The following is a 60,730-nucleotide window of genomic DNA, read 5'->3' as shown; positions in this document are numbered from 1 at the left end:
ACATGTAAATAAATTATGTGTGTACAGTCAGTATCTGTATGCAAATATCAGGCACACACTTGATTTCCAAAACCCAGTCCTAAAGTGTTGCTGTGGAAGCATCAAGATGAAGTTAGGCTATAAAATACTCAAAATCAAATTTTGACTGTTAATGAGTGAGGAAACTGAACCCAGTCTCGGTAAGCAGAGGAGCAGTTCCATATGTTTGACCTCGCCTTTCTCAGTAGAATAAAGGCTTAGCAAGATCGAGCCAATTCTCTCCCTATATACTATATATACTCACACAATAATTTTCATGCAATGTCCCTGTTTTACTAATAAATGAAAGCTATCACTGTCTGTGTAGAGGATAATACGAAGCCAGCTGAGCATCCTCTGTCCAGATATTCCCATGTCCAAGTGTGATTAGCACTGTCTTGTCAAATTTAGCTCTAAACCATTTGTGAACACCTTCTTTGTTTATAGTAGCACACTCAAATCTGCACAGACCTGTTTTTGCTCTTCTGTGTATCCTATTAACAGTGCACTACATTTCAAGATGTCACACTGCAGAAAGCCACGAAAGCACTTTTAATCAATTTAAACCAAGCCAAGTGAATTACTTTCATTCTGAATAAATATTGCTTTGTGTACTTTCTGAGAAAACAAAAGGCACAGAAAAGAGAATATAATTTTAATTAGATGATTCAAGAATGTATGAGGGGACTGCCTCTATCAGACTTCGTGTTGAATTCAGAATGACAATTTCCACTACTATATGCAAACCCCCCATTTTAAGTGTGTTCCATCCCTCCCACTTGACCAGCTACTGTCTGAGTGTCTGTATACACCTCCTGCCTGCACAGTTTTTGGCACGGCTGGGTTAGTAACTTACCAATGTACTGTTACTTTTGCTCTGTGTGCAAACAAAAGAAGAAAAGACAGCTATTACAAAGAATTTTCTAGCCTTGGTTTAACAATTTCTAGTCTATATTTCAAGGTCAATAGGAAGAGAACAAAATGGTAGGGGCTTTTTGTTTGGGTGGGGTTTTTTGGGTTTTGTTTGTTTGTTTGTTTGTTTTAATGATGTCAGTAATAAGAAATCATTATGCAAAGACAGACATTGTATTTTTCTCAATAAATATGACTGCATTACTAAACTATAAAGCTAGGAAGAGTCATACAGTGTGAAAATATGCAGGGGAACAACAGCTGTTAGTCATTATTTTCTCCTTATCCTTTCAACACCTCTCTTTCAGTTTGCTCTCTAATGGGTAAATCACACTTTCTCCCTAGGACGTTTTCTCATTTCAGGTAGGTACCAAAAAGAATCTTGAGATAATTAAGAATCATTGGCCAAAATCACCCCTGGGTTTGTTGCTTTTACTGTAGATGTTGAAACTAAATTTTTTACTTCTCAAATAGATAAAGCCGATGTTGTGCTCTTAGCCCTTCGTGATGAATGATGTTTCTGCTTTTCTTCTTTAGAAAATCACCCTGGCCTCTATATTCTTTTTTTTTTTTTTCTTTGTCTTACACAGCCTGTGTTATAATTCTCAAAAGAGAAATACTAACTACAAAAATTATTGCACTCACTTCATTTAGGCAAAAGAAGAATCTACCATCAGACAGCTTTTAAACTTCTGGTTTGCAATTTACCTCATCAGACAAGGTTTCACAAGCAGCCATTTGGAAACGGAGGAAAAATAGGTACAATTTTGCTTATGATCAAACTCAGTTTATTGTACAAATTACTTTGCCCTATTGTCTATTTTCTAAATGCAAGATGAGTATTCACTGGGAATTTTAGCCTTTTGTTCACTCAGATTTTAATTAATCTGTCTCAAGACCACAGTGAAAATGAGGCGGGGAAAAAACACAAACAACTACAAACATCACGGTGTAGCAAAAGTATTCTGGAAAACTTAGAAACATTTGTCTCAACCCTAATGTCCTACTAAACTAGGTTTTTCACAATGCAATGCTTTTCCCTTTAATAACTTGAGAAGTCATAATTATCAGCTTTTCCAATTGGTCAAATGCCAAAATCTCTGCAATAATAGAATACATCCACTGCTGAAGTTGGAATGTATCACAGCATATGCAAGCTTAAATGTATGCATTCTTCCATCTAGTTCTCTTTCAAAGGAAGAGGTTGCTTTTCTTCAGAGAGGTGATGCAGTCTACTCCTGGTTTTGACTTAAAGATCTGAAAATATTCATCTGATTAAATTTCCTACGCAGCTTCTAATATGTATGATACCATTCAGTCAAATGTGCCAAAGATATTGTGGAGAAGGCACAAGTAACTTCCTCTTTGCAGCTATTTTTGGGCAGCGCTAAGGTAGGCACACTCCTTATGGCCACACTCATAAAAGCAAAATATTATTGCAGAGAGTAGAGTGCTTTGGTCGTTGTGGCACCTAAGAAATACTAGTAAATTACCTGGGTTTGAAGCCCTCCTCCAGCACCTAGGGCACCTCCAGCCCACTGGCCCTCTATAGCTTCCCCAGGGCTGGTATTACTACTGGTACTCCAGCTTCTATATACGATCACTCTGTTGTTTCCATCCCCCTCCCATGCATCAGTGATTGCAACCTCGGAAAGAAAAGGGGATGGAGGGAGGATAAGAAAAATGAAAACAGACATAAGAATAAACTCTGTTGGTACCAGGTAACATGGAAACGGTACAAATTTGGCATGAAACCTCCTGCATGTAGCAGCAGCATCTCATGCTGGCAGCGAATGAAGGAGTGGGACCACATGGAGAAGAATAAAGGACAGCAGGTTTCCTTGGTCAAAATACAACACATAAAACACAAAACAAACACCAAACCCGACCCAGTGTACGTGGGCGCACACTAAGGAAGCAATGTTATCGTAGGGGGAGCGTGTCACGGTGCTTGTCGGAGGGTGACGCGGTGTTAAGCATCATTTTCTCCACCCTCCAGGGTGAGACTCTTCTGTCCGTGGCCGCGCATCCCGCGTGGGCGCCTCGGGAAGCGCTCCCGTTCCCGCGGCTCCCGCCGGCTCGGACGCGAGGAGCAGCGGCGGTACCGGTACCAACACCCTCTCGGGCCGCGGTGCCCGGAGCCGCTGGTTCTCCGTAGCGCCCTCGCTCCCTGCCTTCCTCCCCACAAGCCTTGCTTCGCCCCTCGGGGGCGGTGAATAAACACGGTTTTAACGACAAAAGGCCGTGCCGCCGGCTGCTTGACCCCCGACAACGGGGCGGGAGGGCGACCCGGCCTTGTCCCCGGTGCTGCTCACCTCCCGCTCTGTTCCCACAGGGGCTCGCCACTCCCGCGAGCATCAGCCATGTGTCTGCTCAAGTGCGATTAGCACCGACTTGCGAACCCCCCCTCCCTACACTCCCCCCGGGGCCATTTGGAACATGCACGTGCCCACGCCCCGTGTTTACACAGCGGCGCCTTCGCGCGGAGCCTTTTTGTGGATGGCGCTGGCAAATGAGCTGGGGGAGGTGGGCTCCGCCGCCGGCTATAAAACCCTCCAGGCCCGGAGCGAACGGGGCCAGGCGAGCAGCAGTGCGCGGGCAGAGGATGGACGCCGGCGGCGCGGCGGGGTGCGCCTGTGTCTGCCCATCCCCAGCGGCGCTGTCCCCACAGGGGTGCTCGCCTCTTGCTGCCTCGGCCCGGTGCAGGGCGCGGACTAGTTCATCCCTAACGATCCTACCCTTGTCCCGTAGCTCTGCGCCTTTCTGGAGGCCATGGGTGGCCGCGCCGGGCGAGGCGGTAAGGCGGAGCGGTACCGACACCGATTCCGGCGCGGTGAGTGGGGCACGCGGGGTGGGTTCGGTAGAAGCGTTTATGGAGCTCCGGCGCGGCTCCCCGAGGGCTGGTGCCGTGCTGTGCCGGTGGGCTGATCTCTGTTCTCTCCCCCGCAGCCACACCGCCCCTGCGGGCTGGCGGAAACCTCCCGAAAGCTGGCGCAGTACACGCACCCCGTCAGGTAAGTGGCTGGCCTGGCCTGCCGCGGGTTCCTGCGGGGCGGCACCGGGGCCCGCTGTACGGCGCGGCCGGGAAAGAGGGAAGAGTCCTTTAATCGCGAGTGCGGTACTGGGCTGACCGAGCTGCTCCCCCGCCCCTTTTGCTCCCACCCATGCATTTATGTAGAGATTGTTCGAAGTGATTTAGCCACCAAGTGCTTAGGAACTGACAGGCCTTTGGGTGAATCACTGTCAGCGCCTGTGGGTTTACCAGCAATTTCAGATAAGATGTCGGCATGCTGCTGTGGTGTGACTTAGACGTGTTGCACAGTTATGTGGCTGGTTTTAGGGTTTGTTTTGATGTGTGATGGCAGACTTGGCTGAAGCACCTTGCTACTCATTCCTGCGCTCAGAACTAAAAAACCTAGGTGGGGTAGTTGGCTGTGCGATCCTCCCTGTGCAAGGAAGCAGGTGCAGGTATGGGAAAAAGTGGCAGGATGATAGGATATGGACTGACTAAGCCTGCACTGATGAGATATTCATGTAATTACTGCTTTAATGAGGAAGGTAATAGTAATATCTGAACTGTCAGTTCTGAAAAGGAAATAAAGCTACAGTTGAATCTGCAGGAGAGCCTGTATTCAGAAGTACCAGTAGGTGTTGCAAGGTGCTGAAAGTAATTGCACAAATATTTATTCCAGACAAGATGCAGCTTTCTCCCACATGTAGGCTCTGATCCTTTAAATACTGATGCACAGACCTTGACTTTGCTGTGACTGCTCTGGGGCTTGGGGATGAGTGAATGCCGAAGGGAACACAGGGAATGGAGACATGCTATAAAGCAAGTATCAGTTACTTTTTGCCTCAAAAGAATCAGTGTTCTGCTAAACAGTAGCATAGAAAACACTTTTTGTAATTGCTAGAAAACTGTCTAGTTCTGTTTCTTAATGTAAACACTGTATTATAAGCAATCTGTAGTCAGCGTTTTATTATGCAGCCATGTGCGGGTCTCTTAGCTCTTGGGACTTGTATGTGTCTTTCAGCTATTTCCAAACTGTAAGCAAAAGAGTATTAAAACAGCAATGCTAATTGAAAAGGAACTGGAACTGTGGAGTATATTAATTGCAGTACATTAGAACACTAGGTGAGAGCCCTTGCTAATCATCAATTTTATGTTAATTTCTGGATACAGCACAGACTATATTAAAAAATCTAGACCCGGGGGGCCTCTTCCATGAGGAGTCTGTTGGATCACAGAATGATTCTTCTTGAAAAGATAGGGGTGAAATATTAAGGTCTGACCCTCCTAGACCTTTATCATTCCTTTCACTTTGAGATTTGTCTCATACCATCGTAAACACCTGGGTTGGGGACCTTCAGTAAGAAAGCTCCTAATTTAATCCAAATATATTGGGGATCTAGTTTGACACCTGTTATATTCCCTAGGAATAGTTTCAGCGAGGGCAGTACTGCTTGGATCGGATCCCCAGGTAATACTCTTAATGAGGCACTGGAGTGGGAAGTTTCGGATGGAGTGGATCTTGGGGTTTACAGCAGTTTTGCTGTGGAAACAGCACTGTAAGTGCATCTTTATCTCTTCAGACAAAAATACAGAAACTGGGGAATTTCCTTTCCATTTAAATGTAGAAAGCAGTTTAGCATGTGAAGGGAAAACTCCCTAGGATGCTTAACAGAATTTCACTGTTTGTTGTTTGTCAGCCTCCAAGTAGAATATGTAGTAACAATAAGCAAACATACTGTGTTCTTGTTTCAGACTATTTTGGCCCAAATCAAGGTGCTATGATTATTTATATCAGGAAGCTGAAGCACTTCTGAAAAACTTTCCAGTTCAAGCTACAATTTCCTTTTATGAAGACTCGGATAGTGAAGATGATGAACAGGAGCAAGATTCAAGAACAGCATCAGATTGCTGACTTCAGGAAAGGCCAACACAACTTCTAAGACTTAATTTAAACCTAATATAAAAATGTATTATAGTATTTTTAAAGATAATTTATTTGTAAGTTATTCTTAATAAAACTGAAATGTCTTGTAATTTTATCTGAGCCTTTTTCCTTTGTTCTATTCCTGTTCTGGTTTAGGCAGGGAAGGTGTTGATTAGTGTTTTTATCTGAGGTCCTGTATTTTGTAGACATCAATTTTAGAAGCAAAGAAGGAAGCCGTGCTTTAAAGGGCTCAAAGGTTATTGTGCTGTTACAATGGAGTTTCAAACAAGGAAAAGAGAAATGCCTCTTTCCCGGTTGGAGAGAAGGGTGCAACTGCTACTCTAGTTCTTGCTTTTAAGGCAACCCCCTTCAAGTCACTCGTGCTCTCATGTACATGAGCTGTATTGTAAGGAAATACAGTATGAAACTGTACTGATGTCTACCTTAGTCTGTAAAGCAGAGATCAAGAAATGAGAATGTCTAGTGTGAGTTGTTTTGATTGAGCTTGGCTTTGGTAACTGACACAAAGCCCCTAAAGGAACAAAAAAGCCAAACCTTCTATTTCACTGCCAGTGCATGTATTTGAAGTGCATGTATTTGTGTGTGTTGCTGCAGGCAGGGCTGGCTCGGCGTGCCAACAGCATCCCTGCAAAGCTTGCCCTGTCATATCTGGAGGACCTGGGCATTAAACCGACTTGCGTGCCACACACGACGGGCTCCCCAGGGGAGACAAGCAGGTGTACGCGGCACGCAGGCCCTCCCTCCTCACACCCGCCCGCGCTGTCCTGACGGAACCGCCACCGCCCCGTCCTGCGGTGGCACCCGCTGAGCCCCACGATGGCAGCGGGGAACGCTCAGCCCCCGCCGGCTTCGCCCGAGCAGCGCAGAGCCCAAGCGGCGAGAACGCTTCCACTCCCAAGCTCTCTAGCGCGTCTCAACCCCGCCCAGGCCCGGGCTCCGCCCGCCCCGCGCCTGCGCCCGGCGCTGGAGCGCTCCGCCCGCCCCGTTGCCCCGCGGGGCGCAGGCCGCGGCCGGGCCGGCAGCATGCTGAATGTGCCGCCGCAGGCCTTCCCTGCGCCCAGCTCCCAGCAGCGGGCGGCAGCCGGCGGCCGCGCTAAGGTAGGTGCAGCTCGGGCGCCGTCGTGGTGCTAGGAGTCAATCGCAGCCGGCGCTGGGGCCGTCCTCGGCAGCGCGGCGCAGAGCCCTGTGGCGCTGGTTATGGCTGGGCCGCGCGGCTGCCGGTGATCGCCGCTTGTGGTGAGGGATGGAGGGCGCGGTGAGGCCAGTGTTTTGCCCACTGCCTTTCTGCCTGCTGCCTCGGCTGAGCTTCCCTCTCGGCGGAGCTGCTGGGGTTTGCCGGTCGGTCCCGGTTCCGGCTGGGGCGGGGTTGCGGCTGGTCGCGTCCCTCGAGAGGTCTCCTACTGCAGCAGTTGCTGAGGGGACACGGCCGCTTCGCCGGAAAATGCTTCATACTTCTCGTTTTCGAAGGCGGTGGTGATAACGCTTCCTGATCTGCCTTCTCAGCCTGTCTCCAGGTCCTTCTGTGCGGAGATAGAGACTTCCAGCTTACTCTGAAGAGGTTTTGGGGTGATTTTGGGGGCACTTGGTGTCTGCAGATGTGAGGTTTGGAAAGCAAACTCCTAAAGTACCATGAAGTGATGTGGGCCTATGTGCTCTTTAGTTTTCTCGGTTCTGGTTTTGCTACAGTTTCGTAAGACCACGATTCTCTAACCCTGTTCTGTGCTGTTAAGAGTTAGAATCAAAGGGGTTCCCACTCTGTGGTGGTGTTGAAAAGGAAGGTGCTAGACACTCTGAAGATCTTCCTCTGTGTTTCAGGGCACACCATGGCTATTATATCCCTGGTAAGCTGGAAGAGTTTGGTCCCACCTTTCTCTGGGTGAGATTTCCATTTGCTGTAGGGCTTGCAGAAAGTCTTTATGAATGCTGTGAAGGTGAACTTTCCTACCTTGTCTTACTTGGCCATGATTTTCAAATCTCTCTTCCTTGTTGCTCATAGGTTTCCAGGCCCTATCTCAAATGATGCTGGTAAAAGCTTTTTACTGTCACAGGGGGACTTGGTGTCTGTAGTTTGCTTTGTGAAGAGTTGTCTAAATGTTTGTTCATGTTCAGTAATTCCCTTGTCTGGGTTACCAGACAGGATGTTTCCTTAAACACCCTTACTGCTGAGTAGGGCTCCCAAATATCAGTGAAGAATACAGGTTGTGTTACTTCTTGATTTGTTTGAGTCCTAGGTAGTTTAGAAAAGTGTTTTGAATGGCTCTTTTTTTCCTTCAGAATTTAACAATGTTTGCATGTTTGTTATTTTTCAGGTACCTTTAAAGCCAGGAAGGAGTCTTATGGATTGGATTCGACTAACTAAAAGTGGGAAGGACATGACTGGTTTAAAAGGGAGACTAATTGAAGTAACTGAAGATGAGCTTGCTAAGCACAACAAAAAAGAGGACTGCTGGATATGTATAAGAGGTTGGTTGCTGTGATGTTCCTTCTTTGTTTTTTGCCTACGTTTTCTCTTCTGTACATAAAAAACAACGAGCAACAAAACCCAACAAAAGCCACACCTCAAAACAAACTATGCACCTTCTGTGTCTGGGCAGGGTGTAATCTTGGCATAATTGGACAGAACTTGGATCAAGTTAGAGATTTTGTGTCACAAAGATTTTCTTGCGTTCAAGCCTTTCTTAAGAAGTCTTCCAGATGACCATATTTTATACTTGTTTTATGTATAGAATCATAGAATAGTTAGGGTTGGAAAGGAACTTAAGATCATCTAGTTCCAACCCCCCTGCCATGGGCAGGGACACCTCACACTAAACCATCCCACACAAGGCTCTGTCCAGCCTGGCCTTGAATACCACCAGGGATGGAGCATTCACAGCTTCTTGGGTAACCCATTCCAATGCCTCCCCACCCTTACATTAAAGAACTTCTTCGCTGTATATAACCTGAACTTCCCTTGTTTCAAGTCTTAACCCATTACCCCTTGTCCTGTCACTACCATCCCTAATGAAGAGTCCCTCCCTAGCATGCTTATAGGCCCCAAACATGCATATGAAAATAATAAAACACAAGATGTAAGGTAATGCCTCAAATAAGAAGGGCTTAGCAAAAATAAGGCATTGAAAATGCTGACACTCATCAGTTTATTATCCTTAACAGTTGACTGGGTTTAGTGATTGCTTTAAGGCATCTAGAGACATAAAAATACTAAAAATGTTACTTAGACCTGTGGAATGGAAACAAGTGTCTAAGCCTGTGTAAACCTCCATAAAACTTACTAGGGCAAATGACAGTTGTCACACGGAACAATCATAATCTCTAGCAATCAAATATCTGTGGCAAATAAGCCATTCTATTTATGCTGCTATTTTTATGAAATTTCAGCTCAAAACTTTGGAGCTATAGCTAGGTAAGTATTTTCAGTGCTGAAAATGAAGTACCTCGTTGTCTTACAGAAAGGAATGAAATATTTCCTCTCTGGTTAATTTGTTTAGAGGCTAAAATACATCAATATCACCTTATACATGTTGTAACACCACTTCTACAAAGGTAGATTGATAACATTTGAGTAGTTAATGGGACGTTTCTGTAGGAGGAGTGTTTCATTTAATTGTAACTTCGTTCTGGTAAAGAACAGCATTGGTATTTGTTGTAATGTTGTTTCTGAACTCCAGCAAAAGGAAGTTCAGTATCTCTGTGAGGGTGACTGTGGGGTTTTTTTGACATTAAAAGGAATAAGAGAGCAAGGGTAAAATGTCGTTCAGTACTGGCTTTTGAACAAAATAGTAGGATTGTTAATGCTCTATGTGCTCTTGCACATGCTAGCAAAACTATAGTTCAAGTGGAGAGCTTATTTACTGTGGAGGTCTATTAATTTTTCTCACTCAAAAAGGGACATCTACTACTGAATACAAAATCATTGCTTAAAAACTTTTCTGTTTTGGTTTTAATCTCTTATTTCCCCTTGACTGCATCTCTGAGGTTGGTTTTACAAGAACTCCATCATGCTGCTTTTATATCTGTCTTTAAATTTTTTCATCTCTGCTTTTTCTTTGTTGACAGGCTAATGAAAAAAACCAGCATGACTGAGCATCCTGGTAGATTATCTGTAGAGCCAATATATGGGCAGGAAGCAATATAACACCATTGTGGAAAAGCTAAATGAAGTCTTTGCATTGGTAGTTAGACTGTGTATCTATTAGGACAGAAATTGATGAGAAGAGAGTGAAGTAAAAGAAGAGCTTACTCTGTTCAAAACCCCGGTATGATGATCATCAAAGAATGCTGTTATATAGGACACAGATTTATGTATGTAAGTGGGATCTAGAATCATAGAATAGTTAGGGTTGGAAAGGACCTCAAGATCATCTCGTTCCAACCCCCCTGCCATAGGCAGGGGCACCTCACACTAAACCATCCCACACAAGGCTTCATCCAACCTGGGCTTGAACACTTCCAGGGATGGAGCATTCACAACGTCCCTGGGCAACCGATTCCAGTGTCTCACCACCCTAACAGGAAAGAATTTCCTCCTTATATCCAATCTAAACTTCCCCTGTTTAAGTTTGAACCCGTTACCCCTTGTCCTGTCACTACAGTCCCTGATGAAGAGTCCCTCCCCAGCATCCCTATAGGCCCCCTTCAGATACTGGAAGGCTGCTGTTAGGTCTCCACGCAGCCTTCTCTTCTCCAGGCTGAACAGCCCCAACTTCCTCAGCCTGTCTTCATACGGGAGGTGCTCCAGTCCCCTGATCATCCTCGTGGCCCTCCTCTGGACTTGTTCCAAAAGTTCCATGTCCTTTTTATGTTGAGGACACCAGAACTGCACACAATACTCCAGGTGAGGTCTCACAAGAGCAGAGTAGAGGGGCAGGATCACCTCTTTCGACCTTCTGGTCACGCTCCTTTTGATGCAGCGCAGGTTATGGTTGGCTTTCTGGGCTGTGAGCGCACACTGCTGGTTCATGTTCATTTTCTCATCGATCAGCACCCCAAGTCCTTCTCTGCAGGGCCACTCTGAATCTCTTCTTTGCCCAATCTGTAGCTGTGCCTGGGATTGCTCCGACCCAGGTGTAGGACCTTGCACTTGTCATGGTTGAACTTCATAAGGTTGGCATCAGCCCAACTCACAAGCGTGTCAAGGTCCCTCTGGATGGCATCCCTTCCCTCCAGCATATCAACCGGACCATACAGCTTGGTGTCATCGGCAAACTTGCTGAGGGCACACTCAATCCCACTGTCCATGTCAGCGATGAAGATGTTAAACAAGACCAGTCCCAACACCAGTCCCTGAGGGACACCACTCGTTACCGGTCTCCAGCCGGACATTGACCACAACTCTTTGTGTGCAGCCATCCAGCCAGTTCTTTATCCACTGAGTGGTCCATCCATCAAATTGATGTCTCTCCAATTTAGAGACAAGGATGTTGTGTGGGACAGTGTCAAACGCTTTGCACAAGTCCAGGTAGATGACGTCAACTGCTTTACCCTTGTCCATCAGTTCTGTAGCCCCATCATAGAAGGCCACCAAATTGGTCAGTTAGGATTTCCCTTTAGTGAAGCCATGCTGGCTGTCACCAGGCACCTTGTTGTTTTTCATGTGCCTTAGCATGCTGTCCAGGAGAATGTGCTCCAAGATTTTGCCAGGCACAGAGGTGAGACTGACTGGTCTGTAATTCCCCGGGTCTTCCATTTTCCCCTTCTTGAAAATGGGGGTTATATTTCCCCTTTTCCAGTTGTCGGGAACTTCACCTGGCTGCCATGATTTTTCAAATATAATGGCCAGTGGCTTATCAGGGCAGTTAAAGTGTGAAGGGTATATAAATGAGATTTCTTTTGCTCGTGCAAGTTTGATGGTAAATTGATTAACTGACTAATATTCATGAGGTCGTAACAATGTTGTTACTTTTTAGTGTGTGCAGTAGTCGGTGCTGCACGCAAGATGGCGTAGTGAATACATCCACCAGAAGATCGGCTCAGTAAAACATGCAGAGATCTTTCCTTTGTTGTCTGGGATGGCTGTTCTTACCAACTAGGATTCTCCCAAGTGTGTCTTCCCCAGGCCCAGTGCTGAATGCTTGCCTCTCCTTCCGAAATAATTAATGTACACTTCTTAATGTGTTAAAAGCTTCTTACGAAAGCACTGGCACAGTTCCACTTCTGGTAGCTTCCTGTTTTGGTGATGTGTATGTCTAAGTATTCTGCTAGGTAGGCCTGCAGTAGTCCTGTTTACACCAACATGTCTGCAGTTAAATCTGTTTATAGCTGCATTCTCCAGGCTCTAATTACTCTGGTTGCATAGCAACAATAATTAGATTTCATGATTTCAGACCTGTGAAGAGGCATTGTTTTATCTTCCTGGAAATCCTAAGACTCATGCAGAAAGAATGCTGAGCCCTTTTACTGGGACAAATTTGGTACCAGTGTTATAAGCCTTTAATGATCATAGACTATCTTAAGTTCTTTTATGTTGCTGAATCTGAATAAAAGAAGTTTTGTTGCTGAGGGTAGCAATTTGTCCTTATGGGGGACAGTTCATTCCTGTAGAAATTTTACTCCATAGGTATGGAATATACAGAAACAACTATGACAGCGCTTCAGAGGTAACTTAATTGGAAGGGAGAGTGAAAACAGTTCTGTGCACTAGCAGGCTCAATTTTATGTCTTTGTTTAAATCAGTCTCTGGTCCTAGCTACCCCCTAGCTAGCATATACCATGTTCACCTTCAAGGTTGAAGCCTTAACCCTGCAGGTTTTTTCATATGTTCACTGGGACAAAGTGGCATGGTACTGTAGGATTGGCATCTCCATGTGGGAACATCTGTCTTGTTCTCTACACCATTGTGTTTTGTGAAGTCATACTATTTGTTGCAGCTATGTTTACTATTTGCCATTACACTGTTTAATATATACATTAACTTTTCACTGGTTTTGGAGATAGGAGTGGTTGTAGAGCTTGTGGAAATTCTGCTTACATGTTTTTATATTTAATTTTCTTCAGGATTTGTATACAATGTCACACCATATATGGAATATCATCCTGGGGGTGAGGATGAACTAATGAAAGCGGCAGGAACTGATGGTACAGATCTCTTTGACCAGGTGAGAACTGGCAGCGAATGACAGTTGCTCATTGAAAGGTATTTTGAAAAAGAAAATGCATGTTTTCTGATTATTTTTAGGACATTCTAGTGGAAATGGTGACTTGAACTTTTTCAGGTCTAAGAAAAGGCAGTGAGTTATTGCTCAGAATGGCACTTCTTTACTGAAAGAAGCATACCAGAAGACAGTAATCAAGATGCCACTTTGCTGTTGAAACGCTGCTTCCATTTGACCATTTTATTATTTTTTAGGAGAAATAACAATAAAGTAGCAACAACCTGAAATACCACCTTCTTAATAAGTCACTACAACAACTGATTGCTGTTGTTTGAGGGGCATTTTCTTCTCAGAAGTTTAAGTTTTTGAAAAATGCTTGTAGTATTCTTTTACCCATTAATTTGCCCCCTGCATTATCGGGGAGTGAAGTACTAAATAAAAATGCTGGGGCTGCTATTACCTGACAGTGAAGAAATCATAAGGTACCAGTTGGGCTCCTTCATTTCTTTAGATGTTTTTTAAAGACTTGGAAAATAAAGGGACTGCAGAATGGGTGTGTTTTCTGTAAGAAATAGCTTGCAAACCTGGTGCTGTAAAAGATGATTCACTGAGTTGGTATTTTTTAGAAACAGATTCTTTGGGTCTCCTTGACTCACAAGGTTTGTCTGAGAAACTGGGAAAGAGCAGAAAAGAAACCTCTGTTTCTGAACAGGAAATCTCTTACCTCTTTACAGTTGGCTTATTATAGTATGTTATGCCCTTATTTGCAAAATGTTTTTAACAATGAGTGTAAATAAAGATGTGATGATGTTTTAGCTTTATCTTTAGTTAATCCTTTTGCAAATGCAGTGTTGGGTTTGGGCATAATTCTCTGTTTCCAGAAATTTGGAGTTTCTCTTCTTAAAGTTCATCTAGAATCAACTAGTGGCCTGGAATTCTGTAGCTGGGTCATTAGATAATATACTCCCAAACAGGAGTCTTGGTGTCAGCACATTTGGGGAAGCCCATCAAGTTGTTACTAAGTTCAGATACATACTTGATACATGTTTTTTTATCCCTCCCCCTCTCCGTCATGGGAGTGGAAAGCAGTGTTCAGATCCTTAAAATATGCTGTTCACATTTTTTGTTTCTGGCTGATATCTTTTCTGTTCTGGAGGCGTTTCTCTTGTTACCCCCTCTGCTTTAGTATTCTGTGTCTGTTGGATACTGATGCTTCTAAGAATTTGGTAGGTTGCTAGTGTTTCTCAAATTTCTGGAAAAATTAAGTGTAATTCAAAGTCCTTCATTTCTTTCTGTTATTTTTATGTAAGGAAACTATAGCTTATGGATTGGATTTTTTATTTCATCTCCTTAGCTTGTCCAGTTTAAAGTTTTTATTTATCAAATCTCTAGATCCATTCAATTTTTTCATGCAGCACTTTGTTTCCTTTTCTCTTCTTGTGATGTTGTCCTGGATGCCTTATCAGAATTGTCTTTTCTGCCATCCATTTCCTCTGCAAGTTCTTCAGTTCTGGTCTGTAAAGCTACTGCTTTTTCTTCACTTTACTTGACTTTCTAAAATAGGTAATTTCCAAATAATTCAATGATAGTAAGGCAGAAACAAACAGAAGTACACCAGCTTGGCAGATGTTTGTGTGCCTAAACTACTGTTCGTCATGTTTGTTACCTTCGTCCCTTTTCCCTTACTTCTTCCTGTGCATTTAAACAAAACTAATTACCTTTGTGGTAAAGACAAGGTCTTTATTCTGTTAATTGCATAGCACACATCTTAAAAGTGTTTTTCTGAAATATTTTCTGTAGTTCACGGTTATGATATTGAGATACTGCAAAATGTAAAATGAATAAATTAATCAACTTTTTTCACTTAATTACATTGTTATCTGTAATAGAAGTAAAAATAAGTACTAAGCAACATAATAATGAGTTTTTTTAAAAAAAAAAAACACCACCACAAAACCGCTGCTAAATGAATTACATCAGCCACTATGAAAAAATTAATCTATTTTTTTATTTCAGTGCTTAGAGCACCATAGTAAGAATTACAAATTTTATGAAAACATATTTTGTTACTATAGGTTCATCGCTGGGTCAATTATGAATCGATGCTGAAGGAATGTCTTGTTGGGAGAATGGCTGTCAAGCCTATTGCTGCCCCAAAAGGTGAGGTTTTTAAGAATGCAGTAATCTCTACTATGCTGTATTCAAAAATTGTTTGGAAATTGCAAGAAATCCTAAGTCATCATATTTGCAAGGAGAGTCTATTCTGGCATAGAAATGAAGGCTGTTGCAAATATTCAGTCTTTTTACAGCAGATACCTGAAGATGAATCTGGTTTATGCATTAAGGCTTTTTAAAGTAATGGACTGCTGCATTTTTTCTTTTGTTTTTAGTCATCAGAAAGCAGATGTGTATGTGTTCTGTGCATATATATATATATATATATATATATATATATATATAAATAATTTGTTGGTTTTTTTCTCCCACATCCCTATTTCTCCTTCTGATCCCTGGGGGCAAACTGACATACCTCTCTTAGCTTGAAATAAAGTTAGTATTTTCAGTCTGGTGATTTCAGCAGCAGACATGTGTATGGCAAGTTGCATATATATTGAGATATTTGAATACACTTTATGAACAGTTATCCTTTCCAGAATACTTTATTTGGTTCTTCAGTTCGAATTTAGTTGGAGAAGATTTTGCTGATACAACAGACTCCTCTGAGCCAGGACAGCAAGAGATTTAGTATATTGTCTGAAATGCCTATGATGGTTTCCAGAGAGTTTAATCGTCAGTATTTGTTTTGGTTTGTAGGCCGCAGCAAAAACTTCTTATAGGTAGGAATCAGACTCTGTTATGGAGTATTGGCCCTTAGCACAACTGCAGGGAAAACATGAAGAAATTAGTGATTGCAGCGTTTTTTCTCAAATTCAGTGGCATCTTTTAGTTCACAAATTCAGCATCTCTTGTAGCTCTTAAGCTTCTGGCAGGGTGCACCACATACTTCCTAGCACTTTCATCACATCGCCTAACAGTTAGGTTGAGTTTGGTCTGTACATGAAGGAGAATAATATTTTACATCTCCATGTTGCTGGGTAGCTAGTTCCAGTGTGGAGCTTTTGGGGTGAATGCACCGAAGTATGAAGAAACCTCAAAAATGTAACTGCTTAATGGAGTCAAGGTGTTACAGATAAATTACTGCTACTTTGTCAGCTCAGTTAGAAATTTGAAAGTAAACTTGACTTTTGCAACTATAAGGTATTCTTGAGACATATCTTTGCTCCTGCCAGCTATGACAGTCTATTTTCTGCTGTATACTTTTTCGGCTTTCCTCCATAGTAGGACTCTTCTATCTATTTTGCTGGAGTAAAGTTTGCAGGATAAAAGTTGCCAACTCTGTAAAACCAGTTCCGTTGCTTGTGTCTCTTAGCCATTTCAGGCTTGAAAAAAATGTAATTTCAGTAAGAATCGATCTGATTAGACTGGATTTGCTAAAATTCTTCACTGTGAAATTCTCAAAGTTGACTTTGAGGTCAAAAGCATGATTAACTAACTTCACTATCAGCCAGCAATAACTGTAGTCTTGCATCCTTCCAGAAGGACCATATTCAGCAAAGTTTGCATTTGAAAACAGAATAATACTAAGTAAGGTGCATGTTTTTGAATGTAGAATTAAGTGGGCTCATAAATATCAAGGAAACACAGGACTTCAAATCATGGAATATAGTGGTGGGTTTTTTTTGTGACAGAAGCTGAGTGTTTGGCATTAGGCAAGCATTGGTACTTGCTGTTTGATACAGTCTCAGTACAGTGCAGGTAGGGCATATATAGGTATGTTGGGGCATTTCTGGAAGATTCGTGGTTTAACTTAGTTTTTCTTTCTTGTGTTCTGGTGTATTTTTGAAAGATGGTACCATTATTTGCTCATCAAACTGTATAAGGAAGCTATTGTCCTTGCATACTCTAGTTTGTTATTTCTTTAGGAAAGAAGAGTCTTCTGAAAATGCTGCTTATAAGTGATGTTTTGTCGACTTGTCTATTGGGAATGCTGCTTAATGGTATGGTAGTGGCTAACAGGAAATTCTGAAGTGTCCCCTCACGTCCCTGGAGTGTTACGGTGGATCTGTGCACTGAAACATGTAGTGTTTATACTTCCTGAGAAGACCAGTGTAGTAACCAGAGCAGTCCTCGGGCATATGAGAGATGTTTTCAGTGTCTCCCTCAACAAACCTGTACAGCATTAAACTGCTTTCTTTCACTTCAGGGTGCTCAGCTCTAAACACTAGTAAGGACATTAGTTTGTTGTCTGGTATCTTTTAATCCTGCTAATATTTATCAAACACATTAGTACATGTCCCTGTGTTACTTCTTTACTGTAAGAGTGATAGAGCACTGGAACAGGTTGCCCAGGGGGGTTGTGGAGTCTCCTACACTGGAGATATTCAAGGCCCGCCTGGACAAGTTCCTGTGTGATGTACTGTAGGTTACCCTGCTCTTGTGGGGGGGTTGGACTAGATGATCTTTTTAGGTCCCTTCCAACCCTTGGGATTCTGTGATTCTGTGATTCAATGGTAATGTAATGGGAGTCGGAATGCATGTTGTAATATTCTTAATTCAGTGAGGTTAGACTGAAAGCTATGGTGTCATCCAAGGAAGAGAGGTAGGGCTGTGTCTTGGAAATGCCTCAAACTGTCCTTAAAATTGCAATGCCGATTTTGGTGCAGTGTGCTAAAATGCAGTGATGTGACAACAGGCTTTTGAACATAAAAAAATACCTTTCATCAGAAATGAGATTTTGTAAATGACTTGCCTATGCTGGCAGAAAGCTTGAGGTGATGTACTCTAGAATAAGAATACACAGGCATTTGGGTGAACTGTCCCATTTATCTTGAGTGTTTTTTGTTGTGGCACGACATGAAAGCCTTTGATGAGCACAATTCTCGGGCAGCTCTGAAGTAATTTTGCAGTATTGTATGCGTGGTCTTTTGTTCCAGGAGCCTTTCCTTCACTTCTCTTGCAGTGGCATTTTTCCTCTGACACTGGCTGCTGTGAGGCAGAGCACTGAAAGGGATTCAGAAGAGCAGGGGAGAAAAGTTCACTTTTTGGCTTTCATAAAAGGGAGCAGGAAGAACACACCGCTGTTTCTCCCACTTCCCCAAACCTGACTCCAATAAAAGAGAATATAAAATTCACCTTTATATTGGGACATTGAGATGTGCAATGTAGAAAAGGCAGAAAGGGGCCTGGGCACATCCAGAGAACTTAGTTTCCCCACCAATTTGCTGTGAGCAGAAGGATATGTGGCTGAGAGGTGCAGTGCCTTTCCACTCGAGTTGAGCACCTTATCTATGACGTGATACAATGTTTTATTCACCTCCTTGGTTGTTTTTTTTGTTTATTTAGTTATTGTGTTGATGTTTTGTTTTGGGGGGTTTTAGGGTGTTTTTTTCTGCTAGTTGTTGTGTGTTTGTAATAGTTGCATACTGTGGATTTAATGAAAAATTCAGATAGTAACTTGTCAAATAAACTAATTTGACAGAAGGAGCTTACAGAAACATTATTTTTTTTCCCCTTGGGTTTCTGCCAAGGATTTGGTTTCAATTTCCAAACACTGGGTTGGTCAGATGCAGTTTCAACTAAGTGTTGTCACAACGCAAGTGTCATTGAAGGTCTGACAGATCTAGTGAGTTTCTTAGCTGTGAAGTTCATAATTGCAAAAGATAATCTGTGGTGTTTGTTTTGAAGTGCTGGAGTTCTTGCTTTTCCTGCCTTTTAGTGCTGTGCAACTTCTGGCATGCTTAATGTGCTATTTGTTTAATTATATATAATCTTGGAATGGCAACCAATGCTGCATTTATTTGAAACTTCTTGACATATGGAGCATCCTGGTCAATCTGTTAACGTTTTGGAAGGCTTAGTTGGGGATTCTTACTTGGCTTATTTCTTCAGCATGATGTGTGCAAGTACTGTGGTGCAACTTCTTACTGTGGTGCTCATTTTTTCTTAATGTTTGTAGAGATTACTTCTGTGTCTGAAGAGAAGAAGCAGCTTAATGGTAAGTATTCACCTGGAGTGAGGCAAGGAGTGAATCTGAAACTTAGTTAAATATTGTTGAATGAGCAGTATTTGTCCAGGCTTCTCTCTGTCATTGTGTTTGAATCTGATGCTGAGGCTTTAGTGATCTGTGGAAATTACAGAAGGTAGAATCCTAATCAGGTATTGTGAATTCAGTGTTTAAAAGTATTTAAAAGGCTGCTCTAGAGTAGTATAGATAAGGGAGGGATGAGAGGGATGAGCTTTATGCTTGAGTGAGACAAGTTAGGTCACAAATTACTGTGTCCTGTAGAAATCCTTCTCTGTATCGGAAAAGATAGATGGCCATAGTGTTGGAGTAGCAGGGTCAAGACAAAATAGTTCAGGTTGGAGGAACATCTGTGGCTTGTTCTGTCTTGTCTCATGCTCAAAGCTAGATGGTATATAATATTCCTCATGAGCAACCTCACCCTTAAGGGAAGAGGTGAGGAGACAAGGTATGGTATTTTGTTTTTTCACCCTTCCGCCAGTTTTTCACTGCAACTTGTCTATTGCCTCTTGTCCCTCTCTCGAGAAGCTTCAGGGTGTCTTCTCTATAATTCCTTCTCTCCCACCTCCTTCTCTTTAGGTAGTTGACAACTGTATTTGGATTTCCTCCTTAGCCTTTTCTTCTGCAGGCTGAACATCCACAGTTCCCTCGCTGTCCTTTCATATATGCTATGCTGCTCCAGCTGATGACCATTTTGGTGGCCTTTCTCTGGACTTGTTCTGGTATATCAATGTATGTCCTGCAGCAGGGTGCCAAAACTGGACACAGTACTCCAGATTGGCCTCACAAATGCTGAAAGGAGAGGAAGAATTGCTTCCCTTGAACTGATGGCTGTACTTTTGTCCAGGATAAAGTTGGCCTTCATCACAACAAAGATGCAATTATCTGCCCAAGTTTGGCTTGTCTACCAAGTTACTGGAAGATTTTCTGCAAAGCTCCTTTCTGTCTAGACAGGCCTCTTGCTTGTTTTGTTGCATTAGATTTATTTTCTTTCCCCTGGTGCAAAATTATGTGTTGCTTCTGAGCTTCATGGAACTTCTGTGAGCCTGTTTCTTCAGTTGGTCTACATCCCTTTGAATGGCAGCCATAACCATTTGTGTTTTGGCTGCTTTTTATGATTTGTTATTGCTCCCTTCCTGATAGTGGGACATTGTGTGTGCCCTTCAGGCTCCTAATGGCATTATGAAACACTATTGGCATTCCCTGTTCTTAGGGAATACCACCTGTAACTAGCTGCCAGTTGGACTTTGGACTGCTGATCAAACCTTTTGTGACTGACAGTCCTACTAATTTTCTATCCAGATTTAACCCACATATCAAGCCCAGCTCTCTCCAATGTGGCTATGAAGATAATGTGAGAAACTTATCCCTAGCTTTGCTCTCCCATGGGATTCTGTGAAGCAGTTCACAGAATTAGGTGAAGTTTGCTCTCATGAGATGCAGAGCTGTAATTCTGCTGTTCATCCTAGTCACCTGAAACTCTTTCATTTCATGTCTGCTGTTAGCCTTTGGCTTCACCACCAGCTTTTCTTTACTTATGACCACCATGACCAGTAGAGCACTTTACTTAATTGCTTTATTGATCACATGAATCATAGAAATACTGTCTTTTTATTGCAATGTGACTTCTTGTTTTCACATAGCATCATACAGCGTTCTAAAATAATTCATAAATAACTTGGTTTGCCAGAAAGCTCTATTTTATTGTGTCTGTTCACATATTTCTGTTGACCTGCAAAATCAAAAAAGGAGCATGTATGACCATGAATTCCTCTTACCCATGGAGGCCAACCTAAGCATATGATATATGCTATAGAATCAGAATGGTTTGGGTTGGAAGGGACCTAATTCCAACCCCCTGCTGTGGGCAGGGACATCTTCCACTAGACCAGATTGCCTCAAGCCCCCTCTAACCTGGACCTGAACACTGCCAGGGATGGGACAACCCTAGCTTTTCTGGGCAATCTGTGCCAGCACCTCACTACCCTCACACTGAAGATTTTTTTTTCCTAATATCTGATCTAAATCTACCCTCTTTCATTTTAAGGCCATTTTCCTTTGTCCTATCCCTACTGGCTCTTGTAAAAAGTCTCTCTCCAGCTGTCCTCCAGGAAGGCTTAGCCTTTGAGAAGGCTTTTTCATTAGGTAATTGGTTTTCTTTTGCAATGATCTGACTGCTGTGCCGTTTAGCTTCCTTGGAAGCTGCAGATGGTGTATACTTTAGAGGTAATTAAGGATCAAAGAATAAGTAATTCCAGCAAGTGTTAACTGCTTTGGGTTAATTCCCCCATCTGGATGATCAAATAGTTTTGACAGATTGAATTAGACCTGAGTGGCTTTCTGTTTATCTACCTTCCACATGGTGGAGCCACTCAATTACTGTTTAAGCCTGTAGTCAAGCTACAAAATTTACTGACATTTAGAAGAAGATAATCTAGGTAACTGAGAATTCGTACATTAATTATTTGATGCATAGCCATTTCAGGTTTGCAAGGTTTAATTTGAATGGCCTTGAATCTAGAATTTACCAATTGTTATCCAAGACCTCTACTGAACGATTGCCCAGGAAAACTCCTGCTGTTCATGTGATGTTACAAATCATACTATATTTCTGTCTGTGCAGCTTTCTCTATCCTGATCCTATATAAGTATTCTGTTTTAAAAGCAACTGCAATTCTTCATCAGTTTTATCTGTCATCTCTGCTCAAGTTTTTGCCAAATACATTAAGTTTCTGTTAGGCCAGAGATTAGTATAGCTGATATTTTCAAAGACTGCCCAAGTGTTGCCTCCCACGAAAGCTTTTTCAGACTGTTTCATGTTGTTTAATTATTAAAGTGAGTAACTGAATTCTGTGAACATTCCTAGAGAAGTGCAAAGTAGATTAAGGCCAATAGCTTTGCTTAACTGGCTGACGTGAAATTGACCTCGTGAATTAAGTTAAACCATATGTCCCAAGTTGAATTTGTTCATCTGAATTGTATAAACAAATACTTCTGTTAAAGGAGATTCATTCCAATAACCCTTCTTCCATGCTTCATTATCACAAAGTGTGAAAGCAGAAGCTAGAAGCAGATGAAACTGGGACCAAGCTACATGTACTGGAAGGAGTGCGTGCACAGGTTCTGCCATATATGGAATATATTTTCTGAAGTAGAACTTCATGTTCAGGGAGCTTACTCTGCAAAAGAAAGTGCTGAATAAAAATGAAATTTAAAAAGTACATGGATGCATCTGGCTGCCTGAGGAAATGAAGCCACTAAATATTGTGGAAGGGTATTTTGAACATTCCGTTTCTAAACCCCAAAGTGTCTCTGATTCTGATTTCTATTAAGCAAGCATCACAGTAAATATCTTAATGACTCTCTCCTCACTCTAGGTATGCTTCCTGAGAAGAAAGTACTGGGTGCTTCTTCTAAAGATTTAACTCCAAGGTAAACATTTTTCTTTTGCTGTCTGTCAAATGTTCTATTTAATAGTTCTGTGTGGTTCTTAGAAAAGGCATTCAACTTCTTCCATGGTCAGCTCTTGATGTTTCAGCTAAATTAGTGTATATCATTAGCAGCCTATTACAGGTAGGAAAGCTGAGGGTCAGGCTTAAACAACTTGCCAAGGTCATGTTGACTGTATAGGCAGATGATGATGCAAGAGTCTTTGCTTGCTCTGTTGGCTTCTAATGCTTGCCGTGCCTCCCATCGTAAACAAATGTATGGTCTATATTTGCAGGCTTTTCAGCCTTGCTTCTTGAGAAAGCTCCTAGAAAATTATTCCAACTGGCCTGCTTACTTCTTTGACTTTAGTGATCTGTTCGTTAATGTATGAGTTGGTATGCCTTGGAAAAGTACTTGGTTTCAAGCTGAAGTGTATTAAGATATGATAGCTGTATTCAAGTTTCTAAAATATGCAAAGGGAAGCAGGCACTAAAACCCCACTGTGGTATCCCTGCTGTTGTCACTGAGGTATTGTTTTGCTCCATGATACCTTGAGTCACCAGGGTTTATTTTCTCACTTTGCATAAAAATGTCCTGTGAACATGTAATTTGTGAGCTAGCTACATGCAGTCATACAAAATATTGTGGCTTGTGAACAAATGGAAATGTGGCTTACCTTCTGAAGTGATCCCCAAACGTTGCTACCTTTCTTCCTGTGTGTCTAGCATTTTCTGGTGTGTGATGTGTGCAGCCTAGAATGTGTTGGCTGTCAGGAGTGTCTACCGGGAGGGGCATTCTCCTCTTTTGCCTTTTTTTTTTTTTTTTTTTCTGATCTAGGAGTACAAACAGTAGATGGAAGTGGCTAGGACACTGGGGAGAAGAGAAGATGGTAGCAATATAGGTGTGAGGGGTTAACTTTATTGTGGGAATAGAATTGAATTTCACTGGCAGGGCTTGCAACCCATATAGAAGTTAAGTGAGAACTATAGATGCCTGTGGTGGAGAGCCAGGCATGACATTGTCAGACGTATGGTCCCCATGAAAATGGGTAGAGAAAGGAATAGCTTTTCTGGGTTAGTTGGGTAAGTTACTTCTTGGCAAGTGTAAGTCCATACAAACTCCTCCAATTGTCATTTGGAGGCTTTTGGTTTCATACTTTTCCCTGGATTTATTGCAAGGTTTGGGCAGCTTGGAATGCAAAATCTTGATTTGCAGAGATGAAAGGAACTGTGGTTTTGTGGTATGTGAATGCAGTCTATAATTCTTGGAAGCCACCCTGGCTGTATAATAATTCTGTCTGCAGTCAAGATTATCATCATCATGTTAGTAAGGTTCCTATACTGCAAAGAGGATGCAGGTGCTTTTTATGTAAAACTAACACCATATAATTTTAGCTACAACGTGCTAATGATCAAGATGCATAATTAGACTCTTGTTCTTTTAACAGTATTTTCAAAATTGTTAGCTCTGGACTTACCTATTCAAAAAATAGTAAATAATGTATTTGGCTTGTAAATTCATGAAAGCTCTACTTGAAAACTGCTAGTTAAATATATTTTGGTATACCCAAAGAAAGTATATATTCTTCTATTTTCTGTATTTCTTGGTTTACAGTTATGACTGGTTCCAAACGGATAATTTGATCACCATTGTTATATACACTAAGCAGAAGGTAAGTGGATTTTATGAAAGGGAGAATTACAGGATCCATTTGTGATCCAGCTTGAATTCCGAGAGAACTTTATTAAAATGTTTTTTTCCTTATCTATGAAAGGGTATGAATGCAGAGTTGGTGATACTTGACTGTGAAAACAAACGATTAAGGGGAGAGATAATTGTGGATGACTATTCGTATCTTTTAGAAGTTGGTAGGTATGGTAATTTTGCAATTTGAAAGTATTACATTTTCATTCTGCTTTATTAAACTCTCATTAGACCATATGCTTTTTACAGATACCATTTAATATTTTCCTTCTCTTTCATTAGAGATAATTAATTTAAAGTACCTTGATGTAAATTAATTACATTGTTTATCAACTCACATCTTCATTTGTTTAGTATCTACTGAATTTTTACATGTGGAATAAAGTGTAATAAGAAATTGATGTTTAAGTTGTGTAGACTTTTTCTTCATGGGTGTTTTTAATAGTTATTAAAATGCCCTTATTCGAAAGGGCAAGTGGAATGATGTAGATAAATACAGATTTGTAGCTTTACATGAGTCAGCGTTAAAAGTAACGGGGGAAAAAATATGCCTTTGTTAATGTTATGTGGCCTGCAGAAGTAACAAGTGAAATTTCAGGGCCAGATAAAGATGCATAGAGTTCCAGGTGATTAGTTCATTCAGTACTCCTAGCCTTAAACTGTGTGCATATTTGACAACTAGAATGTAATTTTGTTTTTACTTAATATGGAGCTTGTTTCTCTTAATTTCAGATTTGGATCATGCTGTTCAAGAAGACATGGCTGGTAGGTGCCGTCTCTTGCAGCCCTTGTGTATCAGTTTCGATATCAGAATGTGGAACTTCAGTTTATTTTTCTGACTTGCCAGACACTTTACAGTTTTGCTTACCACCATGTTCTGACACAATCGGATCAAACCAAAACATACCTTTATTTATTTATTTATTTATTTTAATTGTGGCATTTGGACCTGTGAAAGTAATACATTGATGGTGCTTTGATCCCCCTGAGTGTGACTAAATGTTAAAATAATTAAAGTTGGCTCTGTTGTGTATTTTTAAACTTTTGTGTGCTTAGACTGGGATTTTCTAGCATTTAATTACTCAAATGGCCTTGAGACGAAAGGTACTGGTAAATAGTGGTATTTACCAATTTTAAGTAAATGAGGACTCCGAATTCATGAGCCTTCTTTTTGACCTCGTGGGCTGTGAAGCCTTTCACAATGTATTTAGTAAATAAGATGCATTAATTATGCATAATAAGTTAGTGCTTGTTGTTTTAAATGCACTGTAAAGCATTATAGAGAGATATCAAATTAAATATATTTCCAGCTGTCTTAATGTAACAGGTTAATTGACTAATTCTTCTAAAATGTAATTATACTGGAGGAGTAAAATTTTTTTTGTACAAAGTGTAATTAAAAGTAACTGTGAAACCTTTTAATTTTTAGTAAATATTGCTGAAAAAGTTGGGAAAGTAGAGATTATCTTAAAGAAAAAAGATAACGTTCATTGGAAAATTCTGGGACAGCCCTTGGAAAATCATAATACATTTATGAAACGTACGGACAGAGGTAAGCAGTTTCATGTCCATGTTACCAGCTGTTGTAAGACTTTTGAGCTTGTTAGTCATGTTTGGTCTCTCCCAGCATTTTCTTTTTCTGTCGTCATACCTTCATTCCTTTCAGCTTTGTTGTCTGGTCTCATAGAAAGCTGCTCAGGAATTCTCCCTGAAAGGGTTCAGCTTAGGGGTGTTCTTTTGTCTTTGCTTTGCTTTGCTGGCTTGTTTTGTGCCACAATGGAAGTGGAGGTCTTGCAGGCTTGCAGAAAGACTGGAAGAACCTAATAGAGGAAGGTGAAGACTGCTTGAGCATTGTTCTGTCTTGTGGCTACCTGTGTGCTTAATATCCTTTCTGTCCGTATGAAAACTTCAGTAGACCCTGAGGAGATAGTGCGTGGACTTGTGTCAGTCATTATAGAAGTAACTGTAGTGAAGGAATAAAAAACTCCACTTCCAGCTTTACTGCATCTATAGTAATATTGTTCCAGCACACTGCATCTTTGTAACTTGAGATGTGATTATTTAAGGACTTCAAGCTGTGTGTTGGTATCAAGCCAGCCTGGAATAAGCTGATGTGTCTGCAAGAAGCAGTAGTTGTTGTATGAGTTCAGTCATGATAAAAGAATAGTGTGAACTTGATGCAGCACCAAAACGTATTACCCTGATCAGTGTGCTGCTTTTTTTATAGCTGTATTTGAAATTTCTGCACAATTACATTGCGTAGCATCAGGAGCTCACTTGCATTACTGCATCTGTCCAGTTTCTCAGGATCCTCCTTGACCTTCTTTCTGACAATGCTTAAAAATTGGCTGATGTTAGTCTGCTTTATCATGTATGAAAGCAAGGCTGTACGCTTTTAAGAGCTAATTAAATGTTTATCACCATGTTGTACACCTCTTACTGGCTCTCAGTTGTGCTGCTTAAGCCTTTAAAGTTGCAATGTTACTGTGGTACAAAAAAGAAGACCGACTGCATAAAAGCATCTCTCTTTCGCTCCCTTTAGCTTATGTAGAATATAATTTTCCTTATGACAGTTTTAGAAACTGTTGAGTCATGCACTTTAATATCAGATTTTTCATTATAATCCTCTGTATTTAAGGGGATATAACCTGGAATAATAAGTTGTCCACTGCCCATTGCTCATTTTCTACCTCCTTGCCACTTTTTATGATTAAGAAAAACAAAATGAGAAAATACAAAAGAACAAGAGCTGTAGAATATAGTGGCTTTATGGATCCTTTGGATATTAAGAAGACAAGGATGATTTGATGCAGTTATCAAAAATCCAAATTGAGCATTAGTAACCAGTGCTTACTAGACGATTGTTATGCCTTTTTTTTTTTTTCCTAAGAAGTCAGTCTCCAAAATAGCATTTGTCCTGTTATTCAGAGAAGTATTACAGGTGTTGGGTAACTTTATTATGTATCACTGATGAGTTCAGATCAGTTTAAATTGAACCTCAAGAAAACTGAAGTGAAAGGGCTTGCTGAGCCTGGGTTTCTTCAGTTTGTGATTACAAAGGTAACGAATCTAGCAAATACATTGGTATCTATGGCTTTTTAATCCATACTCCAGAAACTTTTATTCTGCAGGTTTTTTAATTTTGAAACTCCAATTTTAAAATAGAACATGCCAGGAGGTTTATAGAGGAAGAGTGTTCAGGCCTAGATATCTGTCCTTTATTCCAATGCTGCGCTTTCAACTGGGCCATAAAATCTACATGTTGGAAGCTTCTGTTCACTCAGTTTAGTCTACAGTAGCCACTTTCTGTTTCTGCTTAGAATCGCACTGCCTTTTACTCCAAATTGCAACATTTTTAATTTTGCTTCCACTTCTGTGGGTGCAAAATAACATTATGGGTGAAGAAAATCGCACCTTGCGCAGTGTGAGTACAGAAATAACAACAACTCTAGATAATATCCATATCTTTATTGAGTGTGCTTTTATTTTTGTATGCAAAACTGCTTTTTCTGAAGCAAAATTATGCTGGAAATAATATAATCAAGACTTCCAGCTTGGTAAGTAATTTTATCATGGCTGGAAGGAGCAGGTGGAAGAGCTGGCATAAAGTATACTAGGATTTGAGTATGAGCAGCAGAAACAGTACCAGTGTTGAAGTAGTTCCTTGTGAGAGCTGCTTTGCTTCCAAGACTTAAACTGGCTAGTTAAGGCTATAAAATAGCTTAATATCTAGTATTTCTATGCAGCACTGCATACAGGGTAGCACAGATGCCTTGCATTAAATAGTCTGTTCTTTTTTTCACTTGGATTTATATTATCTTCCACTGCTTACTCTCAGCATTGCCTGTTCTTTCTGATCAAGGTGAGAGTCTTGTTTTAAGACACTGTAACTGATAATTTCCACTTCTGAAAATCTGAGAACAGATTCGAAAGTAGTGTTACCTTGTTATGTCTGGTTTTATTTATTTTGTTCAGGTTTTCTGTATTTGTAGTTCTTTTAGAAAGGTACTGATACTTTGATACTTTCTAATATAAGTAATAATTTTATTCAGAATATTTCCACACTTCCAGTTTTGCAGCAGGATTATTCTGAGGCTGTGAATAGTAAGTGCTTGTGGGAGCACTGATGTTTAATTCCTTGGGGTTTTCTTATCTTGTGTTTTTTCTATAATGTTTTTTATTGATAATTTCAAACATTTCCATTTTATTTAAAGCACAGACAGAAAGGCTGAAAAACAGGCACGACTAACACTTGAAAACTTTACTTGATTTTATGTTATTACTTGTTTATGACAGCATTCCTGAATGAGTTTGTGATTCGTGATGTGAGGGGGTGACCGCCACAACCCTCCCAAGCACCTATACTTTTATTTTGCCAGTGGCCATTTCTAAATTCTACAAAAAAAACGCTCTTCTTCAGAGGCAGTGGTGCAATGCAGAGATGATACGGGAAGCCTGTGATAACTACTTGCTGTGAAGAATCGATTAGCAGAACCCCTTTTTCCCTCTCATCTGGGAGTATCACTTTCCCAGCTTAAACTGCATATGGACTCTCAAATTCCTGCCCAGTTTAGACTAACATTTTGGCCAGTGTAACTGAGAGGAAAGAACAGAATTGTTGAATTTCTTCAAAGTTGAGGGGAATTTTTAAACAAATATTAATGTAGTTTCAGGAACTACACCGTGTCTTAGGATCTCTCAGATTCAGAAGAATATTCAATACTGTTTCTGCTCCTTAAGAAGGATTAAGTACTTAGTTAGATCAAGTGCTTAGTAATTATTTATACCCAACAGTATTTAATTGAAAGCACAATTCAATATAATTAGATTGTCAGTGTAGGGAAGTTGGTGACATTACTCTTAGCTAGCTATTATGAAACTGTTCATTAGGAAGCATAAACAAAAGCTAATAGTCTTAGTGCCAGCATCCTGTGAAATTTAAATGCAGTATTAAAAAAGGAAGGTAGAACTTTCTCGTTTAAACAAACACCAAACAAAACCCACAGTGCAATGATGTAGTACAGTTTTTCTCCTAGGTATTAAGGCATGATTTTCTTGTAGGTGCCTTTTCTGGGAAATAAGGTATGGAAGCTCACTCATGAGGGGATAGGTTGTGATCAGCACTGCATATCATGCTTCTGTGTCAAGGTGGAATTACAGTGAAGTCTTGGAGGTTACAGGCAAGCACTGTAATACTGTTACATAGATCTGCATTTTATCAAAGATGGTTTCAAAAGACAGCGACTGGAAAAGAAAAAAAACCAACTCGAGCCAACCACCAAAACCCACCCAAACTTGAATTTCAGCTTTGTTCACCTTTGGTTGGTAAAACAGATCTTTTGACTTTGTGTGTGTCTGTATCAATGGAAAAACCAGAATTCTGCCAAATTATGATCAAGACTTTCACCACTGACCATTTCAATAAAACTTCATTGCTGAGTACAAATCTGCTCCTGATGTCCCTTCAAAAGACTTGTTGCTCTGAATAAGAAAACATTGCATGTACATGAAGAAGAACCCAGTAGGCAAAAGGATGACATTCTCCAGAAAGTATCTCGTTGCAGGGGTTTTGAACTAGATGACCTTTGAAGGTCCCTTCCAACCCAAACTATTCTGTGATTCTGTGTATCAAAGTGATTTATCTCTTGATTCTAGCAGAGGAGGAAGTTCAGTTTAGAGGGTGATTAGCTTGTGATTGCATTGGGTTTATGTAGCGAGGTTTTGGTAGCAGTGGTTGCTCTGAGAAGAGATCAGGAGCTGTGATACACTCAGTATCTGCAGAAAGTTTGGTCAAACCTAACCTCCTTGCTAATTACTTTCTATACGTTGAGAATCAGGATTTGTTGCTGGGCACGTGCATCATTCTCCAGAATTGCGGGAGCAGTGCCTTTTGCTTTGTATTTTGTATATTTTATGTCTTTAGCGTCTGACAGTTAACTTGGCTTCATGGGTTCCTGAAAGCAACTGTTCTCCTTCAGCTTGCTACCAGAGGCTGGTTTTCTCTTGTTGAAAGGCTTTTCTGCGTTGCCAGTTGTTGTGCTTGTAGCTCCAGATTTTATTGGGGCCACTGACAATGAACTAATTTTAGTTAATATAGTGAAGAGGATAACTTTAACTAGGAGTTTGCTTAGACCTGGAAAGGTGTCTGTTCTCAAAAATCAGATGGATTGAATTGGCATGAAAGTTCTGTATGGCAAATTAAAAAGAAAAAGGGGGAGGTAAAGGTTAGTTTGTTACATGTGGGAATTTGTCAGGTTGGAAAGGTCAGAAAATTGTTGGGAAATGGTGAATCAGATGATAAATCAGTTTAACTTCTCTCTCTACTCCCAAATGTCTGGAAAAGTATTAGCTGTTCAGTGCTGTGACCTATATTACCAACCTCACAAATTCTTTCAAGTAAGTCATAAGTTTGATGAATTTACAGCAATTCTAGCATATTTTTATACTTATATATATCTGGAGAGCTGCTGTTTTGCTTTAGTTCAAGGTGAAGATTGGTATGAAATGGACTCGTTGCCTTATTTTTCAGCACTGTGGGCATTCTTTTGGTACATCTGAAATGTTTGCTCATTCAAAATAAGCAGCTTGTAGGATGTTAGGTAAAAGATGTGAGAAAATAGTAAAGATCTATTCCATGTCAGAGGCTTCACATCATGTCTCTGTACACATTTCTAGTAGATAACTCTCTAGTAGATATTTGAATAATTTAAGAAAGCAAGTGTATGCAGAAAAATGCCATGGCTACCTACTGTGGCAATAGTGGCATGTAGTGAATTTGATACTAATTTAGCCCATGTACAAATTGCATATGCAGCTAAGATCTAGTAACCTGCCTGTATATTTCCATGCATAAGCATATGTATTTAGACAGTTGACCTTCTAGCAGAGTTTATTTATAACCTTGGAAATAAAGCCAATTAGAAGCATGGCTGACCTGGAACAGTTTGTTTAAACTCTTAACCTATAAGCATTTTGTGAATAAATGTTTGTTTGAAAGCTTTCCTCTGTTTAAAATTATTTTGTTTCTATTGTGGTTGAATTGGGAGGCTGTGATCCTGTGCTTATTGAAGAACAGAATGTTAACAGCAATGGCCATTCCTTCAGGCAGCAGTTGACTGCACCGTCATGGAGCCCTCTAACTAATCCCCAGCTGCCTTCAACTCTTTGGCTGTATGTTTAATCCAGAATATCTGGGAACAGCAAAATGGTAATAATGCTGCATTAAGGAACTGCAGTCCAGATAAGTTACTTAGAAAATGGCAATTCATTAGATGAAGCCACTGAAATACTCAAAGCAGTCCTTTCTCTGCTGGGGAAGGGGGCTGGATGGGCTAGCTTTCCGAGACCCTCGCAAGATGATTTTGTTTTGGTTTTTTAAAGTCCAGCAATTGGTGTCTGTTCTTGAACTGTAGTCCTAGTCAAAAGTGAAGTTCAGCCAGCTTTACCGAGTTGGGGTTCGCTTTAGTGGTGCTGTTGGTGGAGTTAAGAGAGCAAGGAAGCAATGGCAGCGGGCACTTAAGCTGCAGCAATGCCTAGAGTTTCATTTACATTTTGTCTTGCATTTAAGAAAGACTTCACTCTAGACTTACATAAGTCCTCTGTCAGGCAGGACTCACTTAAGAGTTGTTGTTGAGGAAGAATTTTGGCTGACTTAAGGGTTTAGGCCATCTACAAGTGATGTACACTTATTACAGTAATAAATTCCTATTCAAAAGAGAATCAGCATGTGATTTTAGTCAGGAAGTATAGAAGCATCTACTATTGCAGTGGCAAAAATACGAAAGGATAAGGTACTTCTTGTAACTATTAAGATGTAAAGAAATAGTGGAATCATAGACTAGTGGAAATAGTGGAGCCAAACATAGTTGAAATTGACCTTTGGAAGTCATCTGGTCTAGCCTCCTGCTTGAAGCTGTCCAGTCAAAGTATGAACATCTCCAAGGACAGAGGCTCTGGGAAGCCTGTGTTTGCCCCAGTGTTTGATGACAGCACCCTGATGGTGATGCCTAGTTGGAATTTCCTGAGTTGCAGCTTGTATCCTTTGCATCTCATCCTGTTTCATGAGTAGCTCAGCTATTGATGCTAGTGACTTGAGTGGTTTTCAGTAACGTGAGAAAAAGAGGGGAGAAGAAATGTTACTTCAATGAAATTGCTGCAATGCAGAAAGTGTGGTTAAAAGGGCGTCATGCTCAAGTATTCTCATATTTGAACCTGTTAAATTTTGAAAGGCTTTATGTGAAAATATTTACTAGGAATGGTTATAAATTTTACATTGAAAATAGCAAATGACATGTGTCAGGGTCCGATTGGAGGAAAACCCCAGTGCTGGACCCTGTTTTCAGTTCATGATCCCAAGAGTGAAATTAAGATACAAATGAGGTCAAGTACTGTAATCAAACAATTTATTACAAATTACAAAAAGTCGTATTATAAAAAAGAGAAATTATTGTAATAAAGGGGTTAGCAATAGGACAGATTGGAAAAAAGGCAGAAAATGGAGTAAAATTTCAGGGTGCAGAGAGAGAGTCACCACCGTGAATCCAACAGTGTTCGGGGATCCGTTGTTGGTGGTGGGAGTTCTTCAGGGTTTGTAGTCAGTATCAGAGCAAAGTGTCCCCCAAGAGTCAGTGATGGGTATCCTTGTGGAGGCATCCCTCTGGAGTCCCCTTGAAGGTACCCTGTGGAGTGTGTCTTGTGGAGTTGCCCTTGTGGCGATGTCTCATGGAATGTGTCCCTCAGGGTCCGTAGTAGTCACTGGTGGAGAGTGTCCTCACGGAGGTGTACTTCTGGAGTAATCCTCATGGCCATGGCTCGCTGGTGATGTTTCTCTTGGTGATTACCTTTTCCGCTTTTGTAAAGAGGTGGGGGGGAGTACCTCTGCTCTTCATGTCACGTATTACACGTTCCTAGTGGACTAGTTTCCCTGGTCTTGCAGCCAGTTCTTTGACACACGTGTCTGCAGCAGTTCTTGGGATAACAGCTCACACCAGTCCTCAGAGTAATGGACGGAAGAGTCTTAATTCTTTTGCACTCATCCCTCAGGCAGTGGATGGTGGAGTCCCGGTTCAGCTCCTCACACCCTTCTCCCAGGCAACGGATGGAAGAGTCTTAGCTCCTCCCACCCATCTCTGAGACAAAAGATAGGTGGATTTCCATCTCAGCTTCTCAGACCAGTCTTTGAGACAATGAACAGTGGAGTCTGATTTCAGATCAGTCTCACAACATGGTAGGATTATTGTAGGGAACAGGCTGCTTGGTTTGGAAGCATAAAGTTTAGGTCGTGCTGCTTCCACTGTTGTATAGCCTGTTATACTTCCTGACCTATTTAGGCAGGGTGATACTGTCCTCACTCTGATATTTCAGGTTAGAGCTAAAATACTAGGGCTTATTATTATACAAAGACTTACATGAAAAATGCTCTTCTAAAGATAGAACAAGAAGAATCACTTCTGGTCATCTTCAGTTTTGTATCTAGTTTTCTGCAGTATGCTGTCCCTTGCCTTATGTGGCAATTGTTATTTTAGGAAAGTTGTGGTACTTACAGAATCATGTAATGGTTAGGGTTGGAAGGGACCTTAAAGCTCATCTAGTTCCAGCTCCCCTGCCCTGGTCAGGGACGCCTTCCACTAGACCAGGTTGCTCAAAGCCCATCAAAAGTAAAATCCACGTCTCTCCAGTTTAGAAAAAAGGATGTCATGCAGAATAGTGTCAAATGCATTGCAGAAGTTCAGATAGATGTCACTTGCTCATCCCTTATCCACCAATGCTGTAACCCCATCATAGAAGGCCACCTACCAAATTTGTCAGGTGCAATTTGCCATTAGTGAAGCCGTATTTGCTGTCACAAATCACCTCTTTGTTGTCCATGTGTCTTAGCATAGTTTTTTGTGGGATACGATGCATAATCTTGTCAGGCACAGAGATGGGAATGACTGGCCTGTAGTTCCCTGGCACTTCGTTTTTTTCACTTTTCAAAAATGGGGGTTGTTTCCCTTTTCCAGTCCATGTGACAGTGGACTGCGACAGCTTATCAAGTATGGTGGTTAATGGCTTAGCAACTTCATCTGCAAATTCCCTCAGAACCACGGATGCATCTCATCAGGTTCCATGGACTTGTGCACCTTCAGGTTGCTTAGATGGTCTCAGACCTGATCTTCTCCTATAGCAGGCAGTTCTCCATGCAACCAGTCCATGCCTTTGCCTTCTGTAGCTTGGGCTGTGTGGCTGGTTGCCTGTGAAGACTGAGACAAAAAACTGCTATTTGTTTCCAGTTGTTCAAATATTAACCTACCGTGGTAATGGCAAAGGGCCAGTGTCAATTAATAGAATATTATACTTGAGGAATGCCTTCCTGTATTTGGTGTTTGTTAAGTTAACATTTGTAAGCATGTTTCTTTCCAGAACAAAAGCTACCAAGTGTTTTTTTTTTTTTTTGCATCTGTGCCCTTTGCTCTTTCAAGTACTTATTCCTTGCTGCTTTACGCCTACTTAGGTTCTGCAGTCTCTGGCTCTAATCAGCAGGGCATAGCCCTCTGTTTTGCTGTGTTTTCAAATCCTCTCTTAGACTGTGAAGTGATGTAATGATGCAGATAGCTCAGGATGGCTGCTCAGTTAAAACAGGTGTAGGTCTGGCCAGCCTTACAGTGGGTGCTTTGCCACAGAGATCATTTTCAGTATAAGTGATGGGTTATTGCTCCTGTAGTAGCAGAAGCAGAATAAATGGCTTATCTTGCTCTGAGCTTACTGCAGGTATAGAGAAAACAAATTAAGCTTCCATCAGGTATTGGTGAAACTGTTACAGCTTTTCCCCTTTGTCCTTGAACAAAGCTAAATATTCCGTCTGTTTTCCTTGATAGTATTTTTTTTTTCCTCCAGCACTAACAGGTATTTATAAGGGTTTGTTTGGTTGGGTTTTTTATAATTATTCTGATTAGCTATGTTCTTTGCCTGATTTCTTTCTCATTTTCTTGAAAACTTTTGGTGGAAATGCAGCCCTTTCATAGTGATTTTTTCATTATTAGTATTGCTTTCTTTTTTTTAGTTTCCTTTTGCCTGGCATTTAGTTGTGATGCACAGGTTGAAAGTCACTGTATTTGAGACCCACATCCCCAACTCCAAAACAGCTGTGTCAACAAAAATCTGTGCTGTGCATATGACCTTGTAGTTCATTTAAGTAAGCATGTGAACATATAACTGGAGTTGATAATTTCTAGCTAGCCAAAAGGCACCAATTCATGGCTAAAAGACTTACTGATAATGCTAAGTGTGTGTTGCCTATGTAGGCACAGATGTTAGTTTCATGTTATACTGTGTGTAAGCATTTAATACTTACACGCTTTACGTGTAAGTATTGGTATTGTGTACCTGAACTTGCAAAGCTGTATCAGAAATTCTCATTGTGCTAACAGCAGTGAAAGTGCAACAGTGTGGGGTGGTCAAGTCAATAAATTTCCGAGATGCTGGGTTTAGATAGTCTGTTACTGAGGACTTCGGTGCTGTGCCTAGCTTACGTTTCATTTGCATTACCCAAGCTGGTTTTAGTCTTGCATATGTGTATGCATGCAGCAGTTATATGGTGAATTTAGTGCAGATGAAGTGTAGCAAAAGGGGTTCTGTTTTCTGCTAGTGTTTGGTGGTTTTCTGCTCCTTCCCAATCAATGGTGGTAACTCACAGATTCTGTTTGTTATAAACGTAGTGTAAGGTTATAAGTGAGTCCTTAGTGCAAAATTAGAAAAATGATTTTAAGTAATTATACAACAAGCATCTGTTTATATTCTTTTTATAATTCTCTGTAGTGAAATACATACCTTTCTTCATCTCTTACTAAAAGATGCATAAGTATAGAAAGATGGATTGAGACTTAAGTAACAAGTGAAACCATGTTTTTAGGACTGTTCTACAGAAAATGTAAGCTGGTTTCAAAGACGGAAGTTACCCATGACACCAAGCTCTTCTGCTTACTGTTGCCTGAGAGCACACATCTCCATGTTCCCACTGGACAACATGTTTACCTCAAACAAATCATTGCAGGTAAGAAAAATTAAGAATGTAACAATGTATATATTAACATAAATCCCTTTTTGTAATCTTGGGAGAATTCCAAGTCCATGGCAACTGATTCCCTGGTGGTAGTTAGAAAGTCTCTGCTTCCAGGATCACAGTCAGTGCTTAGTAAAAGAACAGACTGGATTAATACTGCTGGAAAGATAACTGTTAAAGTGGATGGCACTTACTGTTGACCTTACCAGCTCTTCTTTCAATGCCCTTTAAAACAATCTTTCTACTGAAGTAGTGCTGTTCATCTTTGGTGGGCAGGGGGAAGCTCATCATATATGTGTTATATACAATTATCCAGTTCCTTTTAGTTTACAGCTTTTTTGGCATGCGGAGGGTAATGTTGCAGTTTTGCCCTTTTTTTTTCTTTTTTTTTCAGAGGGATTTATAGTAGTCCTGGTAACACTGCTTTACACTCCAGTTGTGTGTTAGTCATAACAGCAGGTTGTGAGAAAAATGCATCTTGAAAAAGCGTTGTTTAAGTGTTATTCTCTCAAATTTTGTAAAAGGTGAACTTAAAATGGGAGGTCAAAGAAATATCTGATTTATTTTCTTAACAATAATTTTTAACATTTGTATACTAATGGTTATGCTGGTCACTGTACGTCACATTGAAGGGGGGTTTTACCCCGACATTTATGTTCAGTGGGTCTGTCAAGGTCCCAGGAAGGGTGAGACCCTTGAGCCTGATTAGCTGGTCGGAGCCCTCTGCAGGTGCTCCACTGGACAGCATGCTGTGTTGGAGGGTGATTTGAGTGTCATGCTTGGGGATTCGCGATAATAACTCATCAACTTAATTATTCGAGTTCCCAGAAACTCACACAAAATAGATCTCAGATGACAATTTTTATTATACAAATTTCAAACTGATTGAGGCTCAAATATTGCAGTTGACAGTATACTAACTGCAAGAACAAGTGTAAAATAACTTTCATAAAAGCCAGCTAAAGTTAGTTATTAAGCACATTAGAGTATAGTTCTTAGCCACTAAGCATCCCTATCCCCTCAGGGAAGGGTTTTTGACCTGGGGTGTGATTTTTAGTATTATAATGGGAATATAATGAGGGTGGTTCATCTAAAGGACACCCTAATCATTTTTTTGTACACACAAAGTCACAGGCAGCCAAGAAGGCCAACAACATCCCAGCCTGTGTCAGAAATAGTGTGGCAAGCAGGACTTAGGGAAGTAATAATCCCGCTATAGTTGGCACTGGTGAGGCCGCACCTCGAATACTGTGTTCAGTTCTTGGTCTCTCAGTGCAAGAGAGAATGAGGTGCCAAAGCGGGTCCAGAGAAGAGCAACAAAGCGGGTGAGGAGCCTGGAGAACAAGTCTTACAAGGAACGGTTGAGGGAATTGGGGTTGTTCAGTCTGGAGAAGAGTTGGTAGGGGGGACATTATTTTATTGCTCTCTAACTATCTGAAAAGGAAGGCAGAGAGAAGAGGCAGATGGTCTCTTTTCCCAAGCAACAAGTGATAGGACAAGAGGTAATGGCCTCAAGCTGCACCAGGGGAGGTTTAGACTGGATATTAGGAACAAATTCTTCACTAAAAGGGCGATCAGGTATTGGAAGAGGTTGCCCATGGAAGTGGTGGAATCACTGTCCCTGGAAGTGTTCAGTAACCATGTTGATGAGACCCTTAGTTGACATGGTTTAGTGGTAGACATGGCAGTCTTGGGGTAATGGTTGGACTTGATGATCTTAAAGGTGTTTCCCAGTCTATTTGGTTCTATGATGTCCATGTGTCAGGAAGTACTTGACTTCAAGGGCAGTCATTCCTTATTAGAGGTTCATTGGTCCTGTTTTCTTAATCCACCTACACAAGGCTAGAGCTTCCTCTCCTGCTATCAAGTCTCATAAATCAGTATAGTTTGCAGGTCTACTGACCTTATAGGAGGCCCATTATCTGTTCAGAACTTTTCACAGGTTACTTAACACAAGTTAAAATTATTTTACCTTTATGCCTATGGAGCTTGAGTGACTCAGTCACACTCTTTGTTACTTATGGGTGTAAAATTCTCTTGCTTTGCTTTTCATAACACAAATGTAGTTTGTTTGGCAGCTGTGTGCAGTTTATCAGTGCATGGTGCTTTCAAGTTCCCACTCCTGCAGGGAGTACAACAGAGCCTGACCGCGGGGCCTTCACTCCGCTCCACCCTCTGTTCAGTTTCTCTTAGCATATGCCAAGGTTGCAGGGTTGCCTGGGGAACTCTTAGGGGAGATTCCGTGTATGCTAACCGCATTCCATGCTGGAAGTAGCAGCTGCATTTTACCCTAAAATTTCCTTAATGTTATATTATAACTTCGGGGGTTTGGAGAATTGGTCTCTAATTTCCCCCGTTTTCCCACATAATCCATGCTGTGATTATAGTCACTCAAGCTTCATAATATTTAGTCTGATTTAGGGATGTCTGCTGCATATATAGTATGTGGATTCTCATGCACATATACACTCTATGGGGGAAAGTGATAAATGATTCACTTTACAATAAACCAGATTCTAATCTACAATGCAGTGATTAAGAGCAAAATAGTTAATATCAGTAGAATAACAAGGTGAAGCATGTTGTTGAGAATTCCTGTAGCAGTTGGTGACCGTCCAAGAAGAGTTCCTCACTGATGTTCTGCATCTTTCTTTGCTCATTCCAACACATGATGTATTTCTTCTGCATCATGGTGGACAGCAATTAATCTTTTGCACATTGTCCTGATCTTGCTTCAGCAACCATTTCAGGTCTTCATATTGCAGCAATTTTCTTATTAAATTGAGTTTCATCCCAATAGGGGTAGGCAGTGGGTCTTGAATTAGCATGTAGTTAGATGTCATCAATCAATAAGATGTCACAGGAGCTGAGTAAGTGAAATCACATCCTATAATCTCAACAAGATTACAAACACAAATATTTGAGTGATTATTTGTATTCAAAGTAATACTATCTTTGTGTATAAAAGCACAGAGTTTTCATGCTTGTGCATCCTTTGCCAATACATACAATTACAGTTTCAGAGTTTTCATTAGGATGTATTTCAAAATGGCAAATGTTATGTTCAGAGCCAAGACAAATGTCTTGAGCTTTGAAGGTATTACTCTCAAATAAATCCTTGCTGTTTGCACACAGTGCTTGCATGGATATCAATAGTTTGCCATTTATTTCCATCCTTTGGGGCCTATACTCTATGCTGTAGGGGATAGAGTATAGCTCCATTGTGATTCAGTCCTAACAATGATTGGGTATATAGTATATAGCAAAGCATTGTGTATAGTTAACACAAAAGCTGTGGCCATGCTGTTGATGGGATCATAAGTAAAATTTGCTAAATACAACCAGGACTGGAACTTTTTTCAAAAAGTCAATTGCATTATCCCAAATTACTTCCCGAATTTCAGTGGGTAGGGTACCTTCTTCACCTTCTCATACCTTTTACCAGCATTATAATATGTGAGAGACAGTTTGGTAGGGGGCTAAGTTAGTGAAAATGGTTGTTCAATATTAATCTTGAAGACCCAAGCTCAAATGCGAGTTGAGGTCTGTCCAATGACACATTGTGAGTGCTGAAAGGGATAGTTTAAAAGTATACCAGCATTCTTGGAACTAGATGATCTTAAGGTCCTTTCCAACCCTAACTATTCTATGATTCATGTTTAAAAGGATAGGTATGTACATTGTCTTCTCCTTCAGCATAGTTTACAATAATGCGGAAGACTGTTGTCATGCATTTAGTGTGCTTTTCAATTCAGCCATCCTATCAAAATGATGTCTCCTTTAATTACCCTTAAGGATGGTATTTGTAGATTTTTTATTTTTTTTTCTTTTTTCACTTGCATAATCCACTCCTGCCTGTAAGAGATGATGTTACCGTGTAGAACTACTGCAGACAAATTTGGACCAGGCTTAGGCACATCTTGAAGTATGTACTTCTCTATCCATGGCCACAAAAATGTCACAATTTGCATTTGACAATCACAAAATCAAACAGTAGTTCTACACCGCATTTTCCCCAGGAACAAAATGCAAGTATGTGTAAGAGTAAAATAGCACTAGCAATCTGATTCTGGTATTTCATAGCAAGGCTTCTTGTTGTTAATCTGGTTTAGAAAGATTAGTATGATATATTTCAATGGATTTGTCATGGATTGATTCCTTGATTGCCCAGCACCCTTATTTGTATTTCTTCCTCTGGTGTTGCTTGGAGTGCTAATGTTTCAGAAGTGGTACTTAGTGAGTTATTTCAATCTCTTTTACGTATAATTTCTCCCACTTCTACTCATGCTGTGCATATACTTCCATGCACAGTGGCTAAATTTAAGTGTGTTTTACTGGACTGTAGCCCCAGTGTACTAAAGCTTGGGAACATGGCCACTCTAAAGTTTTCTGGCCACAGGTTTCAAGAGCCATCATTGCCAGCACCTGGAATATTGGCATGGGTGCAGCATTGTTCTTTGTCATCTTAAAATTTGGGTTTCCAGCTGACCATGCACTGTAGAAATAGCACCACAGCTAAAACAGATGACATGTTTGTGTGTTCTAAGTTGGCATAGGCTAATCCTTCCTTCCATAGGCAGTTCATTCGTGGTTCCTGCAAGACAAAAGAGATGCCATATGCTCGGTTGAAAATACAACCGGCGGGTGTTAGTTAAGAGAAGGGTAAAATCCATCGGGTACTGATCCCATGTACATTTCTTGAGCAATTCCTAGCTTCCCAGTCATAGAGATTCTTGGGAGTGATGAGTACCATGGGCACTGTTCCAGTGAGGGATCTGCACTGATACAGGTTGTCCAGCATAAAACCCAGTAGGGTATTCCCTAGATTTAGTGGAGACTTTTGGAGCAATTGTGTTAGTGAATACAGAACAGGCTTTAGGTTTTGGTCAGCTATCTCCTCCATCTGTTGTTTAGTTGATAGACATTTGGCAGACAAGCATATGACAATCACAGGTGACACTCAGATTCATGAGTTTTAGCAAATTGCTTAAACAACCTATTAGTATGTTCAACAATACCATTGGCTTGGAGGGCAATAGGGGATGTGAATTACCCAGCAAATTCCCTCTTCTTCAGCTCAGTCTTGTACTACAGTAGCTGTGAAATGTGTCCCGTTATCACTTTGAATTTCCTCTGGAAAGGGGAGCGTACTAAACTACTGTTTGAGGCCTCTTACCATGATTTCCCTGCTCACTGATACAAACTTAGTTGCCATGGTGAGACTGGAGATAACTTCCACTCTGACCAGGATAAATTTTTTCGTATCTGGTAGTCACAATGGACTGATACAGTCAATGTGCCATAATGTTCTCTTATCTCAAATATACAGAGGAGGTGGCTTGCTCAGATGGTCCTTGTTAAGTCGCAAGCAACAGTGTGAACAGGTGGTCACTATTCGCTCACATAGTTTAACTGATACAGGCAGTCTTCGGGGAATGCCTTCCTGCTATAAATCAGCCCATCCAGTGTGGCTCTGTTCAAGATGTAACCATTTGAGCAGGCACTCCCAGTCTTGATCATGGACCGCAGCATCAATCTTCCACAGATGCGTAAAGCTGTCCACCTGCTGGTTAAACTAAGCAGTCATATACGATCATGTCCTTTAACCCAACCAATGTACAACACACTCTTTTTTTGTGTTCCTTATAATTGTTTCAAGCTATCAGCTTGTCAGACTGGGCTTCTGTTCACCTGCCAGTCTTTGGCTTCCCAGTGGCTTATCCAGTCAGTGGCTCCTTTGAAAGTGGCATACAAATTGGTGTAAATATGATCTGCAATGTATTCTGCAGCTAGTAGAACTGCTCTGGGTTCTCCCATTGTTGTCCCCCTGTGCACTTCCTTCACCTGTCCCATATGGGGAAAAGAATTCTAGCCCAGGAGCTAGCAGGGCGTATAGAGAGGGTTTTAAACAAGGTTTGAAGGGGGAAGAGGATGACACCAGGCTTACTAGAAATGAGCCACAGGGTAGCATGCCACCATTGGAGTCCACATTCATAGGGTGACTAAACGCACCTATGCCAATGCCTGCAGCATGACAACAAATAGGAGGAGCTGGAAGCCATTGTGCATCCAGGAAATCATGAGGTGCGGGTTGGCCTCTTCTCCCAAGTAACAAGTGATAGGACAAGAGATAATGGCCTCAAGGTGAACCAGGGGAGGTTTAGACTGGATATTAGGAAAAATATCTGCACAGATCGGGTGATCAGGTGCTGGAACAGGCTGCCCAGGGAAGTGGTGGAATCACCATCTCTGGAAGTGTACAGTAACCATACAGATGAGACCCTTAGTTATATGGTTTAGTGGTGGTCTTGGCAGTCCTGGGGTAATGGGTGGACTTGATGATCTTAAAGGTCTTTCCCAACCTATTTGATTATATGATTCTATTCTTTGATTCCCAATAGGAATGCTGCTTAGGGACGGTGGGTTTCTCGTCAATGCCGGCAGGTGGCATCATACCCCTATGGACGAACTCCAAAAGGCTGAAGGGTCCTCCTATGATCACTGTTTGTTTTGTTCTTTTCTACCTGTTGTATTGCTTGTACCAAAGACAACAGTCCTTTCTCAAGATCTGAATATCTTGTTTCAGTATAAATAAAAGAATTAGGACAAAACTCTCATGGTCCCTCTGGGCCATCTGGTTCCTCTGCCAAAAGTTATAATGAGAGCCAAGCTCACTAAAGCTGTACTCCACATGAACAGGATCAGTTGGATATATGGGTCCCAGCTCTTGGAATAACCTTAAGTCATTTATCAGTAACTCCAGTGTATTTGCATGTTGTTCAGTCCATTCCCATGCTTTCCCCTTTTTGAGAAAGTTATAGAAGGGTTGGGTGATAATAAAAAACCTGGGAATTTGGTTTTGCCAATACATCAAAGTTCCCAGAATTTACTGCACTTCCATGGTACTCGACTGCCTCAGAGTATTCAGGGGAACAGAAGCAGCACCTCTGACCCCCCCATGGTCCTAAGAATCTTACTTCTTGTGTCAGTCCTTGACATTTTGATTTGGGAATGTCCAGGCCCAAGTCTGTCAATTTTTCCTGAAGTCCTTTCATGACAGTGTTTTTCTCTGTATTTTCTCACACACCCCCCCCATCAGCATGTCATCAATGCACTGATAGGTTGTAACCCTTGCTGGTACTGGGAATGTCAACAGAATGTCTGGAAATGCATTGTGAGCAATAGTAGGTGACTGCTCATAACCTTGGGGTAATCTATTCAAGCTGTATTGTACTCCTTTCCACATGAAAAAGAATTGAGCTTTGTCTTGATCCTGTAAAAACATATCCTGTACATCTAGTGTCACCATCCAGGTATGGGATGCTCCTTGAATCTGCGTTATTAATTCAATAACACTTGGTACAGTGGTGGTTAAGGGTGCAGAATTAGCATTTAGGTGCCTGTAGTGCACTGTAAGTTGTCACTACCCATTTGTGGTTTTTTTTTTCACTGGCCATACAGGGGAATTGTAAAGCAAATGTGTGAGAATGCCTCTCTGTTCTAAATCTGTCACTGCCCCATCAATCCCTGCCTAAGCAGCTGCTGGCAACAGGCATTGTTGGGTGTTGGTAACTTTTGAGGAGGGTAAAGGGATAGATGTGGCTAGTAAGTATGGTTTAGCTATGCCAGTTTGCTTAGAATCACCATTTAATCATTCCCCATTACTGCAGCCAAAAGTCCACACCACTCCATCCTGGAGTTTCCAGGCTTGCCCATACAGCACATTAAAGCCTAAAATATCATTGTGTACTGTGCCAATCAATGCCTCAGTTTTAGTTAGCTTTTGTTCCCCTGGCCACCAGAGTATGATTTTTGCAGTGGGGCTTTCTTTTCAGTTCCTTTGAATTTAGTTTTACATTGGCTAGGCTTTACACCAGGAATTTCTGCCATTTCATTAGTGTTGGCATTTGGGGAATTCTACCAGTATTTTCTGGGCTCCAGCAGGGATTGCAGTAATGGGTCGAGCATGATGACCGGAGAGACGTGGCACTGTTAACACCTACCAGGCAGGGTAGCTCGCTGCCCCCCCAAGGGTTTGGTGGGGTTTGTTGAGTGTTCTTCCAGAGCGATGAAACTGTGCTCTTGTGTAAAGGGTGCACTTTCTTTGTGAGGCAGTAGTTTTTTAACTGATTGGCTTTCTCCACCCAAGTTACCTCTTTTTTGCAGAGATTGAACTAACGTGCGGATGTTGCTGGTGGAGACACCGTGTAACCACTGTCGGGGTACCCCTAGTTCTATGGCTTTTCTCCACCAGTGATTCCGTTCCTTCTCAAATTTGGAACTCTCCTGGAATTTTGGTTTTGGAGTACCCGTCTGATGGACTCGCTGACTAGAATCGAGGGAATGGGGTGGGTTTGTAGTTGCACTGACCCATCCGATTCGGCATCCGTATGATATAATCTCCTGTGCAAATTCACTCCAAGTGATTATGTGAACTTGATCCTGCCCAGGACTCTGGCTTTCATGATCGCCCTTATTACGAGCTCGGGCTTCCTCTATGCGATCTAGGGTGTGTGCCGCATGCATTTTAAGGCAGTCTGGAAGTCCACAAATGAGAAGAATTAATCGTGTTGGGTCAATAGGAGCTAACATTGGGGATTTTCTTGTCACATCTCTCTCATAAATTGCTTGTATGCATGCTGCTTTTTGCACCGACACAGCAAAATCAGAGAAGTCAGTGGTATTAATCACCAGCGGCTCTCCTCTGTCTTTGGGATTTATACTGCCTGCCCAGTATGCAGCCCGTGCAGTCAGGGAATAATTGTGATCGCCTGCCGTGGTAGTTAGAAACACTCCTGGTCCCCAGTAGCCTTCTGCTTCCTCTTCACTCAACAAAATTCGATCCCCTCCCGAAAGAGAAACTCGCCACACATACTCAACTTCAGATTCGCCTGGTTGCCTTGAATATTTTTCCTGTAATTCCACTAATTCCATTGGTGACCAGGGGATTGGACGCACAGTAGTGCGAGTTTTATCATCTGACAACTGCTTCTGTCTGTGCTCAGTTAAAGCGAGCAGAGTTTTAAGGCGGTCAACCTCAGTCTTAAGATTATTATTTTCAGTTATAAGTTCATCAACTCGGATTCCCAGTTTTTTTCCTGTCTCCCTTTCGGTGTTTAATGATGACTTCAATACCTCATTTTCTGATTTTAGAGTTAAATATTCTACATCAGCATTTCGTTTGGGAGCAGGGACATCTTTAGCTTCTGTCTGTGTACGAGATAAACAGGCTCTTAAAACTGTGTTCCAAAAATTTTGAGCCCGCTCGTTCCCAGCCTGGGAAGGGGTGCATTTCTGTTCCTGTAGTAGCTCTTCCATGGCAGTCCTGCCAAATATGCCAATTTTCTGTCACAGTCAGCCCGTCAGAGCCCTCTGAAGGTGCTCCACTGGACAGCACACTGTATCAGAGGGTGATTCAGCTGTCCTGTTTAGGGATTTGTGGTAACAGATGCACCCGTTGAGTAAATTATTCAAGTTTCCAGAAACAAACAAAAGGAGATCCTAGCTGAGAATTTTTAATATATAAGTTTGTGGCAGATTAAGGTTTGAAGATGCTGTTGGCAGTACACTAACTGCAAGAGCAAGTGTGAAATAACATACACAAAAACATATACGAAACCCAGTTAGTTAATTATTAAGAGCATATATAGTTCTTACCCAGTAGGTGTCCCTGGGGAGGGGGGTGTAGAAGACAGATTCAGCCTGTCAGTCGATCCCAGTAGTTACGATGAAGTCTTCCCTAACTTTTCTTTTCCTGATTTTGCATATTTATACAATCCAGTTCAGGTTAGTAACTCCCTATAACCCTCCCACCGTGTACGGATTGGCCATCTGTTTTGCATATGGTTACATCATGAATTTTCTTACTGCGCATGCTGAGAGACGGATCTCAAACCTGGGCAGGGGTCTCTTTGACCTGTGGGTGTGATTTTTAGTATTATAATGAGAGTATAATGAAGTCAGTTCATCCAAAGGACACCCTAATCATGTTTGCTGACATATGAAGCCATATTTTGATGATGTCCATGTGTTGTCAGGATGTACCAGACTTCAAGGGTAGTCATTCCTGATGAGAGGTTTGTTACTCCTGTTTCCTTAGTCCGCCTACACAAGGCCAGAGCCTTCTCTCCTGCTACCAAGTCTCATAAATCAATGTTGTTCCTGGGTCTCCTGACCTTGTAGGAGGCCCTTTTGTCTGTTCAGGCCTTTTCACAGTAACACAAGTTTCCATTTTTCTGTCTCTATGCCTATGGAGCTTGAGTGACTCCAGTCACACTCTTTGTTACTGATGGGTGTAAAATCCTCTCGCTTTGCTTTTAAAAAGACAAATGTAGTTCGCTTGTTTGGCAGCCGTGTGCGAGTTATCAGTGCATGGTGCTTTCAAGCTCCCGCTCCCACAGGGAGGACGACAGAGCCCAGCTGCAGGACCTTCACTCTGCTTCACCCTCCATTCAGTTTCTCTTAGCATATGCCAAGGTTGCAGGGTTGCCTGGGGAACTATCTTAGAGGAGATTCCGTGCATGCCAACCGCATTCTATGCTGGAAGTAGCAACTGCATTTTTCCCTAAGATTTCCTTAGTGTTACAATTTTGGGGGCCTGGGGAGTGGGGTGTTCTCTAATTTCCCCATTTCCCACTATGTCCTTCCATTGCAGTATACATGGTAGAGAGATTTCTCAGAAGTATTTTTAAATACCATTTAATTGAGAACTGTTTTGTGCACCTCCTCCTCCCTACCCAATTCTTTGCTGGTGTCCAACTTGCAAATTTTCTTTCAATCATTATAGAAATATCTTCTTGAAATGGTAGTGAAAGAAAATATAATCATGCAGTGCTAAGAATTTCCTGTTTCACTTTAGAAAAAATCAAGCAGTGCTACTTGCAATTAAATGCAAATGTTTAGATTTTCATGTTCTTTGGGATGACTAAATCTTTTCTTCCAGTGTTTTGAATTGCTAAGTAGTGTAGAAATAACATTGTACAGTGGCCTGAAGATTTTAATTTGAAGCAGGAGGCTGTTGTAATAAGAGCTGGTGCTGTGGAAAGTAATATACTTACATAAAAGCATGTGATGGTGTTATTTTGATGGGATATACAGACTATTTGTTTACTGTTTGTTTATTTTGTTATTTGCTTGGAATAAATTTGCTGGATGTGGAGTACTTTTCATATTATTTCAGCTATCTTTTTGTCTTCTGTCTAGGGACAGAGGTAGTAAAACCATACACCCCTGTATTGCCTTTTTTGCCGCTGGATTTCCAAGAACCATCTTGCCATGATAGTGCACATTTATATTTAATGATTAAAATTTATTCCTGTGGACTGTTCACACAGGCCCTTGACCGTCTACAGATTGGTAAGTGTATGCTGGAGTGGTTTTGTGTTTGTTTTTTCACTTTATCTTTCCAGTTTCCCTGCCTGGGTGTTGGATTGTGCTTATTCTTTACCTTATACATCAGGACATATTTATAACTTTTTAGAAGTCTTATTTTCTACGCCCTTACTTTAACTAGCTGTCCATTGCATAAAGCTCTCCTGTCTGATCATGCAAATATGTTCATGTTTAACTGTTCTGATATGTTAACTGTATCACACATTATAGTTGATCACTTTGGTAGTATATACTCTGTAGAACAACTTTTTATACTTTTGAATAAGGAAAACTAGGTCTGTTTTATGTGACTTAAGATGTACTTCCTTTTCCATTTCAGATACCGAGGTCGATTTTAACACTCGATTTCACAAATGGTTATGAACTCATATAGTGTAAAATGCATCAAGACAATGTTTTAATTGAATATCTCTTCTTTTAACAAGAATCCTTGATCCTTGTGTAAAACATATAGTACCTTTCTGAAAGGAACCCTAATACTAAGATGAAGGCAGTATGAAATGGCCTCGAAAAACCCCATGATAGTGATTAGTCTGTTTTCTTCCATTAATGTTCACCTTCTTTTATTTATTTTTTTTTTTTTTTTAATAAAGGAGACTATATTTCTGTCAGCAGTCCTGAAGGTAGCTTCAAGAAGTCACAGGTTCAAACTTCAGAAGATCTGTTTTTATTGGCAGCAGGCACAGGCTTCACACCGATGGTTAAACTGCTGAATTTTGCTCTGACTGAAGTTAGTTGCCTCCGGTATGTACACTTTTATGATTTAACCCTAAACTAGAGTAATCCAAAGGAAGGATGAAACATAGTGGGCAAGCCTTGTTGTTAATAAAACAATTAACAAAATAAAGTGTTATGCAACCATTTTTCTTCAATTCATGCAAAAAGCTGGCATGCTTTAGGGAAGAGTCTGTCAGAGTCTTTGACAACTTACGCTTACTTGATTCTCGGCTACCATCAACAAAATGGACTGCTTTATATTTTGAATTTTAGTTGTAATACAAATGAGCTCACTCTGAAGAGTTTTGGTCTGTTTTTCTTTTTTTTTTTTAACTAGCTTTGCATTTGAGTGCTTTTTTTAGTATTGAAATATTTCAGTGTAGGTACCGGGTTGTGGACAGAGGTGGTTTGCAGCTGTTTAGCTAGGGCTTCACTTTAATCTGTTAGAATAGCTAGCATACTTTTATATTCTTGTCCCCTGAAAAGCAACTGTAATACATTTTTATCAGATGAGTTCCAGCTTTCACTAAAGTGCAACTTATGTAAGCATAGCATTAAGTATATTAAAAATGGATAAAAAGGTATGTATTGTGTATGTATTCTGCACTCTACTTGTAAAGCCTACAGAAGAAAGCATTACTTGTTCTTAGTCAAGTGAAAAGGTTGTTTTGGCCCCTAATGTCCTTCAGATCCCAGAACTAGTACTTCTACTTGATCTGATTGTCCATTTACAACTGTAAGAGAGTGTACAGTAGCTCAGTTTCAAAGGGAAGTGCAAGGAATTACTGCAGGGGTATACTTTGATAGAGGTAAGGTGTGCTTGCTTTTAGAAGCAATGTTCCTCTAGAATCACATATTGTATAATTTCTTGGCAGATTACATTTTTGTCAGTGTCAACTATTGTAATTTGGGAGAGTATAAAAATGAAAAATACAACTTAACTGGATTTAAGCTATTGTGGAGGAGAGTTCAATAGATGTGCTACTGTTTTCCTGAGGCTTTGAATTTGGACTCTTGTAATGGAGATTAATTTCTGATACACAGTTCTATTCAATATAAGCACAGGATGTTTTGGTTCATTATGTACCTTTATGAAGCACATTTTGAAGCAGCATAGAGAGATTATTTGAGAGATTATTTGGACACTAATCTTCGTAGTAAAGCTGAAAAGGATGGCATATACTGCAGAAATCTGTTTCTAGAAAAAAGTCTAAACCCGGGCATTATTCTTGTATTGTTTATTGTTCAGCAATTACATATAATCCTATTTCGTGAGTAGCAAGACTGTGTTCTGTTTGGCTTTTCCAAAGCAGCTCTGTGAATCCAAAAAGTAAATCTGTGATCTGACAAAGTGCTTGGGAAGCATTACTGAGTGAATTTAGAGTAGTTTTATTGGCAGTTTTTTTCCTTTTTGAGGGAAGATAAAAGTAGTTGTGATATTATGAAAACAAAGCTAACGAGAGCAAAATAAAAGATGCAAATCTTGGCACTTCGTCAATAACTAGAATAAACAGAATAGATAATGTGTGTGAAATACTACTTCTGCACAGATAGTGTTTGTTTCTACGCTTTCCTTGAAAGGTAACCAGAGTGGCTGATTTTAACTCTCTTCAGCACGATTTTTCATGGGAGCTTTAGCTCACAGTTAGTTTGGGATGCAGCAATATCTGTTTTCTTACTAGTTGAAGTAAATTAATTTTTCCTTCTTGCCCTGGAGGCTTGTTAGGGGCTGGAATGGTTTGATCTGGTACAGGTTCTGTTTATATGCAGATACTTAAAAAATCGCTTCTCTGACTGCTCTAGGCATCTTAGTTTCTTGGCCTTATATTTGCTCTTTAAACCTCACTTTCTCTGTTGAGAAAATATTACAAGATTGTCTTTAATATGTGTGTGTGTATGTTCTTAAATATTATATACATGAGTTATACGTATATATAAACAGTATAAATATAATTTGCATTAAATTGTCTTACTGTGAAAAGTAACGATTGCTATAAACTTTGATTGCAGACATTAGAATGTGAATTGCAGAAAGGTGAGGAAGGATTTGAATAATGACTGCCTTGTCACCTGAGAAGTGGCCTCTGTAGTGCTGGGTGAGCACTGTTGAACCTCTGGGGCTGCACAGCAAATGCTGCAGAAGCCGCAGTTTCCCTAAGCAACATTTGCTGTGCAGCATGTAACAGCCTTGGATCATTGGATTTCTGTTCTTGTTATCTAGCCAAAGTTTCCTTATTGTCTTTGTTATTTCTTGCCTATGGTAAAAGTGGAAAGTAGTTTGTTCTCTTCCTGTCTGCAGTATCCTTTCGTGCATGAACTCATAATGCTCTTCCTTCAGCCTTTTTTCTTCTCTTACAGGCCAAGTTGTATTTGGCCAAAGTATTCATTTTAGAAGAAGGTCAGTCCTCAGTGCTGTTTTATCCTTTATAAGATCAGATTTTTGCTCCTTTTTACTGGTGGTTAATAACTGCAATCGGATCCATTTCTTGAAAAAGACTGAGGCACAAGGGCACTAAACTCTACGTAGAGGGCTAATGTTCTTCTACAGGATGCTTATAGTTTATTCACAGTTCTCCTTGATAGTTGTGTCTTGTTTGTCCCCAGCTTTTCATTCTTAAATTACCACTCTGTTCTCATACTCACTTTTAATATAGTGTCCCACATGACTTTGCACACCAGTTTTTTGAGTTTATTGAAATATACATCCCTTGAAGTAGATTCCAATATGTTAGATTCTCCCTATTTTTTCCAAAGGGCTGATGAAGTTTTTCGTTTGTTACCTAACTTCTGTCACCATTCTCTCAACCAACTCTTCTGTACAGGTGGGGACCATATCTAAAGCTCCCCCTTTTTCTTTTAGCTCTTTTCTCCCTCATTGCTAGCAAAACTGTTGTCAGTTTTTTCCAAGTTTGGGGATTTCTGTTCTTTTCATAGTGCTGAGTGCTGAGCGGTACTGCAGCAGATAATATTTATCTACACTGGGGAGTTTCAATAAGGGTGTCTCAAAGCATTATTCTCCAGATAACCAGTTTCTCTCCTTGGTTGCCCAGTGAACAAAATGCATGCCTTTTCTTTGCACATTTTATTGACTTTATTCCCTACCTGAATAACACTCAATGCTGTGGTGTACCATCCCAGGTTTGATGACACTGCATTCTTGAAGAGAGCTTTATTTTCCATGTTTTCATGAAAGTGGGCCCTGGGAAACATGTGAGGAACTTGGACTTTTGGCACATGCTAGCTTCTGAATAAGATTATATTAGTTATTTGAAGATGCAGCATAGCTTTTGGGGCTGTGTTGTTCCATACAAGTTTTCTAAAGCTTGTGCGTCGTAAGTTATTTTCAGTTGTAACGCATGTGGAACTTCTTTCTCTCAGTAACACTACTGATGATGTGTATTACGTACAACATTTTGGCAGCAGAAAACAAAGCATGCTTCTCTGTTCTTTGCCATCTAGTGTAGTTTGTAAGAAATTTCTTGGTATCTTGAAGTGTTGCCAAACTGCAAAAGGGGAAAAAATTAGGAGTCAGAAAAATGTATTTTCTGACTGGGAGAATAAAGGCTTTTAAATTGCAGCTGGAGATCATGAACTCTCTGCAGAAGCCCTAGCATTTGTGATGTGCATGCGTGAAAGATGGCTCTCTGCAAGGTATGGAGGAGGAGGTGGTGGGAATTAGTAGTAAGCATATAAATCATACCTCATTATATAAACATACTGTGTCTAGCCCTAGTCTCTTAGAAGCAGGCTCGGCTACATGGAAACGTCACACTGCTTAGTGGAGTGCCATGTTACAGAACTGGAATTGCAGGGCTATGTGGCATGCAGCACCAGCAGGCTTAGCTGACAGGCACCCATGTGAACATAAATATATGCTCTGTTATTAAGGTCAGTGCTATTATCCCTTCAGATTTTTATGCTACAGTGGAGGTAAAACACAAAAAGACTGACTTTACAAAACAGAATCTACAATTTGAGGAAGCCACACAAACCTAAATTATTTATTACTAATGACAAACTTAATACCCTGGGGACAACTGATATGAGACAGACAATATGCTGTTAAATGCAAGCAGTTCCTGAACTGCATTCCACAGGGCTTTAAGTGACTGTTGTTTTTTCCACTCAAATATAATACCTAGAAGCAGTAACTTTCAGGTAAATAGATTTTATAAATCAACAAACAAAGTAGGAATAAGATAACCTAGTACAGAACTGTAGTTCGGTCTTACAGCTAATTTTCTCTTACTTTTATGTGTTTAGATTCCATCTTTATGAAATTAATACTGAGGTAACCTTGAAATTCCAGTTTCACCTTTAGAACCTGGTGAATGTAATATGAAAATGGTGGTCAGAGTTCATATACTGGTGACCGATTGTAATGCCCAAGCAATACTGAGAAACCACTAGATAAAATTTTATAAGCTGTACTGTCATTTCAGTCAGGTCTTAGTAACTTCAAGAAACTTTTCTTTTTCTTAGGGAGGCAGTTCCTGAACTAGAGGTTGCAACCACAGACAGGGTTATGACATTTAGAAGACAGGTCATAAGTCCAACAGACTTTCAGGTGCAGCAAATAAAAAAAGCTATACTGAGTTAGTGGCAGAAAGATATGAGGATTGCAGAGTTGCAAACAAGCAAACAGAAATGTAAGTTAAAGGCTTCTGTATAATGCAGTAAGTTCTGATTCTTTAACGTGTTTCAAATAGAGAAACAATCAGCAGTTAATTTTGTTGCTTTTTTTTTTTTTAAGGACAGTGAAGCTAATCTTCTTCAACAGAACAGAAGATGACATACTTTGGAGAAACCAGCTAGAGCAATTAGCTCTTAAAGATGAAAGGTATTTGAAAGTACTCTGGAAAACAACTTGTACCAGTTTAGTGAATAAGAGAGCAAGTCTTGGGGTTTAGACTAACTGTACAGCTTTGGCAGAAAGACACATTCTGATTCTGGAAACTTTTAGACAAGAATTTAATGAGACCTAGGGAGTGTAAGATGTGCTTACATTGGTTACAGGTGCATAACAGCAGGCTATGTCATTAGGATCTGTAAGTCCCATAGACAGACAGGGATTTGATTTGACAGAGCTTAATAGATGTTTGTTGGAGACTACATGTTAGATGAGATGATCTTTGGGTCTGCCTGAGAAGGTTTTTGAAGGTGAAGAAAATCAGCCTTAGCAATAAAAAATACAGATATACAAAGAGAATTACAGGAGTGCTAGAGAAGGATAGTGTACTCCTGAGAGCAACATTCTGGATTTCAAGAAGTCTTGAAAAGTCTCTTTGGTGTCACTTAGTTGGGAAAATATTTATCTAGAAATTTGCAGTTTAAATTAGGCCAGTTACTTTCATTTATACTTTCTGGTTTTGAATTGTTGCATTTAAATTTGAATTGTTGCATTTTTTCCTTCATTAGAATGTAATTGCAGATTAAAATGCACTACTGCACATGTAATGTCAACTTAGTTTAGCAGGCCATAGCTCTTGTCAGGAGACATAGGAATACCAGGTTGCCTTTTAATTTCAGTACTCTTGCTTTTATCCCTAGATAAATGGTCACTGCCTAGACTTCACATGATAGAAGTACATTCTGTTTACTGTACATTATATTTACTTAATTGTTATCTGAAATTGTATGAGCAAATTGATTTCACTTGTTCCTTCACAACACTGAAGTGAAGAATCAATATTATTTCATAACCTGCTGGTGTCTGGCACATTTAAAGCTTCATAGTCTAGATACTGTGCAAATTTACAGTAAAAACCCTTTCTCCCTTTCAGTAGGAGCCTCAGATATATGAATCCTTGTTTTTTACTTAGTAACTACTGTTAGTGAGTTTTTGAAACCAGTTACAGTATTTTCTGATGAATGATGAAATTGTAGTGACATTTTCAGAAGCTGGGCTAAGTGTTCTTATTTCATCCTTTGTACATTGAGTTACACCAATATTTGTATAAGGGAGTAACAGAACAGTAAAATCTGTGCCTTAGTATTGAGTGGTACCAGCTGTTTTTCTTTGTAAAGTGAAATATGCAGCTGACATTTTTAAGATTGAAAGGTTGCATTGAATAATTAAATACACGATACTGGAGGTGTTTTGATTAACTTGATCAGTAGCAATAACTAAATGTCTGTGAGATCTGATGCTGTGCAGTGGCAGCTGAGCAGAACAGGAAGGTAATCATAGGAAACACCAGTATTTCAGTCATTAGCATTTTGTGTAGCTGATTTCTTCTAATCAGGGGTGATTATTTATGAAATATTCTTCTGCTTACCAGGTTTGAGGTTCAATTCATTCTCTCACAACCAGTAAGGGACTGGGTGGGTAAACAGGGGATGATTTCTCCATCTCTTCTCTCTGAGTTTGTGAAAAGAAGCAGAAAAGACTCCAAAGTCCTTATCTGCATCTGTGGTCCAACGCCCTTTACAGAACAAGGAGTACAGTGAGTATTTTAAATGATGACCTAGAGAATGAGGAAGTTTTAAAAATCTGATTTTTAAATATAGCATTTCTTACTTGGTAGTCTTTCAAAAATGGCCTTATGCTTTCTGCTTTGAAAGAAAACTGGTGGTTTGGGGGTGGTTTTCTGGTTTTGTGGGGGTTTTTTGTCTTCTTTTTTGTTATTTTTGTTTGTTTTGTTTTAAAATTAAAATTAAAAAACACTTGGCATCATACTTGAGGAGCTTGTTTAGTGTGTAGCTAAGTAAATATCAGCAATATGTAGATTTCATGGGCTCTAGTAAGTTGTCCAAAACTTTCTAAGAGCATCTCTTTAACAATAACCTTTTTTTCACCAAGGTTTTAAATGCTGCTTTTAATTTGATGTTCGTAGCAAAGTTGCTCTAATAGGAAATAGGCTTTCTGTGTTGATGTTAGCTTAACAAATGGAGTTATGAAAAGTAAAATTCCAAGCAGTTGTTCTATCATAAGCCCTTTTTTTAATTAATGCATTTATTTACGTCTGTACCTAATACTTTCTTTATTTTATATGCCATATATTTGAAGATAAAAGGCCCTCTCACTGTGGCTCTTGCCCAGCTGCAAAATATTGTACCAATATAGACATCACTTGCATTTCTGCAGCCCTACTAAAGTAAGGTGCATGTATCTAGTGGAGGGTGGAATTATGCGAACTTTTCAGAAATCTGAGATAATGCAAGTGGTATCTCTATTTATTTTTAGATTTTTTTTTTTTTTGTTTCAGTATCCTAAAAGATCATATAGTACGTATGGGGTCCTGGGCTTGAATTGTTTTCTAAATGTATTTGCAAACGTAAATTGCATTGTGCGTGGCTGAACGAAAACAAGATAGTGGTGTTGAAGTTAAGGTTTAGCTGTATCTGTGATGGATTTTGTTCCCCAAGTATTAATATTGCAAACTTGATTTCTGACTTTCAGATATCTGAAGGATCTTGGTTACTCCCAAGAAGAGGTGCACCCTTTCACTGCATAATCCCATAGGAGAACATTAATGTTTGTTTGTATAATTCAATGTTATTTATTTACCTTCATGAATTTAAATAAGTGAGAAGCAATTTTGTAAGACTTGAAATCTCACTCTTGGTACCAAACTGTTTCTCAGAAGTAATGTATCTTTGAAAAAAATTTATAATGTGTTTTCTCTTGGTTTTGTAAATATTTTTGCTAATACGTAAGTCATCCAGGGTATTAATTTATTAAAGAGGCAAGCAAAAATGTATAGTGTACATTATGTAAGATATTTCATGGTTTTGGTTCATGAGAATTCTTAAATTTATTAGAAGCACTGATTTCAGGTTTGAATTGAAAAGGCTTATTATTTCTTACTGTAAAAGGTCTTAAGAGCAATACTGTCTGAAATGAAATATTGCACTGTAACTCAGGTAACCGGTCATTGAAAAAATGTTCTTTTTCATCTGATTTCTCTATTTGACTTGCAAGTGATCCAGATACATTTTTAGCTTTGTAAGTAAAGAATAGAAGTACCTTTGGTAAAGTATAAAATTTACATCAAATAAAAAAAAAATTACAATTTTACATCATGCGTTGTTGTATATTTTTTGTATTTTTCTTTTATAATGTTATACAGAAAGGTTTGCACTACCTTAGGACACAAGCTGAGAACTAAGAACAGAGGTAAAGAGTTGTGGCCTCTCACAAAACTGTGTGGCCTCACTGGTACTGGGCATCTGCTGTCATGAGACATTCTGAGGGTAAAAACTTGACAGTTTATGCCCTGCAGATACCACTGTAAGGACCACAGAAGTACTAAAAATATTTGACACATTGCAGTAGTATTAAATTAGGGTATTTGAATTTGGGCTTTTTTACTCCACTATTTAAAGTATGTTATCATGAGGCATTAATCTGCTGTCTAATAATAGTTTGAAGAAAACAGCAGTAAAGCAGCTACCCCCTTTCTAGATATTGTTGATAATATCTGGAGGCATTGTTTTGTGTGACATCTAGCACTGTTTACATCCTCCTATTACATTGAATGGTTATTTCTTCTTCCTAAGTAGTAGCCAGACTTGCAGTTGTGGCATTAATACTTCAGCATTCATGAAAAAATGTTGTAAGACTTACTGGTTGTAAGACCTAACTTACCTGGACCATTCTAACTGAAGGGTTCAAGAACAGTTCAACAATTTTTGGAAACCAAGTAGCAAAAGAATTAGAAGTGGAGAAGAAAGATAATCCAGAAGGGTTGGTCTTGCAATATGTAGATGACGTTTTGTTGGTGATGGAAACTAATGAGAAATGTGTGGAACTAACATTAGCCTTTGAATTTTTTGCGCCAGGCAGGTTATAAAGTATCTCGAGAAAAGGCTCAAATCGTGACAACAAGTTACCTACCTGGGGTTCGAAATAATACCAGGACAGCGGAAGCCACTTGTCTAAACAAAATACTACATGGGCTTGGATTTTAGCTTACTGGTTGGCTCGCTAGCTTGTTGCAAACAGTAATTGTAATTAGTTGTAATCATTATATTAATTGGGATTTCTTTAGGTTGTATTAAGAAAATTATCACATGAAATATGGCAGGAGTATATATTGCTATTGACAAAACTAAAGTTGAAACATATTAAATGGCTCGAAGGCCTTGAAAAGTTTCAAAAGGGAGGAAATGATAGGAGTAAAATTGTTTTACTGATTGTTAGCTGAAGCAAACCGCCAAGTTGATCTTTAACCAAACAAAACCATACATGTGTCAAGAAGGAACAAGACAAAGGGTAAAAAACATTCTTTGCCTATCCAGCTCATTGAACTGGGAACCATTCCTCACAAAGCCAAGAGGCTGAGTGCAAATGTATTCTGCTGTGGTGGTTCTTCCAGGTTGGATCTTTATGGAGTTGGAGTAAGCTTCATTGATCGTCAGCTGCTGCTGTCTGCAGGGAAGAGAGGAGTCCATTTCCATAGCCTGTTGAAGCTGTATTTTGAATGGAAATAATAATTTATTTATTAATTCATCAATTTAAAATTAATAATTAAAATAATTAAAAGTTAATTAATTATTATTTTTAATTTAATTATAATATTAATTTATTATTTTATTAATAATAAAAACCTCAGTAATACTGGGATGCTGATGCTGATGTGGAGCAAAACACTAATGTGTAAAAGAGAAATCCTTGGAGGTCTCAAAATGCAGATGTTTTACCTTTCAAATCTTGTGAAGGGTTGCTTTTGGTAGTTAGTTTCTGATTAATTCATTCAGTCACTGTCAAGTACTGAATTCAGAAGTCTTTCTGTTCATAATAAAAATTGAGTATGTAAATGTGGCCTAGTAAAGGGGCTAGGCTGGTGATTCCTGCATGAGATTGTCCATGAATCAGACAATGAAGTTATCATTTGGACCAGTGTGCTGTGGAGGTCCCATTGCACTCGGGGATTAAAAAAACCTGATGATCCTGAGGTGCGACATGTTGAACATTAAATAGTGTTTCTGCTTTCCTTTGGGAAGTTGATAACTTGTCTTCACAGGAGAAGTGCTCCTCTGGACTTGGCTTCAGCAGGTCCACGTCCCTCTTGTGTTGTGGTCCCCGGAGCTGGACGCACTACTGCAGTTGGGGTCTCATGAGAGCAGAGTAGGTGGGGAGAATCACTTCCCTCTACCTGCTGCTCACGCTCCTTTGGATGCAGCCCAGGATACAGTTGGTTTTCTGGGCTGCGAGCTCACACTGCTGGTTCAAGTCTTCTTCTCATCAACCAGCATCCCAGGTTCTTCTCAGTGCTGCACTCAGTCCATTCTCCACCCAGCCTGTATTTGTGCTTAGGGTTGCCTCGACCCACATGCAGGACCTTGCACATGGCCTTGTTGAATTTCATGAGGTCAGATAGGCTTGTGATGTAGTCTGTTTTAAGTAATTAAGAACTAATATTCTCGTGGAAAGCTGCATACTTTGGTATTTTGACTGTCACAAATTATCATCAATTGGGAGGGTAACTTTTTTTTTCAATTAGTTTTTTCAAATATATTTGCACTACAGTTGTGTTGGGGGGGCCTCTAGTTCTCAACAAGTACATGAGGTTATTTTGTAACTTCTGATAGTTATAATGTATGGGGTTTTTTTGTAACAGAGCAAGAGATCCCTATTTTTTGGAAACTAAAAAACCCTAAAAAAGCATATATCCAGTGTTTGGTGTTTCCTTGGCAGACTGTCAGCCTATGGTGTAAGTTTTTAAGAATTTTCCCTAAGAATTTTCCAGGGATGCAACATGTTAATTTCCTGAAAAATTGTGGGGTGTTTTGTCCGGTACTGGTACAAGTTTTAGTTGTTCAGCGTTGGTTCGGTTGCCTTGTTGAAATTGAATGGCTCTTCCCATAAGCTTTCAGTTGGTTAAAATTACTTTTACAGTAAGTTTGTTCTCAGCAAAATGATACATTACCCAGCTTCTTTTGAAGCTGAGCTACAGATGCTGGGGTATCGGATGGGAAGAGGAGAGAGAGAATAGGCTGTCATGTGCTTTGCAGAGATTGACCAGGAAAGAGCTATGCTTTCCTAGGAAATAAGATGAAAAGTAGAAGATGACATCAGAATCTTCTCCTATTACCTGGTTAATATCAGATAAACACTCTCTTGAATTGATGCTCTCTGCACCTCTGCATGGTAGTTCACCAAGGAGCAAACGCTTTTATTTTTTAGTTTTCAAGAAGGAAATTGGAAACATTCATCAAAAGGCACTGGCTTAATTACAGTGCTGTCAGGATCAAACGGAGAACTTACGTGGAAAATCATTCATGGGGAAAAAGGGATATCTGCAGTCTCCCAGCTCTTTGTTTGGAATGTATTTTGGAGAAACTCATGTAAGTTACATTTACAGCTGTAGATACATATTTTGTGTAATTAAAATGGTAGTTTGAAGTAAATACTTGAGTACAGTATATTAACAAGTCTGCAGAGAGACTGTTCATAAAGTATTTAAGTTTCTCCACACAAGAAACATGAAAAAGACAATAGTTAATTCGCTGTTTATATTGCATTGTGTTGTTGAAGACATACAGATTGAAATCCCAATTACACATAGTGATCCATGAGTAAGACTGCTTTATAGCTAGCTGCTGCTTGCTGCTGGATGATAAATTGTAACAGTTATTTGCTAGCTGTATTCAGCTGCTTGGGTTTTGTTGCCTTTAGTAAATGTGAGGAAGACATTTGTTTATAGGAAAATCCAATTGCAAATAAATTCGGCTTAGTTCTGGAGTTCTTACATACTTGAACACTGGTTAAAACAAGGTGAGAGGAGCCAATGTGATGTGGTGTAATTGATAATGTCTCTGCTGCTGCTTAAGGAGATGTTTGTGTGTCCATTAAGAGATAATCGTTCATAGAAAAGCGCCCTTAATAAAACCACGCAGTTAAATACAAGGAATTTGAAGCATGTATTGTTTAGTAGGTCCTCATTAACCAAAAAACCCCACATTCTAATGTTTCGTTTACGCAGTTTCACTGCATCGGTCGTTCCCATTCCTCTGTTGGGAGATTCATTACAGAGTAAGGGTGAAAAATTTGCTCTGTGTCTCCTCCCATGCATTCTTTTTTCTGAGCAAAATGGATCGGGGTGGGGGGAAGCCACAGAAACCTCCACGTAGGTGTATCTTTAGTCATAGTAACTCTCGGCTGCTTTTCGAGAAGAAGTCCTGCGTTATGAAACACTGCAGCGCCCACCTTATTTTTAGAAAAGACTCATAAACTCTGTGTGCCAGTGACTGTTCAACATCAGTGGCTCATACTGCATGCACATGAAGCAAACAGTTTGTTCTCCTCCCTCATAAGAAGGTGTATCATCAGGGTCTTGGAAATAAACCTTTTGCCTTTTACATCAGACTGCTGCCTCCTGATTTTGCAGTTTGAAAAACCAACCGACCAAAACCAAACTAAAGCATAAACCCACCACGC

General features: G+C 40.2%; 2 protein-coding genes and 1 long non-coding RNA gene across 6 annotated transcripts; 2 read left to right on the top strand and 1 right to left on the bottom strand.

Moving 5' to 3' along the window:
* Nucleotides 1-3,442: 3,442 nt before the first annotated feature.
* RIPPLY2 (ripply transcriptional repressor 2) lies at nucleotides 3,443-5,956 on the top strand. 2 transcript variants are annotated; one of them, XM_065679150.1, is made up of 4 exons: nucleotides 3,535-3,558; nucleotides 3,682-3,763; nucleotides 3,880-3,944; nucleotides 5,696-5,956. In XM_065679150.1, exons 1-4 carry the CDS (start codon nucleotides 3,536-3,538, stop codon nucleotides 5,853-5,855), a joined length of 330 nt encoding a protein of 109 aa, XP_065535222.1. In that variant the 5' UTR covers nucleotide 3,535; the 3' UTR covers nucleotides 5,856-5,956. The 2 variants fall into 2 exon arrangements, with proteins under 2 accessions (XP_065535221.1, XP_065535222.1); XM_065679149.1 differs by having other exon boundaries at nucleotides 3,443-3,763.
* An 877-nt stretch (nucleotides 5,957-6,833) lies between these two features.
* On the top strand, nucleotides 6,834-56,365 carry LOC136015408 (cytochrome b5 reductase 4). 2 transcript variants are annotated; one of them, XM_065681327.1, is made up of 16 exons: nucleotides 6,835-6,986; nucleotides 8,198-8,351; nucleotides 12,885-12,985; nucleotides 15,058-15,142; nucleotides 18,999-19,037; nucleotides 22,442-22,496; nucleotides 24,108-24,165; nucleotides 24,268-24,361; nucleotides 24,930-24,962; nucleotides 25,627-25,749; nucleotides 36,088-36,228; nucleotides 47,440-47,592; nucleotides 48,222-48,372; nucleotides 53,099-53,185; nucleotides 54,627-54,791; nucleotides 55,748-56,365. In XM_065681327.1, the coding sequence occupies exons 1-16, from the start codon at nucleotides 6,912-6,914 to the stop codon at nucleotides 55,800-55,802; spliced, it is 1,569 nt and encodes a 522-aa protein (XP_065537399.1). In that variant the 5' UTR covers nucleotides 6,835-6,911; the 3' UTR covers nucleotides 55,803-56,365. The 2 variants fall into 2 exon arrangements, with proteins under 2 accessions (XP_065537400.1, XP_065537399.1); XM_065681328.1 differs by lacking the exon at nucleotides 18,999-19,037 and having other exon boundaries at nucleotides 6,834-6,986.
* On the bottom strand, nucleotides 37,080-46,060 carry LOC136015409 (uncharacterized). Of its 2 annotated transcripts, none has more exons than XR_010613192.1 (2): nucleotides 45,895-46,060; nucleotides 37,080-39,131 (listed from the first exon to the last, which is right to left on the bottom strand). It is a non-coding gene; the product is annotated as an uncharacterized LOC136015409 (long non-coding RNA). The 2 variants fall into 2 exon arrangements; XR_010613191.1 differs by having other exon boundaries at nucleotides 37,080-39,124.
* Nucleotides 56,366-60,730: the final 4,365 nt, after the last annotated feature.

This window comes from Lathamus discolor, chromosome 5 (genome assembly GCF_037157495.1).
Source record: "Lathamus discolor isolate bLatDis1 chromosome 5, bLatDis1.hap1, whole genome shotgun sequence".
Taxonomy (NCBI): Eukaryota; Metazoa; Chordata; class Aves; order Psittaciformes; family Psittacidae; genus Lathamus; species Lathamus discolor.
Note: the sequence above shows the minus strand (reverse complement) of the source record. Positions and strands in the feature narration are given on the sequence as shown.

What these genes read in the sequence shown, in the direction of transcription:
- RIPPLY2 (XM_065679149.1), top strand. Translation starts at nt 3,443, where the DNA reads ATGAGCTGGGGGAGGTGGGCTCCGCCGCCGGCTATAAAACCCTCCAGG. An exon ending in CCGACACCGATTCCGGCGCG is followed by an intron (nt 3,764 to 3,879) that starts GTGAGTGGGGCA and finishes TCTCCCCCGCAG; the next exon opens with CCACACCGCCCCTGCGGGCT. An exon ending in CAGTACACGCACCCCGTCAG is followed by an intron (nt 3,945 to 5,695) that starts GTAAGTGGCTGG and finishes TTCTTGTTTCAG; the next exon opens with ACTATTTTGGCCCAAATCAA.
- LOC136015408 (XM_065681327.1), top strand. Translation starts at nt 6,912, where the DNA reads ATGCTGAATGTGCCGCCGCAGGCCTTCCCTGCGCCCAGCTCCCAGCAG. An exon ending in CAGCCGGCGGCCGCGCTAAG is followed by an intron (nt 6,987 to 8,197) that starts GTAGGTGCAGCT and finishes GTTATTTTTCAG; the next exon opens with GTACCTTTAAAGCCAGGAAG. An exon ending in TTCGTATCTTTTAGAAGTTG is followed by an intron (nt 24,362 to 24,929) that starts GTAGGTATGGTA and finishes TCTTAATTTCAG; the next exon opens with ATTTGGATCATGCTGTTCAA.